At 42.3% G+C, this 72,089-nt stretch overlaps 1 protein-coding gene and 1 long non-coding RNA gene across 2 annotated transcripts; both read right to left on the bottom strand.

The window, feature by feature from the left end:
- Nucleotides 1-21,497: 21,497 nt before the first annotated feature.
- Nucleotides 21,498-47,561, bottom strand: LOC308079767. Its single transcript, XR_013932631.1, has 3 exons — nucleotides 45,060-47,561; nucleotides 24,039-24,511; nucleotides 21,498-23,036 (listed from the first exon to the last, which is right to left on the bottom strand). It is a non-coding gene; the product is annotated as an uncharacterized lncRNA (long non-coding RNA).
- A 214-nt stretch (nucleotides 47,562-47,775) lies between these two features.
- On the bottom strand, nucleotides 47,776-49,526 carry LOC308080026 (shaker-related potassium channel tsha2). Its single transcript, XM_080421725.1, has one exon. The coding sequence runs from the start codon at nucleotides 49,426-49,428 to the stop codon at nucleotides 47,956-47,958; it is 1,473 nt and encodes a 490-aa protein (XP_080277851.1). The 5' UTR covers nucleotides 49,429-49,526; the 3' UTR covers nucleotides 47,776-47,955.
- Nucleotides 49,527-72,089: the final 22,563 nt, after the last annotated feature.

Genomic DNA, 72,089 nt, shown 5'->3' with positions numbered 1-72,089 from the left:
TAATATGGATCCAACAAAGTTGACAGTCTACACCAGTGATTCTCAACCCTATTTAATTTCAAGGACCCCCAGTTTGATATGCATTATTATAGGCCACGGACCCCATTTCCATTTGATACCATTTTGATATCTGAGAGACCCCAGTCTACACTACGGCGGCAATGTATGTAACTTTGCACTGCGTTTGTAAAACAAAGCAATACATGTATGTATACCAGTGGTTTTCAACCTTTTTCATGCCAAGGACCCCTAAATTCATATACATTTGGCCGCGGACCCCCATCTGATTTTTTTTTGTGCCAGGGACCCCTAAAAATGTTCACTTTAAAATATATATATATTCAAAGATTTGCACAATTTCTTTTCAAAAATAGCAGATCTACAAGCTCATAGCGTGGCACTCGGTGTCGCGCTATGAGCTTGTATATCTGCTATTTTTTAATAGCCAAAGCTAAGTGGTTAAAATGATTGTGACACTATGTTAACTCATTTTGCTGGGGACCCCCTGGTACCCCCCCAAGGACCACTGGTGGTCCCCGGACCACTTGGTTGAGAACCACTGATGTATACGTAGTATATACTCATGTATCTCTTCATTTCCCTCTATAGCAGCCACTGGAGTAGTGTGGTGGTGTTTACCTGCAGAAACACATTGCCCTCTCACTGTATTTTGCTGTTTTAACTGTTTGTTTTGGTAGACAGGGATGTTTTTAGGGCTGCCAAAACAAACAGTGAAAACATCAAAATACAGCGAGAGGGCAGTGTGTTTCTGCAGGTAAACACCACCACACTACTCCACTGGTTACGGTAATCTCTGGAGATCAGGCTGGGCTGATAACTGCTAGTGTTGCTGCTAAAGGGAAATTATGTAATGATGTAATGTATTGTTTTGGCAAAGTCACATGCTATGCTTTTAACTCTGAGAGTTGCTCACTCTCAGAGGGCCCCATGGGCCCGCAAACTTCATCACATGACCACCAGTGGTGTAAAGTAACAAAGTGCATTTACTCAAGTACTGTACTTAAGTAAATTTTTTACGTATTTTTTACTTTACTTGAGTATCTCCAGTCTTCAGTACTTTTACTTCTACTTCACTACTGTACATCTCAGAGGCAAATATGGTACTTTTACTCGACTACAGTTATTTGACAACTTTAATTACTAGTTACATTTCAGAGATAAGTTGTATTATTATGAAACATACATTAACCACTTTAGCCCTATTAGGCTATTTGAAAATAGCAGATCTACAAGCTCAAACATGTTAGTACTTTTACTTCTGGGACTTTTAAGTATATTTTGATGCCAATACTTTTGTACTTTTACTCAAGTAACAATTTGAATACAGGCCTTTTACTTGTAACATAGTATTTCTACATTGCAGTATTGATACTTTTACTTAAATAAAACATGCGAGTACTTTTTCCACCACTGATGTGTGATAATGTGTTCCAATATGTGTGAGTTTTTTGAAAAAAGGGTCCTTTTGGTTCCTAATCCTAACCATCAATCATTTAGCTGGGGACCCCCTGGAACCCCACCAAGGACCCCTGGGGGTCCCTAGACCCCATGCTGAGAACCAGTGGCGTGCACAGTCTGGTGAACATACACGACTTGTGTATGCTATAGATGTAAGACACAGAAGACCGTGCAGCCAAGTTCCCCCCAATCCTGCTGCAAATAAAAGGCACTTTTGCATGAATAAATGATGGAGGTGAGGACTCGCACATACACAGGCTGACATAGTCTCACGTTTAGGCCAGGCGGCAAGGATCCGCTCTCGAAAATGAGGCCAATGCGGAAGTAATAAAAAATGCTGCAGTTCTGATTAATGGCCCAACAGATGGCGCTGATTCCCCTCCTCCGGCCGCATAAAGAAATGTCATTCCGTTGAAGTCAATGGGAACTTGACGCGACGGTTTTATAACCGTAGTAAACGTTTTCATAAAGACTTTAATGTTTTTAAGCGCTATTTAAGCGCTAAGTGTTCTTTCGCACAACATGATAATGCGTTTTTGTAAATTATGGACCCATTAACTCATTCCCTGCCAAAGACGTAATGGACTTGGTTTACGTCCAAAGGCTCAGGCTGCCAAGGAGGGATCCAACCACCACTGTGAATGATCCAAGCACCACCGAAGAAGAGTACACCCAGAAATCACCCAGAAATCACACAACAACAAAAAAAGATCACCTCCTTCCATGTTAAAGGATTTATAAAAGTACATTTTTCACGGATTTCCGTTGTTTTCTAAGTGTTTTTCAAAAAACAAGCCACATTCAAACGGCCATAGCTCTGGAATGGAGGATCGCGGCTGGCAACATTTCCCCCCCCCGATTCTACTGGACCCCCGTGCGTGTAACGAGCCGATCTCCGTGAGGGACGGCGGTCACGGAGAATATTCCATGATTTTTCAAAGGTACAGTAACATCGCGTTTTCGCTGGCAAGGGGGCGGTAGACTGATGAATTAATTCATTAATTCCTGGCAGTCAATGAGTTGATTCAACAAAAAAAAATGATGATAAAGCAGGGCATGAAGACCCACCCCTTGCACTTCACAGAGATTCTTCACTGAACTAGAGGCTTCAATATACAGGTCTGCAGAAACCAAGGGGTGATGTCACCATCCCTCAGTCCATGTTTGTTTCCGGTCTATGGGTTAGACAGCTAGAGGTTAGACATGCTGTCTTTGCACACACATGGTGGGGGTCAAAACACTTAAAAGAGGGGAGGAGGCTCACAAAGCTCACAACGTTTTGTGATGCGTTGTGAGCTTATACATTGGCTATTTTGGAAACATTGAGAGAACGTTTAAAACGTGTCTTCTATATGACTATTATGCACGGCATGTTGGAAGTGGTTAAACATCGGGACACACTGGCAGCATATCGTGTCCATCGTCCAAAAAGTCAAATCATCGGCCATGATCGATTATATCTGTGTTTACCCATTAAGACCTGACTGGAACGAATCTGTGTCATTTTTTTATTTTAGCTAAAAAGCATTATTTTACACTTTGGCTATTAAAAAATAGCAGATATACAAGCTCATAGCGCGGCACCGAGTGTCGAGCTACGAGCTTGTAGATCTGCTATTTAAAAAAAATCTTGACAATCTGAGCAAATCTTTGAATACATATTTTTTTACTCCAAAATTTGCTTCTGGGGGTCCATGGAACAAAATATTTTTGAGATGGAGTCCGCGGCCAAATACATAATAATTTCGGGGGTCCTTGACAATTATGAAAACGTGTGAGAACCACTGATATAGCAACATACGTGTATTTTTTGGGAAAACTGTTGGGATTTAGAAGACATTTGTAGAATCGGTTTCAGGTCTTATAATGGGTTGATGTAGTGTTACATGATTGAGATGAAGCCCACATATGCCCTCAGTGATTATACAGTACAGTCCCAGATACCGTGGATAGAGACAATTTTCCACTCACTGCTTGCTCGAGGATTTCTAATCACGCCATCGAGGCGATCCTAGACCCATCTCTGGAGTCTGAGCCCATGCATAATATTCCTTTAAACACTTTCCATCTGTCGACCAACAACATGCCGCAACAAGCCTCCCCACAAGGGGCTTATTAGTCAGTTTTTTTCTTATAGCGCCTTTCTCGTATACTGAAACCACCAGAAGCCTGACAGACAGTGGTGGAGAGTAACTGAGTACATTTACTCAAGTACTGTACTTCAGTACAATTTTGAGGTATTTGTACTTTACTTGAATATATCCAATTTCCAATACTTTTACTTGTACTCCACTACGTCTCAGAGGGGAATGTTGTACTTTTACGCCACTGCGATTATTTGAAATCTCGCTAGTTGTAGATTTTGATTACAAAACATACATTAACCTATTCAGCCCCATTTGAAAACTTGAAATGGGACATTCTTCATAATGAGTACTTTTACTTTTGGTACTTTAAGTACATTCTGATGCCAATACTTTTGTACTTTTACTCAAGTATACATTTTGAATTCTGGACTTTTACTTGTTACGGAGTATCTCTATGCAGTGTTGATACTTTTACTTAAGTAAAACATTTGAGTATATTTTTTCCACCACTGCTTACAGATTAGGACTGACCCAATCCGTGCCATCGGGATCGGGCAATTGGCACCGGATCAATTTGGCAGAATGTAAAAAAGAGGGGAAAAAAATGTATTTTTATGGTATTTCTTTCCATGATGCCACAAGGGCACTGAAGCAGGGCGTACAGCTGCAGTAATGAGTGCTGCTGCTGCCGCTGCTGCGGGGTTACTGGCACGTTAGCCACTGCCACGCAGAGAGAGAGAGAGAGACAGAGAGAGAGAGAGAGAGGCAACACTGAGATATCCGCCCGGAGACATGGCCAGCGTTGCTCTGTGACGTAGAGCGAGAGAGAGCTCTGCTTAAAAGGGACCTCATGCTCTCATGGCTGAAGGGAGGGGAAAGGCAGCATTAGCGGGCCTCATTAGCCTACATAGGAACCAACGCTATCCGTTCACGGACACTTTGGGGCTCCCGCTCAAACACAGCGGAAATGTCAAGAGTTGCACGGCGGTGGGCGACGCCCACAGAGCTATAAATAATGTTTTTTTGTTGTTTGTTGTTGTGCTTGTGCGGAGAAACCCCATGTGTGAGTTTGTAGCGTCGCTATTCTGGGCATATCATAATAGGTGAATAATTCTGAGATTTGGCAAACTCTGTGAGCTAGTTTTTTTTAGATTTGGTGTAGAGGGACAAAAGAAAACGAGGAGGCCCCCAATACAGACCCACCTGGGGACCACACAAGTATCAAAAGTTTTAAGTGGTTGTCGCTGACGTTTAGAGTGCCTGAAATGGGGGTTGCGTACTCTCAGCTGTAATTGGAAATAAATAGATAGTGCATATCGTCGCTTTCGGGGTGGAAACATTGTAGGCCTATTATGTCCTAAACCAGGGGTCTTCAACCTTTTCAGGCCAGGGACCCCCAAACTGATGGGGTGATGGAGCAGGGACCCCCTACCTCGTAGGATAGGGGGTAGGCTACCACATATATCGTATATTTATGTATAAAATTGTGTTTTATATAAATAAACATGAAAAATGGTTGCCTGCTCATACGCACAAGTTGTCCCAGTAGGTGTGCAAAAGGACATTTCTCAGGGGGACCTTTCTGGAGCCAAGGTATGGCAGGTGCTATACCTTGGCTCCAGAAAAAAAAGAAAAGAAAGGGGGAAAAAAATCATGAATAGCAGCCTAATGCAGGTGTAAGACCATTGTGTTTGAATTGTGTTATAGGTATAATGTATAGTTTTCTATGCATTTGGGGTTTTTGGGGGGGTTTTCCAGCTAAAAAAAGGATAGGTGTCCCTTATTTTAATCTCTGGGAGTTGGCAACCCATAAACTTGCCATACCTTAGCTTTTGACGCCAACTGACGCCACTGACCTTTCTCTACAAAATATGTATAAACATACCTACATGTTATTGTGCATTCAATACTAAGCTATTAAAATATGTCATGTTATGTTTAAAGACAAATTGACATTTTTTGAAAAAAAATAATACCATTTATTTTTTAAACGTTTAAAAAAAAAAAGATTTTGTAATCAAACAACAATTTCGTGGACCCCCTGCAGTACCTCCGCGGACCCCCTAGGGGTCGCGGACCCCCTGTTGAAGACCTCTGTCCTAAACCATCCCTTTGTTATTGTTCTTTTAAGAACATTTTAAAAATAGTGAAAATAGACTATCAATCAGCTATTTTTGCTACTTTTGTGCAAAACTGTTGTATGACGCAATACTGCATTAATTTACGAAAGACAAAAAATAAACATGAAATTCTGAGATACGAGGTCTCCGTCCGTCGGCAACGATATGGTTCACGGCCCACGGTTTAACTTGTCTCCGGGGGTCGAGGGGGCGGGATGACCTTCACCCTCCCCCTCCCCCTGCCCCCTGTCCAGACACGTCCAAATATGAATCCTAACAGGGAATAGGTTCCCAGATCGATGGTCATTTGCATTGATTGACCTCTCTCTTTCACAGTTTACTGATCCGCGTTTTCTCGGGGCAAATCCGCTCAAAGAGAGTGTCGGCTATTATGGTGCACACAGGTCTATATATCTGTCCGTCTATCTCTGAGAGTGTGCAAATGGAACCAAATGGACCCCCTAATGGGTCCATTTGGTTCCATTTGCACACTCTCTCAGAGTTAAATAAGCGCTGAGAATTTTTGCGCTGGAGATGGGGAGGTTCCAGTATAGTTTAGTTATGTAATTCTCAGCCTTTCTTAATTTCAAGGAAACCCCAGTTTGATATGCATTAGGCCATGGACCCCCATTTGACATTTGACACCATTTTCCCTCTGTGTTAACTGAACTGAGAGTGCATGTTCCATTTGTACGCCGTCAGAGTTACAGACCCCCGTAAGGGACCACAATTTGGACCGCTTGGTGGTCCCCGTGCCCCGTGTTGAGAACCAGCCGGGGCTTGTCATCAAAGCGTATACGCCCTCTGTCATATCAGGACACGCCACCACATCCCACACGGTTGCCGGGGAAACCAGCACACTGCGATGTACCGCGCGCCGCAGACATTAGCATAACTTTTTTTAGACTGTCTTCCAGGGGTGTACAGTAACAAAGTACATTTACTCGAGTACGGTTGCTTAAAGGTATACAGGATAAGGGATATGTATGTGTTTTCTTTACATTTTTATCCCACTTATCACACATTTTGTAACCCATTTTTTCACCCAGTGCCAATTGTTTAAACTGTAATCCTGGGCGCTACTCTCCCTCTGCCAGCCTGGGGAGAGCCCCGAACTGAGCTCATGCCTCCTTCAATGCATGAGGAGTGAGCAGGCCGCTTCTTATCACCTGACAGGGGGGAGTTTCCCCGGTAGGACGAAGCGCGTGGAAGGAACACGTTATTCCAACCAGTTCCTTTCCCCTCCATCAGGCGCCCCGACTGACCAGGGGGAGGCAGTATAGAGACCGGGATTACTGCATGTTTTTTGTGAATGTACCTACCCTAGTGATATGCATGTGTTTGTTCAGTAACATGAGTCTCCCACTCTCCCTGTCTCTCCAGCTCTTTAATAAACATTTTCAGGTAGGTGACAACATTTCAGCCAATCAGGACAGAGTACCCATTTATTAGGTATAGCAATAAGTACTATGAGGGCTATGAGGGTGGGGGGCGAGGGCGGCAGTGGCTCAGGGGTAGAGTGGCCGGTAGAGCGGCCGGATGGGGACCGTGAGGTTCCCAGTATGATCCCGGGCTCCCCTAGCCTGGTTCCATACCATAGACCCCGACCCACTCTCTGAGTGGACTGCCCCTCTTGGTCTGGTGTTGTAAATGTGAACCTAGGATTTATTCGGTACAAAAAGTACTGTCCAATGAGAGTCGGAGGTGGGGGTGGGAATCTCTTGTGATTGGTTTAGGGAAATTCTAATCCCCTCCCCCTTTTAATCGCCTACACTGGAGCCAATGTCAGACTGAAGCTCCACGCAGCTTCAGTCTGATAATCAGGCTAGGGCTCCCCCAGAGTTAGTGTCGAAGTGTCCTTGAGCAAGACACTGAACCCAATTGCTCCCGATGAGCAGGTTGGTGCCTTGCATGGTTTCCTCCGCCGTTGGTGTATGAATGTGTGTGTGTGAATGGGTGAATGTAATGCACAATCTATGTAAAGCGCTTTGGATAAAAGCGCTATATAAATGCACCATTTACCATTTATTAGAATATAGAGCTATTTAACACTTATTTTGGCCAACGAAAATCACTTACCTTGCCTTACCTGCATTATTTTAGTATTTGTACTTTACTTGAGTATTTGTAATATTTTGGATACTTTCACTCCACTACATTTCAGAGACGAACACTTATGACTCGACTACATTTCTAGGAAAGAAAAAAAAAAGAGTAAATAATGGATTTATAGCCAGTCAAGCTTAGTGAAAATAGCAGATCTAGAAGCTCACAACGCTTGTAGATCTGCTATTTTCACCAATATTGATGTTTTTTTTTGTGGAAGATTCTTGGAATGAATCTAGTATCTCTTTGTACAACCACTGTTGCTTTCTGAAATCGCTGGCTGTTCGGGCAAGCAAGCAAGAAAGCAAGCGGAACGTGGTGCACAAAGTCTACTATACTCGACCCCACCCCAGTACAAAAATAAAAACACTCAAGTAAAGAACAGATACTCCAAATTATGTTTTACTCAAGTACAGTACTCGTGTTAATGCACTTGGTTTCTGTCCCACCTCGGAGAGTGCTCCTTCCTCTGCAACTCCACCCCATTTTATATTAATAATTGATCAATGCACACAGCCTGAGCTCTCACATCTCTCTCCCACATGAACAGAGCAATGGAACGTGTGTGTGTGTGTGTGTGTGTGTGTGTGTGTGTGTGTGTGTGTGTGTGTGTGTGTGTGTGTGTGTGTGTGTGTGTGTGTGTGTGTGTGTGTGTGTGTGTGTGTGTGTGTGTGTGTGTGTGTGTGTGTGTGTGTGCGCGCACGCGCGTTTGCGTGCAAGAGGTGGAGAGAGGGGACATTTGGAGAGGGGGGATTGATATATATTGATATATCAGATGATATATAGATTTGATTTATATATTTTTTTATCTGTTTATTGCAGTTTTTCCTCATGGAAGGTATTTTTCAATGAATAATAAAAACAGGATTTAACAGATTAAAGAAATACCGCAAGACAAATTTTTTATAAAAATATAAAAACAAAAAACAAAAAGAAGAAACAAACCAAAAACATACATAACAAACCAACAACATACACAACATAACCAAACGACAAACAAAAAACGACTGATGGCGGCACACACCCAGAGGGCAGAACGAACAGCACCACAAACGATCACAACACAAAGATACACGAGGTGTATAACAGATAGATAATTTAACTGCTAATCTTGGCCTCACACAAAAAAAACTTTCGGCTGCTCCATCGCTCGTACGCAAGCCCACAGAAACTCCTCTCTCTCCACTCCACTCTATTTCCGTCTCCGCCAGGATTAGCCGGCAGTCCAAGGACATTCCCAAGCCGCTTGAAGAAGCGCCGTGGCGCTGTAGCCATTAATCTGGGCCTCCGTCAGTCCACTCATCACTCACGCCACGGAGGGATCTCCCCTCAGCTGCGTCCATTCCTTTGTGCTCCGGAGCCCAGAAGGGTAATTTGTCAGCGCTCTTGTGGGGAAAGCCACTTATCAACTCCCCATGCAGTGGAGGGAAAAAGTACTGTAAAAGAAGAAATACCACCATGCAGAATTACTCCTGTTACAAGTAAAAGGCCCATATAATCAAACTTTTACTTAAGTAGAAATACAAAAAATGTTTCAAACTTTTTCGAAAATAAAGCCAATCAGCTTGTACAAAAGTATATCAGCTATCCTATATTAAAATGCCTAGACGGTTGGCGTAACCGTCTGGGCACCTAGGCTGGTAATCCACCTGTCAGCATGTCGCGGGTTTGACTCCCGTTCCCGACGACCTTTGCTGCGTGTCACCCCCCCATTTCCTGTCAGTCTACTGTTCCTATCAATAAAGGCCGAAAAAGCCCCCAAAAATATCTTTAAAAAAAGGGAGGACCGGCCGGCAGACCTCTGACGTCACGCTCATGTCACCATGACTCAGCCATAACCATATCAGGAGTTCCCAATGCAGCCCCGCCCACAGAATGGAGTGTGTTGTCTAACCTCAATGTGTCGTCACGGCATCAGGCACAAAAGGCGGCATGCTCATACGTATATGGGTATATACGGATGACATCAGGGATCTCCAGGGCATTAAAGGGACAAGGACTGAGATACAGAAATATCCATAAATGGGCATAAAAGGGACAAGGTCTGACTATACAGACATCTCCACGGGCATATCAGTGGGATCAATGGTGTGGCGTAGATGGCCTGCACCTCTAGTAATCTAAATCTACAACGTAACTAGTAACTAATTGTATTGAAGTAAAAAGTACAATATTTGCCTCTCTGATATTATGTAGCGGAGTAGAAGTATAAAGTATTGAAAAATGGAAGCACTCAAGTAAAGTAAAAACACCTCAAAATTGCACTTAAGTGCAGTACTTGAGTAAATATACTTAGTTACTTTCCACCGCCCGGAAAGCGGTACATCAACTCCCTTTATGGTACAGTATAGCGCAGCAGTGCATCAGCATTAGGCTACTTACTTGTGATGTGTGTCTGTGGTCGACACATGTAGGCATCCGCTGCCCTCCCTGGTGTGCTATAATCCTCCGTATGCCATAGATCAAGCGGGCGCACAGGCACACTGAGATGTGTGCTGGTATACCAGATGGGTCAGACGGTAAGGAATCATGTTAATGAGGGCTTGCCTTTGTTGTAGAGATTCAGGTAATGGATTGCTAGCTGGTGTGAAACTGAACATGCACTGTTAGGAATGACATTATTATGTTCTAACTGACTCTACTATAGTGAATTAATTCTTCAATTATTTCCTCAAATATGTTTGCATCAAGGACCCCCCATATCTGTATTTATTTCAAAAATAGACTACATAAAATAGGGCTTAAATGATTAGTATGTTCCTCATTTTGCTGGTGGCCCCCTTGAACCCCCTCAAGGACCCCTGGGGGTCCCCAGATCTACAAGCTCACAATGTGTCGCACCATGATGCACTACGAGCGTGTTGATCTGCTAATTTAAAATAGGAATCACATTTTGGGGATACATTTTAATTTGTATGTTTTCATAAACCAGCGTGATTTTAACCCATTAAAACCGGGAAAGCATTTTGGATTTCAGCGCTGGCTAGTAAAAAATAGCAGATATACAAGCTCACAGCGCGGCACGAACTGCGAGCCTCAACATCTGCTATTTTTGAACATTTTAGAAAAATCTTGAAAGTGTGAGAACTACTGATTTAGAAGGCATTTGTAGAATCGTCCCCAGGTCTTTAATTACGGGCATCTGTGGGTGTCAGAAGCCCCATGCAGCTTGCATGCGATGCGGAATATTCCAGCATCCATTGTTGTTCAGCCCCCGAGACAGCTCTGTGCATTTTTTACACCGGAGGTATAGAGCAAGACGACAGCCACCGTTGCCATAGCGCTTACACGTTATACATGCTTATTTGCCTTCCAATAGGAATGTGAAGGTCTATACCACTTTGCGACAGAGAGCGGGACAAAAAAAGAAAAAAAAAAGAAGAAGAAGCTCCGCAGTCTTTCGTGATTTGAATCCAGAAATTCATAGCTCAGGCATGCAGCATTAGCTAAGTAGCCTTAATTGGACAAATCACCATCTTTTTTTGACGGATTAAAGGCTGCTTTGCGTTTTCCTTCTTTTATACACGGACCAATGATCATCACCCCCCCCCCCTCCGATTCTTTACATTGGTATGGGTGACAGCGATTATTTTTTCCTTTTTTTTTTTTCTTTTCAAAAATAGACTCAAATCCCCTCAAAGAAAATGGCTGTTTCTAAAAATAGCACCGAGAGGACAGAGAGAGGGAGGAGAACCTCCCATCCCCCCCGGTCACTGCCACAGCATAGTGCATGGAGGGGGGAATCCCTAAAGGTCTCCTCACAAACAGGCAGCAGATCGCTCTTGGTCCCAAGATAATATACAGTAATTCATGGCTGCAGCAGCAGGGGTGTCATTTGGGTGTTGTCACCCCCTAGCTTTCACATTGAACCTCACATTCTGGTCTATTCTTCCCTCCACCTCTGAATATTTTTTTTGTTTTTTTGTAGATTAACCCATTAAGACCTGATGTTCCGATTCTACAAAATATATAAAGATTTGCACACATTTAAAAAAATAAAAAGCAGATCTACAAGCTCTACAAGCTATGAGCTTGTAGATCTGCTATTTTTGAATAGCCAAAGAAATCTAAAATGACATGATTTAAAATGATGTGTTCCCGGATTTAATGGGTTCATTTAATTTTAGATCGACACTTACCATATAGACACTTCATTAATCACGTTAAAACTGCCCTCCCTATTTTGGGCATGTCACATAGGCACATTTTCTTTTTTAATATTAAAAAAACTGCAGAAATTGCAAAAACAGACGATCTACAAGCTCACAATGCATCGCATCATGATGCGTTGTAAGCTTGTAGATCTGCTATCAGACTTAAGAGTCTCTTTTTTGCCGCTCTCTATTTGTTTTAATGAAATGGCGCCTCTGATGGCTATAGTGCTGAAACGAACCATTTAAATGTGTTTTTGATTTGAACATAAAAAGATTTATTCTGTTAGCCCGTTTAGGCTTTGTACACAAAAATTGCACATAATCAATCAATAATCAACTGCATAATGTTCTATGGTCAAAGCAGACCCTATAATAATAATTGTATACTTTCAAACCTTTTCTAAAATAGCAAAATAACACATTTTTCAACAGATTATACAAAAAAATATTGTGATTATCTCACATAATCGTGATCAGGTGATTGTGAAAGGCCTATTTATTGTCTCCCCCCAGTCGTTCCTACAGCATCCTGCCTTTATCAGCAGACAAACGTACTTTCTCATCCACTTCTTTTGGATCTCAGACAATTTCATGTCAAGGACCCCGCATTGATACAGAATAAGCCACAAATTCCCAATTTAGATCTTAGTTGTTATTTCTACAACTGTCTCTACTGTAGGCGGGGAGAGAGAAACATATCATCTGAATAGGCATTCTTATACAGACATTATTTCACTGGATTACTTTCTAGCTGCTGAAATTATAGTGAAACTAGAAAAAGTGCTCCTCGGAGCACAGGTCTCCGCCAGGTCAGGTAAGTTATTGTGGCCTCCTGGTGGCGCTATAATAGGCCAATGTGAAAAGGGTGGCATTTCTTCCTCGGCCTAGTGGGAATGTGCGTGCAAATTTTCACGGAAATCGCACGCCGCGTTCATGATTTCAGACATTTTGTTGAAAACGGACCAATCCTGCAAACTTTGGAAGTCAACCTTAGTCAATCAGGATGGAATATGAAATATCGGACAGATGCGTCTTGATCACATGACTATAGAGATACTGTGTACCGATGTGCGTGATGTTTGGATAAAATCTGAAGGATTAATATCCAAAAATGTATTTGACATAAGTCGGCCTCCTGGTGGCGCTGTAAAAAGCAGATGTGAAAAATGCAGTGTAGATGTTTTTCCTTGGCCTCTAGGGAGTAGGCGTGCAAAGTTTCACGCAGATCGGTGCAGTTATAGTTAAAAATGCAAATCGGCCTGTTATAGCGCCACCATGAGGCTGATGTCAAAAGTTTTAAGTGCCATTTATTCCTCGGCCTAGTGGGAATGTGCGTGTGCAATTTTATGGAAATGGCAAGCTGCGTTCATGATTTGAGGCAGTTTGTTCAAAACGGACCAATCCTGCAAACTTTGGATGGTAACCTTAGCCAATGAGGATGGAATATGGGAAATCGGACAGATCAGGGTTGATCACATGACTATAGAGATACTGTGTACCGATTTGCATGAGGTTTGGTTAAAAACTGTAGGAGTAATGGGAAAAAATGGGTTTTGCACAAATCGGCCTCCTTGTGGCGCTATAACAGGCCCATGTGAACATTTTGAGGCAGAGGTTCTGAATTGGCATCCAGGGAGTGTGTGTGCACAGTTTCGCAGCGACCGGGCCAACGGTGCCGGAGATTTGGTGGTAACACACAGACAGGACGGACGGACGGACGGACGGACACACGGACGGACGGACGGACAGGGGCGAAAACATACTCTCTCGCCATGCCTTTCGGCCTGGCGGAGACAATTAACAACTTAACCCATTAAGAACTGAGGCCAATTCTACAAATGCCTTCTAAATCAGCACTTCTCACACTTTGAAGATTTTTCAAAAATGTTCAAAAATAGCAGATGTACAAGCTTGTATAATCTGCTATTTTCGAATAGCCAACGCAAAAATCTAAAATGACACGGATGCTTTCCCGGTTTTAATGGGTTGTTAAACCCCCCCTGAAGGACCCCTGTGGGTCCCCTGGGAGCCTGACTCTGCCAGATGGAAAAAGCTTGGCTTCACACTCATTTAATTCACAACCTACTTCCATCTATTCTATCTCGGTAGCCCAAACGCTGAAGAGGGCCCCTTTCTTCAAAATACTTGACTGGTGATTGGATGGTGTCTATCACCGTCTGGGCGTGCTAACTCCAACCAATCATATTGACGTGTCTACATGACGTATAGTAGCTGCACCAGCAGTAGTTATTTTGTATACTATTCAACCATGATGAATAGTGAAAGAACTACAATGCAACAGGCGCTGCTCTATAGCGTCACACCCGGTCTCGCCAAGATCCCGCCCGTAGTTGCTGCTGATTGGTTCGACTGGGCGCGGGTTGGTTTAAACTCCAATCTCTTGTGAACTTATGAACTCAATACCGCCCCATCTGGCGGAGTCAGGTTACCGGGAGCCCACTTTGAGCAGCACTGTTACAGCAGTGGTTCTCAATCTTTTCAAGCCGCGACCCCCCAAAATAATCATACCTGAACTGGGGAGCCCCCAAAATAATCATATTTGAACTTATACTTAACTGGGGACCCCACAAAATTATAACATTTTAACTGGGGACCCCCACCCTGACAAGCGCTTGGAATTGTAGCAGCTAAGCCGCTACATTTAGTTTGACTCGGTTCCACAGATAAATATTGTGAAAAGCAACGTGTGAGCTTGTAGACCAGCTATTTTCACAATTTTTGCCTCTCACTTATATTATTTGACATTTTGGCCAATGTTTTAAACAGATTTATAGTATACTGTAGTTTGTTGATTACTTTTGATGCAGTAATGGTCTAATTTCATTTCCTTTATTTCTTTTTTTCTATTAAAAAGGTCTTAAAAGCCCTTACACTGTACATTGTCACTTTACTGTCATCTGGGGCGTGGGGACCCCCCATAATCATCTGAGAACCACTGTCTTACAGTATATTCCAAAGGCTCCACAAAGACAACAACTCGCATGTTGGATGCATCCATGGCGCTCCCCTCCCCCTACAGCCTAGCGTTGCCGTACAGTGACGCACACGGTGGCTTCTTTATGAATTAGAGTCTCCTGTACTGTTAACGCCGCTCGACTCTCACGTGTATTCAGTCACAGCGCTGTCTGTGTGGCGCTTATATAATACAGCACTCCCAATTCATGTTTCCTTCCACCTCTCCCTGCTCCTTTCATAAAAATAGAGGAACATGGGTCTTCCATCAGGGGCCCCTAGTGGGTCCTCAGAGTTACTACTATGGCGGGGGGGGGGGGGGGGGGACCAAAGTGCTATGAGCTTGTAGATCTGCTATTTATTTATTTTTATCGTGAAAATTCGTGCAAATCTTTGAATATTGTATATGTTTTTTAAAGCAAAGATGTTCAAATCTTTGCTTCTGGGGATTCCACAAATGTCTTCTAAATCCTAACAGTGTTTTGAAAAAAACGTATGTTGCAGTGGTTCCCAAACTTTTTCATGTCAAGGACCACCCAAAATTATATGTATTTGGCCGTGGATCCCCATCTCAAAATATTTTGTTCCAAGGACCCCCCAGAAGTTGTAACAGAGTGAAAATGTTTCGTTTAAAAATATATATACATATTCAAAGATTTGCACAAATGTTCACGATTTTTCCAAAATAGCAGATCTACAAGTTCCTAGCGCGGCACTCGGTGCTGCGCTATGAGCTTGTAGATCTGCTATTTTTTAATAGCCCAAAGAAATCTTAAAATGACACAGATGCGTTCCCGGTCTTAAAAGGGTTCATCTGTGCGTGCGTGCATGTGATTTATAGCTTTGTTGTTACATAAGATACTTTTCCCCCCCTTTCAAGTCATTATTTCTGAACGAGGACTGGAAAGCCAGAGAGTCTCACAACTCTGATGACTTTTTCACTTTTTCATTTTTTTGGATGTGAATCAAAGCAAATTATTGCAACCAAACCAATACAGTTAACTTCAAAGCATATAGTGAAATTCTCTCAGACATATATCATCATCGGCAGGGATTTCACGCTAAAATATTGAAGAATGAAAAGTAAAGTTTCCACGCTGAAAATTGCTCCGAAAGTTCATTATAAAACTGCTACTTTTCAGAGAGGAGACATTTTGGAGGAGTGCAAGGCTTGAATTCAAGGCTTCATGGGGTGTGTAATTGATAGAAAATAAGTCATGTTTTGGGTGAACTACTTAAGTGTCTTATTCAGGGTGACTTTGACACATAGACCAGGGTGTGGAGGTGAACCGGTGACCTTCTGCTTCCCAGACTAGGTTACGACAAAGAAGGTGGTGCCACGTCCAATCCGGTGCGCCGTCTGCTTCAAATAACTTTGTTGACATTGTCAACCAGCACTGTAGGTGTTCTTCCCGGCACCATGGGTCTACATTTCTGAAGGGACTAGGGAGACAATATCCAACCACAGATGTACTAGTTGGCAGTGGTGGAAGAAGTACTCAGAGATTTTACTTAAGTAAAAGTAGCAATACCACACTATAAAAATACTCTGTTACAAGTAAAAAGCCTGTGTTCAAAATGTTACTTGAGTAAAAGTACAAAAGTATTGGCATCAAAATATACTTAAAGTACCAAAAGTAAAAGTACTACAATGTTTGAAAATAGCAGAACTACAAGCTCACAACGCATTGCATTGCGACGCGTTGTGAACTTGTAGATCGGCTATTTTCAAATAGCCTAGGCATGAAATAGGGCTTAAGTGCTTAATCTATGTTTTATAATATAATAATTTATATCTGCAAAGTAACTACTAAAGTTTTCAAATAATTGTAGTGGAGTAAAAGTACAAAATTTTCCTCTAAGATGTAGTGAGTAGAAGTAAAAGTATAGACAATTGGAAACACAGTAAAGTAAGTACTTGAGTAAATGTACTTTACGCCACTGATAATATATCATGAATATAAGAAATACAATGTTTCTGCCTGATAGTGACGATAGGCTAGTTGTCCAGCACCACATGAAGTCATACAGTTTAGCTCAGGTTGTTTTATTTTATTAAACATAAGTGGTAGAAACATAAAGCCTCATTTAACTTCCAATATACATATTAATATTTTACAAATAATTTACAACATTTCAATACATTAAAGAAAAAGAAAAGGCCACTTTAAAAGATGACACTATTGCGCATATATGTACGATTCCAAAAAGCCATACATATACACATTATTAAAGACATTGTTTCACTCTATGACGACGACTTATTTCACTTTACACCTGTCACACATCTAAACCACACAGTTGTTCAATTTAACAATGAGAAAGAAAAGAAAAACGATAAGAATAAACTAAGTTTGTGGTTTTTGCTGACAAGACACCCGTTAAAGTACAATCAGGAGAGATCCATTTAAATAATTTTCTTTGCGTAGCTGTTTTACAAGAACAGATAAGCGCTGCTGTGTCGTGACTCGATGCGGAAGCAACGAACACCACGAGGCGAAACACAGTTTTGCCGTATGGAGTGCTTGTGGGGCTGGTACGACGTGCGCTGTATAATCGTTCAGTGTTAATTTAACTCTGAGAGGGTACAAATGAAACTCTCAGAGTTGCAAATGTATATACTATCACTGAGGATTCTTACTGTGTACCGATTCTTCCTATTTAATAATTATTCACTTAATAGAGATCCAGTTCTCTCATGCTATCGTAAAAATGTGCACATTTTCCTATGTTTTCCTTTTATTTGGTGGTGTTTCACGCAACTATAATCCTTCCCACATTGTAAGAAAACATAAAAGGCATGTTTCACATTATGACACAATTGTAAAATTGGTTGATTATTGATTCTGTGAAAGATTTGGTATGGATCATGACAATAGATTAGGAGAGTTCCATGTTAATTGCTGGCAAGTGAAGACTGGCTGTGAGATCCAAATCTGTCCTATTTTCTATCATAATTAATTTACTTTGTTCAGATTGGCCTTTTTTTCCCTCTTCTCTTCCGTAGAAGTGAATCGTTTGACTCTATACGATTGCGTGCACGCTATCAGATCCTGAAGACTAAACTTGCATAATAATTATATATTTTTTTACCAAGAGCAACTGACAGTTTAAAGACAAAACAGTGCAAGAAAAAGAAAATGTGAGAAAATGTGTACCTGGTACGGCATCTACACGTATAGTTTGGGGTAGACAATGTTACGATTGCATCTTATGGCAAGAGGAGTGTATGTATATATATATATATGTATGTATGTATGTATGTATGTATGTATGTATGTATGTATGTATGTATGTATGTATGTATGTATGTATGTATGTATGTATGTATGTATGTATGTATGTATGTATGTATGTATGTATGTATGTATGTATATATATAATATATATAATATATATATATATATACACACACATATATATACACACACACACACACACACACACACACACACACACACACACACACACACACACACACACACACACACACACACACATACACATGACCATGGCATCTCCCTGATACAGTGGCCCTACTCATGAGTCAACAGTGAAAGAGAAGGAAGCTGTGCGTCGTGCAAACGATGAAAACATGTAAGATGGAGTTCTCTCCTATTTTTTTGTCATAGTCTCAGAGAGTCAGAGATGCCATCCAGGAAGACTGCATACTTTACATTCAACACATTAATTTGACATTACATTATTTCTTATGCATGTGCAAGAACATTTCTAAATTGATCACATCCCTACAGTGCTTGTCAACCCTTCTACTTTACCTATGGTACTTCAGCTCAGACACTGTTGACGGTGTTAGCAAACAACACAAAAAAAGAAACTTTTATGTAATAATTAAGGCACTATTATTTATGTATGCAAAAACATGGACAACCAGACATAGTGGCGTACTGCATACCGAATCCTTTACTGACAGGATTACCGTATCATGCATTATTGCTGGTTGATAAATGACTGTGGTTACTGCAGAGATTACATGTTACTCTGGTCAATGCAGTGTTACTGTGGTTTCTGCAGTGTTTCTGTGGTTACTGCAGTCTTACTGTGGTTACTGCAGTGTTACTGTGGTTACTGCAGTGTTACTGTGGTTACTGCAGTGTTACTATGGTTACTGCAGTGTTACTGTGGTTACTTCAGAGTACTGTGGTACTGCAGAGTACTGTGGTACTGCAGTGTTACTGTGGTTACTGCAGTGTTACTGTGGTTACTCTGGTGTTACTGTGGTTACTGCAGAGTACTGTGGTTACTGCAGAGTACTGTGGTACTGCAGTGTTATTGTGGTTACTGCAGTGTTACTGTGGTTACAGCAGTGTTACTGCGGAGTACTGGTTACTGCAGTGTTACTTTGATTACTGCAGTGTTACTTTGATTACAGTGTTACTATGGTTACTGCAGTGTTACTCTGATTACTGCTGTGTTACTATGTGTACTGTTACTTTGATCACTGCAGTGTTACTCTGATTACTGCTGTGTTACTATGTTTACTGCTGTTACTTTGATTACTGCAGTGTTACTTTGATTACTAGAGTGTTACTCCTGTTACTGCAGTGTTACTTTGATTACTAGAGTGTTACTCTTGTTACTGTAGTTTTTGTTTACTTCTAAATTGCACGTATCCCCCCAGCTGATATGCAGCTATAAGTTTAGACCTAGAAAGCATTTCATTGGCATGACTAAGCTACACTACGTACCACTTTGACAGCGTTCCTAAAATCTACATCCCTTCACTTATACATATTTTCATGAATTGCATGCTAAAGAAGAGTTTTATTCAACAAAGAGGCGACCCCAAGAGCTGAGCTTATCACTCCGCTACGATCCAGACTGTGCGCAAATTACACGGAAGCCACCCTTCTGTAGACTTGACACAGTTCAACGATAGGAAATTCTACATTTAATTCTCACCCGATGTGGCATACAGTACCCTAAACGTGCATACATCTTCCATTAAACATTGCTCTGGTGAAACATTGTAAAGAAAATACACTCGTGGGGAATCTTTGGGAGCCTGTATCCTTTTCCAACAACACTGACGTGACAAACTGTACATGCAGCATGTGATGAGGAAAAGGAATTTGACGTGCAAAACCGTCCGGCACACAATACACAACATAAACAAATATGGCAATGTCGAGCATAATGATTCTTTTAGTTATACAGTGCTTCGCCCACTTTAGCTCTAAAGTGCAATTTTACAGCTGCGGGTCCAAACTACGCCTGTATCTGGACTGGGACTCGTTTAGATTTTGGACGGAGATCTTTTGCCGGTTCAAATTGACCCCGTTAGGCTCCATTATAGTTCCATTTGTACAGCTACAGACTTGCAAGGGTCTAGAAGAGCAGGGGTTCTCAACCATTTCTGGATCGGGCCCACTTGGAAATCTTTGAGCGTTAGTACCCCACCCAACTTAACCCATTAAATCCGGGAACGTATCTCTGTCATTTTAGATTTATTTGGCTATTCAAAAAAATATTTTGAAAAATCGTGAAAATTCGTGAAAATCTTTAAATATATGTTATTTCTAAAGCAAACATTTGTAAAATATTTTGTTCCAGGGACCCCCAGAAGCGAAGATTTGAGTTACAAATGTTCGCTTTAAAAAAATATATATATACAAAGATATGCAAGCTCATATGGGCGGCACTCGGTGCCGCCCTATGAGCTTGTATATCTACCATTTTTTAATAGCCAAAGAAATCTAAAATGACAGGGTGTGTCCCAGTGTTCGGAGTTTGAGAACTGTTGATATAAGGCATGGCCTGGCAGCATGGCACACACTTTTTCCCTTTTGATGCGAACACCTATATGCAGTAATGCAGCACCAAGGGTTGTGGCACTTGTCCACTTAACCTGACTGGTTCGTTGGCGAGCTCGGGGGTGTTCCATTTGCATCACCCAAATATTTAACTTAAATAGCAGTACTGTTTTTTGAAGGAAGCTGGATTCAAATAGAGCGAGAAGTCAAGAACAACAAGATCTACCCTTCTCATTGCTTTCCATATCTTGGACTCCATTTAGACCTAGACCTGGCATTACAATGTAATCTGTGTCTGCACAGCTCTGAATAATGAACGATCCCATCTTGCCCCTAGTTTACGTTCATACCTGGCTAAGTTAGACTGAGATCCAATCATAGTGTGAGATCGGATCGCATTCAGATGTTCAAAGTCTGCTGCATGTATGCATGTATGCCCTGCGTTAACATGGTCCCTATCCCATAACACTCTGGATGTCGCAGTGTGCTGCTGTGTTAACAAAGATACAATATGCATCATCACATAGGATGAAAGGAGAAAAGGGTAATGTGATGGCATTCTGTTAAACATGTGCTTTACCCCTGCACATGATCACCCACACACACACACACACACACACACACACACACACACACACACACACACACACACACACACACACACACACACACACACACACACACACACATTATGGCAGGCAAACACAAGAGAAAGTCTGCATGCTCATTTATCTGAATCAGCCACATGAAGATTGAAACAATAAAGATTGGATTTATTTTATCAAAAATATATCACAAATGGAGAAACATAACAATAATAACAGAAGGAAATAATAATAATCTTCCACACTGACATTTGCACAATAATTACTGCCGCACTATGACTTTCCTTCAACTCGTTTTGCATTGAAATGGGGGACAGTGGGAACAACTTTGCACGCCTCTGGGATTCAAGCTCATTTTAAGCTTCGGTGAAAGAAAATACAACAAATACATGATGTATTTAATTTCAACTAAAAGAAAAGAGAAAAAAAAGCAGCATTGCTTTTTCGCAGAGGCATAAATTATAGGATGGACAGTGAATGATGGAATTGTCCTGCGAGCCCTAAACGATGGCTCTGACAAGGACAGGATTAGTAAGTGCAATGTTTAGTGGATGATGTCTCCCCAAAATTATTTGTTTGGAATAAACCCTTGAGATGAACCGTCTCATTTTCAAGGGGGTCCACAAACATGGCCACCGCACTGCACTGCGATAAAATAGGAATTGGAATGCAAGGCCTGTCAAAGCCTGTTCATCTGACCACGTAGACTACACAGTAAAGTCCCTCAGTGTTCATGTATCCCTTTCTAACTCAGAGAGACTACAAATCGTTGCTGTCGGGCAGAATCCTCTTGGGCATTTCATTACAGGTTTTCAAAGATGACAAGATCAGCTATTGTAGACTTTTGGAAAAACGTAATCAAATCATTTTTTCCGAATTGATCAGTATTCGGTAGACCGTGGGTAAGCGGTGGTCTAAGGACATACAGGTTATTGGGCTCTACTTACATTTGAAGACTCTCAGAGTTAAATGAACACTAGGGATTTCACGTGGATGGAGGGTAACTGCGGCACTCACACCTGAAATAAGTTAGTGTTCGCGTGTGTGCATATGTGTGTGCGTGCATGCGTCTGTCTGTCTGTCTGTCTGTCTGTCTGTCTGTCTGTCTGTCTGTATTGCACATAGCCAGACTACGTTGATCGGCATCGCCTACAGTACAGAGGCCTACAGTATCTGATCCCAACTGATCGGTGCCTTTTCCTTAAATGAAGCATTTGTCTCCCATAACTTTTCTAGATTATACTCATGAGGATCGTAAGGTTCTTATGATATTGTTTTACATTAAGTTGGGCTATTATTACAGTGGACTAAAGTGAATGAAAGGTGGTGACAGTAAGGTGTTGTTTCTGGGGGACACAGCCTCAGACGGTGGGCGGACCTGATTAATCTAAAGATTAATTAATCAACAATCACTATCATTGTTTCTGGAATACCAAATGTCATTCATGTTAAAGCTTGTGTTGAAATGAGTGGACACTGAGGTAGATGCTATTGATAACCGATACAGCATTCTTATTAAAAGAAACTAAACAAAAAACAGAAAGCAATCGGAGACATTCAAATTATATATATATATTTTTAAAAAATCATGTTAAATACCTGCAACAAATATGTATATTCCTGCACCAACATTCTTTGAAGAACAGAACAGGGCTTTTTAAGTTTGATTCTGTGGGCGGGCAGCCTTTTTTCCCCTTCCTCTTCTTCTTTCTTTTTTTTTTGTTCAGGCTATCCGCTGCTGTTTTTCAAGGCAAAAAAAACAAAACAAGTTAATATATATATATATTTTCAAATAATAATGAAGGAACCCAAAACAAAATCACATTAATTTTCTTTTTTCTTTTTCTTTTTTACAAATTTAAAAAATAAGTCACCAGTTTAACCAAATCCCCTTTCATATAAAACATATATAGCGTTATGTCACTTAAAAAAAAATAGAGATTTAACAATGTGAAGTGCACCGAACAGAACAGATAAAGTGTTATTTCAATGAACTTATACAGTATTCATATTGTATTCATATTGTATCGTTGAGCTGAATTTGTTCCCATGTGTTCAGGCTGACCAGAAACAGCGGTGATCTGTCCACACAGAATCCAAATGTGTTTTTTTCCCTGTTGCAACATGCTCTACTCTTCAAGCATGCGATAATATGGTTTTGGTAAAGAATATTGATATGCAAATGTACAGAGAGAGCATGTTCTTGCGTACCTTTTATAGCACAAGTTCACACACGCCGTGCTTGTTTGCCAGGGCTGGGTGATATGGACCAGATCAAATATCATGATATTCTTGACTAATATATATCAAGTAGATATCAATACTGTGACAATAATATCAGAATTCAACCATCATTTATTTCCGGAACCTTTCAGCAATTTGCGAACAAGCCGATCTACAGCCTCACAACGCGTGTTGTGAGCTTATTAGATCAGCTGTTTTCGAAAGATTTGTTACCAATTTTGAAAGCATAAAATACGCCATATCACGATATAGTCTCTTATCACGATATCGATATATTATCGACACATTGCACAGCCCTATAGTTTGTTGTTCTACATAAGGAGGAGAACCCCTCCTCACCCCCCTGCCCCCCCCCCCCCACTCCACCCTCCACCCAACCCGAAAGACCAGAACCAATGTAATCTTTAAGCACATTAACGGTTCCCACGATCACACTGTAAATACATGTCATAGATGATTCAAGTAACTTCTCCCGTGCCTCGTCCGGTGGACTCACATCGTCGCCACGTTTCGCTCCCGTATTTCGTCCCACTGTTATCGTTTTCTTTCGTTTGTTTCAAGTTCGTAATGTAAAAAAGGCATCGTCATCGAAGAGTGTGTATGCGTTTTTTTTTTTTTTTTTGCCATCCGTAGTTTTGTCTGTAAGGGAGGATGTGGGGGGGGGGGGATTGAGGCCTGTGTTGACTTTCATCTGTAGTTTATCCTCTTGGCCAAGAAGGCCCAACTGCCGCCGCGGGGTGGGAGACGGTGGGCGGGGCAATGCCTCCCTGCGTTTTAAGGGGGGAAACCCCCTTGCTTCTGTACAGTGGATCCACTTCAGTGTGACTGACTTTGTATGTTTTTTTGTTGTTGTTTGTTTGTTTCTGCGTTGTTGTCTTTCTTTCTTTCTTTTTTAGGTGACATGGCTCCATGAAGGAAGGGAGTGGGGGGACGGGGGTGTTGAGGGGGGTGTTGCTCGTCATTCTTCCCCTGAAAACCAAAAAAAGAGAACAATCTGGTTCAGTTTTTGACAGGCTGTGGTTAAGGCACGTGCACACACACACATAGACATCAGAGGAGGCTTTGAGCCCCTGCCCTTTTACCCGTATGTAAAAAGTGCCCTCTTCAGATCATGTATTCAGCATTTACTATATGGTGAAAGAAATGCAAATGCTCCCTTTCCATGCCATGCCCGAAGGCAGCATGCAAGAGAATTGCCTTTTCTCCTGAACTTGAATACGGAACGGAATATTCTATGTGTAGAAATCCTTGCCGTATGCCGCATCTCCAGTAAAGGCTTGATTATACTTAGTTCAGCACCGTGTTGCACACCGAAAATAGCTGATGTCGTAACTTGAGCCCGTTTAAAAGACGGAAGCAGAAATGTTTCTCTTTGGTGGGAATAATTCACAAGCTTTACAGTCCGAGGGAGTCGTTTTCCAAACAATGTTTTATTGTCAGAAATGGCGAACAGATACACGATTTCCAAATGTTGTATTGCGCCATGAATTAAGCAAAGCTACTGCATATATACTGTTCTCACATGTTACTGTATCCGGGGTTGATCCAAAACCCCGCCTCTTAGTGACATGATTCTCGGCCAATCACAGAGACCCTATCTCTCTGTAGCAGCGGTTGCGTGTTGAATAGTATGCAAATGCAACTGTTTTTAATCCTTAGCATGTATTATGATTAGTACATTTGTCCCTTCATTTCATTAATTAAACATAGCTTCAATCAATTATCTACATTCAATATATTACACACATTAAAATAAGACCAAAGGTTATTTCATTAAATCATTGCAACCCAAAGTTACACTCATAAAGTCTTATTATAATATAAGCTTACTTCAGAGTTTTCCCGTGTGCCAGCATGTAATTACTATGAGAAGAACTTAAAAAGAGTTAGGTGGTTACTTATTCAGTATGTGAACTTCCTTGATTATTTAATCTGTGAATCTTTAATCCAGTTTTATTAAGCAGTATGAGTAGAAAATCCTTAGTACAATGTATCCTGTGTGTGTATTCAACAAGTTCTAGGTTTCATATCAGAATATCATTATGTTTTCACATTAGATTCAATTATTAGTACTGTATAACTCTAGCAATTAGCTAGAGGTTTAAAATACTTCAAACAGGTGAGGTACTTCACGTCAAATGGTTCAGCAGCTGCCTATTGACTCTGGAACTCAGACAAAGGACTTCATCTGCCTTGCATTCCAGAGCCGATAGTTGCCACCAGTGGCCCCAGCTTCAAAGAGGTTTCCCACTGGGACGTCTGTTCACACAAAAGGCTATTTCCATACATTTAAATTGATTCTATCTGTCTTTTATTGTCTTACCATAGAAAGTGTAAAACAGTGTCACACCTAGTCATTGATGTATCAGGCGTGTGATTTTCTTTAGTATTTTCCCGGCCTGCAATTTAGTAGTAAACCAATGTACTTAAATCATAATTTCATATTTCTTGTAGCCTTCAGTCATCAGATACCACACTGATCTATAAGCTTGCGTTGTGAGCTTGTAGATATACAGGCAAAAAAAAAAAAGAATCAGTCCAAAAGTGCGCTACTAGACATTTCAGACCGTCCCTCTAATATTCAATGCACATCTCTGTTGTGGTTACAGTATTCCTCAAAAAAAAGGTCCAATAAGGATTTATTCATTCTCAATCAACACATTAACCCTATAGCATCTATTCTGGGTATGTCACAATAGGCGAATATTTGCTGAAAATACCCAACCTACATGCTCACAACGTGTTGTGAGCATGTAGATGGGTTATTTTCGGCGAAGGGATTTGGTGTGTCAAAGGGGAAATGATTACATCATAGCCATTTAGTTCTCATCCAGACATGTATGCTTGCAACATTTTGTCAACAACCCACCAAATTGATATTTTGGACCCCCATCTGAAAAGATTTTCTGCCAGGTACCCCCATTAGAGAAGATGTGTGCTTTTTCAAAATTATTCAAAATTTAAACAGATTTTCTAGATTTGTCATTTTTTTTCTTTCCCCGAAAATAGCTGATCTACAAGTTCACAACTACAACACGCTCCATCATGACGCATTGTGAGCTTGTAGATCTGCTATTTTTTAAAAGCCGAAGTGTAAAATACAGTTAAAGAGGTTAAACTGATTTTGTTTAACTAATTTAGCTGGGGACCCCTGGAAACCCCTCAAGGACCCCTGGGGGTCCCCGGACCCCACTTGGAGAGCCACTGATTTAGAGAACTCTCCCCAACAAACCCCAACTGCAGAGCTACCCTTCTGAACTGCTCTTACACAAGTCAGGAACCAATATACTTTAGATAACATTCCACTATATTCATGGTACTGTAGGTAGTATGTTCAACCTGAGCAATTAAATCATGGTGAAGCTCAGGTGAGTGCCTAGCCATGCATGGACCAGAGCAGCAGAGCCAACCAGCAAGGCAGTGTAGACACTAAACCAGAAGACAAATAAACATTAGTGAACAAATAAAGCAATATTAATGTAGACTGAGTCGCGTCTCTGTGTAAGCACATAACAGTGTCCAACCATCTTGCAACTAATGTTACTTGAACCCCATAGACCACCAAAGTCTGACGTAATTTACACATCCTTTGTTTGTCTACCTGGTTCGCAGTTTTCCACCGGCATTCTGAATCTCATAGACGTATTTAATATCGTGTCAAATAAGAACTGTGTTCCAAAAATAAACGAATGATCCCGGCGGTTTTACTCTTATGGATACGAAGCATCAAAAACGCTAAAGTTACTTCCGCCGAATTAGTTAAATTTTCGCCAGAAACAGACTGTATCAAATATAAGTGACTGACTATCATAAACTATACAGAACCTCCTCCCTGACAATTTCGCCGAGACAGTTTGTTTATTTTTGGACCACAATTCTTATATGAGACGATTCTAAGATGACCCAATGTTATTCTCCATAGTGAAATTTCTTTACGAACCTGGGGATGAACGAGTGACGTCAGGACTTCGGTGGTCTATTGCGTCCCTATTCTGGGGGCGAACATTTGTTTTACGTTGTGAGCTTTTAGATTGGCTAATTTCAGCAAAGAGATTTGGTGTAAGGTGAGGAAAAGGAGGGGACCAATTACAGAATCATTTCTGAACTGTCAAGAGAAGGTTATCCAATGGAATACAACCATCTTAAGGACTACTAACCATTATTGGTTTTACTGGACCATCTGTACGAAGTGGTCTTCAGACATAGACCTATACTGTACATATGAACCGGACCCCACTTCCTACTAGAGAAGCAATGAGATATAGGCTACGGTCAGCATACTGTATTGTTAGAGGAGAGAGTGAAAGAGACCGTGACAGTGTTTCCCAGGCTCTGGGCTGTCCTGCTACAATGACTGTCACAACACATAAACCGCACCACACACCAACCCGGGAGGTGACACGGCACGCTGCATTGTCACCACGCTGCGACGCGGAGCAACCAAAATGTCCTCTCCTCAAACCACTGGCACTCTCTCAAGCCCCGAACGGACAGAAGGCTGATGTAGACTACTATATGTGCGTCAGAGGAAACCCTGAATTCTCAATCACACTTGACTTGCTGTCCCTTACTGCAGTGGTTCCCAACCTTTTTATTTTCCCCTGGAGACCCCCCCCCCCCTTCCCCCATTTTTACATCTTACCCCCCTCCACACACACACACACACACACACATACAAACTTGCATGCACATACAAACGTACACACACGCACGCATGCGCGTACGGTCGTACGCATGCACAATCGTGTGTTTTTCCAACATGTTATGGTATTGTTCCTATATAGTAGTGAAAAAAGCCTCATGTTGCGACCTTGTAGATGTGCTATTTTCGCTACTTTTCAGTCTTTTCGAAACATCTTGAAAATTAAAAATAAAATTGGATTCCTTTTGATAACATGATGACCCCAAAAAGCAAGTTATGATTTTGTGCAATAACGTTTAAAAATTTGGAACACATCCGAACAGACCAGGCCTCCGACCCCCGGCCCCCGCACACATACGATCCTACTGAGACCAGCCTTTACAGGTTGGTGAGACTGAGAACTGGTCAAATGGAGCCTTTCTGGGGGGGGGGGGCGTTCTCATTGGCTTACCCGTACCTACGCACACATGCAGTCCCACGGGCACACACGCGCACATGAACACACATGCATGCCTGCACAACCTTTAACCCTGTCGTCCCTCCCGCGGGATCTCGGCCGTTTTTGCATTTTTCAGACAAACAAACAAGTGTACACGAGTGTGTGTGTCACCTACCTAGGCAAGCTATATACCATTTTAAAGGTACAGGTCTTGTGATTAAAATGATGCAAACTATTCCAAGATGGCATCACAACTGACGCTACAATCAACGCCGAAGTCCGACATACACAAACAAACAAACATTCACAAAGCTACAGCGACTTAAGTTCAAAGTTGAATTCTACTACTCCACCAACATGAAATATGTTCTTACTTCGGGGAAGAGTATGATCCAATCCAGTGATATATAAAATCCAAACCACGTTTTTCCGTCAAGAAACCAATAGAAACCCCCATAGGGCATAGCAGTGACGGACATTTTGTGGTTCCACTCAAAAAAATAAAAAATTTCCCATAGAGATTTCCAAAAATATTTATATCAATTATTTTATGCCTAGAATCAAGCCATCCAGGCTCCTGGTGAATCATGACCATAAAACATTTGATTCTGTGAAAAACTAATTTTGAACACTGCAAAACAAATTAAATTTTAATTAAATTATTAAATATAGTATATCATATTAAATACTTAAGTCATCTTTTTTTTTCACAGAATCAAATGGTTTATGGTCATGGGCTAGTTAAGGCTTCATACTGTGGCCACATTGTGTTTTCTAGCTCATATACACTATGATAATAGCAGTGTTAAGCAGGCATCTATTTATAGAAAATATTTAGGCGAGAATAAAAAACCTTCTATTCCAGTAAGTTCAAACTCAATGTCAGTTGCACATAGGGTTGATTCTTTTTGCTGGGGGAAAAATACCCAACCTACAGGCTCAAAACACATTTTTGGATATGACTCCTACAGATTTTCTCCAAAAAACACGCAAATCAGTACACAGTATCTCTATAGTCATGTGATCATCACGGATCTGTCCGATTTACCAGATTCCATCCTGATTGGCTAAGATTGGCTCCCAAAGTTTGCAGGATTGGATCATTTTGAACACAATGCCTCAAATCATGAACGAAGCATGCGATTTCCGTGACATTTTCCACGTAGATTCCCACTTGGCCCAGGAAGAAATGCCACTTGAAAACTTTCCTAACAGCCTCATGGTGGCGCTATAATAGGCCGATTCACGTTTTTCCCTATAACTGCACCGATCTGCGTGAAACTTTGCACGCACACTCCCCAGAGGCCAAGGAAAAACATCTGCCCTGCATTTTTCACATCTGCTTTTTATAGCGCCACCATGAGGCCGACTTTTGCAAAACACATTATTGGATATTACTCCTACAGATTTTCTCCAAAAAACACGCAAATCGGTAGACAGTATCTCTATAGTCATGTGATCATCACGGATCTGTCCGATTTACCATATTCCATCCTGATTGGTTAAGATTGGCTTCCAAAGTTTGCAGGATTGGTTCATTTTGAACAAAATGCCTCAAATCATGAACGCAGCATCCGATTTCCGTGAAATTTTCCACAGAGATTCCCACTTGGCCCAGGAAGAAATGCCACCCTTTTCACATTGGCCTGTTATAGCGCCACCAGCAGGTCTAATTTAGCACTCCGAGGAGCACTTTTTCTAGTTCCAAATGGTTCAAGAACAACAATCAATTGACTTTGGGTATGCTGTGTCTAGCCGTTTTTTTGCAAATTATACAGGATTGTTAACAGGCTAAAACCAGAAAAGCGTGTAATTTTAGAATTGAGCTAAAAAGCATTATTTTATACTTTGCCTATTCAAAAATAGCAGATCTACAAGCTCACTTCGTGCTGCGCTACGAGCTTGTAGATCTGCAATTTTTTTTAAATTGTGAACATTTATGCAAATCTTTTAATATAAATATATTTTTAAAACAACATTTTTTAACTCAAATCTTTGCTTCTGGGGGTCCCTGGAATGAAATATTTTGAGATGGGGGTCTGCGGCCAAATACAAATAATTTTGGGGGTCCTTGACAAGTTTGAGCACCACTCATAGCCTCTATAGCAATATAGGTTTTTCAGAAAACTGTTAGGATTTAGAAGACATTTTTTTAATCGGATTCAGGTCTTAATGGGTTAACCGTTAAGGCATCCATCCCCATGCCATGCTTCCACGCATTGGAGCTGCAAGCTGCACACACACACACACACACACACACACACACACACACACACACACACACACACACACACACACACACACACACACACACACACACAGAGAGAGAAGCATATGCACACATGCAGAGCCAGAAAACTGCGTGCACACATCACACTATGTGCGCCCACGCATTTGCTCAACTGCAAGTAAACAAACCCTCCTCCTTCCCAGGGTTTCTCATGCTGATACACACACTCATGCACACACGACACACGGGATCTGCGTGCATGCCTGTGCTTACGTGTCCATGTGCAGTGCACACAAAATTGTGTTTGCAAGCTACACCGTGTTCACACATTTGCTCTTTTGCATGTTCAAATCCGAATTTGTAATTTGTTCTTCCTCACTCGTATGCACACACGCACGCATGCACACACGCATGCACACACGCATACACACACGCACACACGCATACACACACGCATGCACACACGCACGCATGAACACAGGGTTTGATTATTATTTTTTGTATCCAGGACTTGAACCCAGGTCGCACATGTCTACTCTCTTCCAAGACAGAACCCCTGTTCAGTGGTGGAAAGTAACTAAGTACATGTACTCAAGTACTGTACTTAAGTACAATGTTGAGGTATTTGTACTTTACTCGAGTATTTCCAATTTCCAATACTTTTACTTCTACTCCACTACATCTCAGAGGCAAATATTGTACTTTTACTCCACTACAATTATTTGAAAACTTTAGTTACTAGTTACTTTGTAGATTCAGATCAGGGGTCTTCAACGTTTTCAGGCCAAGGACCCCTAACTGAGAGAGAGATGAAGCAGGGACCCCCTCTATATTGTATAAAATTGTGTTTCAGATTATACTTTTTTTTTAAACTTTTTTCCTTTTACACCTACACTTTTTGCCAAAAATAGCCGATCTACAAGCTCACAACGCCTCGCAGCGCGAGGCGTTGTGAGCTTGTAGATCGGCTATTTTCGGCTAATGTTCCCCTCAGAAAAGGGATGCTAGGGTTCAAGTGGTTAATGAAAAAAAAATGATACCACACAAAGATTTGGCAGACCCCCTGTAGTAACTCTGAGGACCCCCGATTCTACTGGACCCCCGTGCGTGTAATGAGCCGATCTCCGTGAGGACGGCGGTCACGGAGAACATTCCATGATTTTTTAAAGGTAAAGTAAAATCGCCGTTTTCGCTTGCAAGGGGACAGTACACGGATGAATTGATTAATTAATTAATTCCTGACAGTGACTGAGTTAATGTTTCCACTGTAAAATACAGATGCACATTGTGGACTGCGCTCAGGTGATCTGTGCTTTATGAATCTGGGCCAGCGAAATCATAGTTGCTGTTGGTACTAGTCATGGCTGCCAGTTCCCACCTGACGTCGTGTGTGAGTTCTGACCGCTCCAGACCGTACTGAATAACTGCTAGCTTGCATAGTGTCTTCAGACCGAGAGTTAAGTCTAACATGTACAGGTCATGAGGGGTTTCGTCTCCAAAGAGGATGATACGATCTCCCACCGTGCGACAGCGCATCCCACACATCTTACCAGGGCTTTTCCCCTTGGGCACAACCTTCTTCCAGGTGAAGGTCTCTGGACTGAATTTCCACAGATGCCACAAGGTCGTTTTCCAGTCTTCACCACCAAATATGTACAGCTCTCCGTTGTAGGCAAAGGCTGAATGAAGCCTGCATCCTTTTGGAAGCTGTGCATAAGTCGTGCTAAGCCAGCAGTTGGTCTCTGTGTCAAACACTCTGATGTTGTTGTAGTAGTTTAATACAAACATCTTTGTCCCGATGATGGTAGCAAAGTGATGGTATAAAAAAGGAGGTGGAGTGCCTCTGATGTTAATAAAAGACCAGACCATTGTGGTGGTGTCCAACTTGTACATGTCATTAGTGCATGTAGTCAGCTGGGTCCATCCTCCACGGATATACATGACCTTCCCCAAGACACAGGCTGAGTGTTTAATCCTCCCCTCTGGAACAGTCCCAGAAACCCTGGGCTTAAACCATCTCTGGGCGTCGACATAAAACGCATAAAGAACGTTGGAGAAAGGAATCCCTCCCCAGATGTAGATGGTATCTTCTATCAGCACAGCTGTGTGGTACTTGCACCCGGAGGGAACCTCACAGGGACCTTCTCCTCCTGTAGTTGTCACTGGGGGCAACTTCCTCCAGCGCAAAGACACCGTGTTGAAAACGTTCACACACATCTGAGCCATGTTGGCATAGTCGAGCCGCCCAAAGGTGTACACCTTGTGCTCCACAGCAACAGCAGCTTGACCGACTGTCTTTGGCCCTCCGCTCAGATGGAGCGTCCAGCGGAACATTTCTCACACCGTAGTTTACAGTGAGTCTCACCATGTAAAAGTACAGTCCTAATGGGTGTGAAAAGGCATATTATTGTTTCAGTGGCACAAATGACGAATCCACGAAGCCGATGAGTTGGGTTTGGCCAATCAAGGAAGCCGATGGCTGTTGATAGAGAATCGATCGCCAGCACAATCCCCCGAGTCCAGGAAGTTCGTGGTAATCCTCTGCGAGCAGACAGTTTGTTCAGAAGTGCTGCCTGGACATTTTGAGAAATCACTACGAGCAGCTGGATTTGTTGTCAAAAGTTGCTGGCGATTGATCTTAAAGCACATGGTTGTGATGTTGTTGCGTGATGACATCATGACGTAGAATACCCAATGACGTTACTCCAACCGACTGTCATCGGGTAGATGTCAGCAGAACGTCAGCATGTCATTAGGTACATTTTGATGCAAATACTTTTATACTTTTACTCAAGTACATTTTGAATTCCGGACTTTTACTTGTAACAGAGTATTTCTACATTGTAGTATTGATACTTTTACTTAAGTAAAACCTTTGATTACTTTTTCCCCCACTGCCCCTGTTTGGCCTGGGCAGATATAGAGGGCTGTCCCTTCATAGTTGTTTAATCGATTGGTCATTTGGTCTTAGTCAACCAAGGCTTTTATTGCGAACGCAGCGCAAGTGGAGCTTACTATGAAACCGTGCTCGGGTTGTGTGTGTGTCTGTCTGTCTGTCTGTGTGCAGTATTGTGTGCACTGCCTGTGTGCAGCCGCGCCCCCATGTGACTCACGCTCTCATTGGCTGCTGACAGATCTCAGAGTGCACTACAGTGTGGCTGAAATCCGCCTGCCCCTGGGTGACTAATTACACTCCTCTGAGAGAAATATAGCAGCTACAGTCAAAAATAACACATCTAAAAGCATCTAGACAAGTTCAGCTATTGGGATATCTAAGAATTCCATGTCATTTGTGCATATTTCAGGCCGGATGGCAAGTTGAAAACGCCTTAAAACACAACAAACAAACATAACATAACAATTTAAAAAAGACAAATGGGGCTAGCGGTATGGAGCCTTCTTGTGGCGGCCCTGTTCTCACTAAGTTCACTGTACCACCCACTTCTCTACAATTGCTCATTCCTTTCTATTCTTCTTATTGTTATTTTCGAGCTGCGTTCGCTTCCCGCGTTCGCTCGTCTTACTTGTATTAGTCATTTTGTATTTGCTTATTTCAATGGTGAATGAATTATTTCTTGCCAAATGGTTTCATGTAAACCTCTTTTTTTTTCAATTGGGCCTGTCAATCCAGCAGCCATTGTGAAATCAATATTAGAATGTTCCGTTCTCGACCTCACCAAGTTGAAAAAAGGGGTCCGATTTACCCCCTGGCGGCCGTCCGATAAATTTTTTTTTAACGATGTATTATTTTGCCAATATATGGCAAGTATATGCTGCATATATGCCATATCCAGGTTCATATATGTGGATATATAGGAAATATATTTCTCATATATAGCTTATACATGCACATATATGCCGCATATGCGGATATGTACATAAATGTAGAGACATATGTAGGCGGCCAATTTAAAATATGTCACTTATATGATAAACATAATATGTTGCATATATAAAAACCTATATTGTTCATATATTTCCTTTGCCCCCCCCCCCCTCCCCCCTGCTGGCAGAGGCAAATATCGCCTATGAGTAACAGTACTTGAGTAAATAAGCTCTATTACTCTCTGCCTCTGTTCCTCACCACACTGGTTTTATGTCGTCATTGTGAGGACGGCTGTCTTAGTTTCAGTGCCAGCTATGACTGCGTGCCGCGGCAACGAATGTAACCCAACACCAGTGCCATAAACCACTTGGCATTATGTTGTGTGTTATTGTGAGCCCGTCACCATGGTGGCCACAACTCACACATTGTCACTGTCGGGCAGAAACCTTGTATCTCTGTATCTCATCTTTTTATTTTAACTTTGTTTTAGTTTTTAGTTTTTTTTTAATAAAATGCATACAATAGTGCTACACAAAAGTAGTGAAAATAGCAGATCTACAAGCTTGTAGATCGGATATTTTCACTATTTTAAAATGTTTTTCAAATAAATAAAAGTCCGGAATTCAGAATTTACTTAAGTAAAAGTACAAAAGTATTGGCATCAAAATGTACTTAAAGTACCAAAAGTAAAAGTACTCATTATGCACAAGGTCCTATTTCACAAGTTTTCAAATGTATAAAAATCTTTTGAAAATAGCAGATATACAAGCTTGCGATGCGTCTCATCGCGACACATTGTGAGCTTGTAGATCGGCTATTTTCAAATGGCCAAAATATATATAGGGCTGAAGTGGTTAGTGTATATTTTCTAATATAAAAATCATAAAGGAGTGCTACACAAAAGTAGTGAAAATAGCAGATCTACAAGCTTGTAGAAATATATTTTCACTATTTTAAAATGTGTTTCAAATAAAAATAAAAATTAAGTTTGTTGGAAGTTTGTTTCCACACAACAGCAACTAAATACCCAGTGCTGTACTCAACCGCAGTACTTCAAATGTATAGATACTCATGGTCAAATATTGCTCAAGTGAACTTGAGTTAAAGTATTCAAGTATTCAAAAATATATTCTTTAAAAAAATTAATTAAAATATGTAAAGGTAGTGTAAGTGATTGGTTAGTTTTGGGCTTCCTTTTTTGTTAAAAAAGGTAACGCTGTACATTCTGATAGTAGTCATTTCTGTAGAGTGTCCCTCCCTCTCTCTCCAGCTCTTTAATAAACAGAAAATACATACTGTACACTTCAAGTGCGTTGACAATGGGTTGACAATTTCAGCCAATCAGGCGAGAGTACCCATTCATCAGCTTCAATTTGATAGTGTTGTTCCATTTCTTATTCTTGTCCGTTCAATTATTTGTGTCATCACTTACAAATTCACAATGTTTATCCTGTATGAATTCTCTCTCCTGATTGGATCAAATCAGTATCCTGACCTGAAAATGCATTTTCTGTTTGCTAAAGAGCTGGAGAGAGGGGGATACCTCTGTTACTGAACAAACACTCTATAGCAATGATTACTATCAGTTATTATTTTAACAGAAACATATCACTACAACTCATCATGATGTGTTGTGTTGTGACCTTGTAGATCAGCTTTTTTCACTCTTTTTAAAATAGAGCTTAAGTGGTTCATTCATCATATTTATTTTATAATTTTTTGGTTTGGCACCCGGGGGTCCCTTCCTAGAAATGTGAGGAGTCAAAAGCACAATTTGTATTTGAGATGTAGAGCAGTGAAAGTCATAAGCTACCAAAAAAGAAAACTACCCCTAATGCTCAAGTAAAGTATGGTTACTCGAAAAAGGTACTTAAGTACAGTACTCAAGTAAATGTAGCCTACTTACTGTCCACCACTGCATGGTGGCTACAACTCACACATACCTGCCACCGAGGGGGCGTGACAGGGGCAGGGTGACAACAGAGAGTCACATGACAGCAATTCATCAAACATAAGTGACATAAGTCTGGGGATTAAAGAGGGAATCGATAAATCCAGCACTTTAAATAACCGTGACCTTTGGACCCAACCAACCTGTCACATGTAGTAAGTAGTGGACATCCACCGTGTGTACAGGGATGGGAAACTACCCACACACACACACACAGACAGACAGACAGACAGACAGACAGACAGACAGACAGACAGACAGACAGACACACACACACATTGAGATGGGAAACTACACACGCACACACGCACGCACGCACGCATGCACACACTCACACACACACACACACACACACACACTGAGATGGGAAACTACATACCTGCACACACACACACACACACACTGAGATGGGAAACTACACACACTCACACACACACACACACACACACACACACACACTGAGATGGGAAACTACATACCTGCACACACACACACACACACACACACACACACACACACACACACACTGAGATGGGAAACTACACACACACACACACACACACACACACACACACACACACACACACACACACACACACACACACACACACACACACACACACACACACAGGTGTTGCGTGTGCGTCTCGGTTTACAACATCTATCTCTTTCTTCAAGGTTGAGAAATAGCATGGGTGTGTGTGTGTGCGTGTGTGCGTGCGCGTGCGTGTGCGTGTGTGCGTGTGCGTGTACTTGTATCACGGTTGAGGGACAAATGTCCCCACAACAAGTATATTAGAATTTGAGAAACGGACATAGACCTCAAAAGAGAAATGGTTCCTGTATGGTAAAGATTCAGGTTAGGCCTTCAGTTAGACATTTAGAGGTTAAAGGGTTAGGAGTTGGGGTTAACGTTATGCAGGATTTATACTTAGTTGCGTGCCGGTGTGTCACGCACCGTAAAACAGCTGATCCACAAGCTTGTCGATCGGCTATTTTCACCGAAAGCTTTTCCCCACAATAACAGAAAACAGAAAAGACACTAGTATTGAGCTCATATCACGGCACCGAGTGCCGCGCTACGATTTTGTAGATCTGCTATTTTAGAAAAATCGTATATATATTTTTAAAGCGAACATTTTTAACTCAAATCTTTGCTTCTGGGGGGTCCCTGGAACTAAATATTTTGAGATAGAGGTCTGCGGCCAAATACATATAATTTTGGGGGTCCTTGACGTGAAAAGGTTTGAGAACCACTGATATACTGTAGCACCATATATGTTTTTTTCAAAAAACTGTTAAGATTTAGAAGACATTTGTAGAATTGGCCTCAGGTCTTCATGGGTTAAGTGGTTAAGGTTAGGGACAAAATGCAAAATAAAAAAAACTATAATAAAAAAAATAAAATAAAAAACGCCTCCCTAAAATGTTGACATCCTCACAAGTATACTAATACAAAAACGTGCGTGCGTCCGTGTGCGTCCACAGTGTGTGAGTGCATGCGCGCGCAGTGGTCTCGGTTTTGAGTCTTGGGGACAGATTCCCTCAGCGGTGACAAAGACACTAACAATAGCTGTCAGTGTGTTGTAACCCTGCCCTGTCAACAGCCTAGTGTCATCCAAGGGGAGACCTGTTTACCGGGCGTGCACATTGATTGCATATGCTGGGTCAGGACAAGTAGGGCAGTGGGGGAGGGGAGGGGAGGATGGGGGGGGGGGGGGGTGGACGTCAGGGAGGAGGAAATCTCTCCAAACCTCCTTCAGGGGAAACACATCACACTGGGTTCACTCATGCGTGCATGCATGCATGTGTGCATGCATGTGTGCGTGCATGTGTGCGCGCATGCGTGCGTGCATGTGTGTGTGTGTGTGCGTGTTTGCGTGCGTGCAGTGGTGCAACAAAGCAGTGGTGGAAAAAGTACTCAAATGTGTTACTTAAGTAAAAGTATCAATACTGCGATGTAGAAATACTCTGTTACAACTAAAAGTCCGGAATTCGAAATTGACTTGAGTAAAAGTACAAAAGTATTGGTATCTTAAACTCAGCCCGTCGGGGTTCAAGTACCTAGGGATCAACATAACCCATACTCTACCATCCCTTTATGCTGCTAATTTCACTCCCCTAATTACCCAACTCAAGACAGACCTTCAAAAGTGGAAGTCATTACCTCTGTCACTGATTGGTAAAATCAATGTTGTAAAAATGAATATTTTGCCCAAATTTCTTTTTCTTTTTCAATGTGTCCCTCTGTTCTTACCTAAACAAATTTTCAAAACAATGGACCAAACTATTTGTAACTTATTGTGAGACGGGAAAGCACCCAGGGTGAGAAAATCACTACTCCAACAATTCAAATTCAATGGAGGTCTCGCGTTACCAAATCTCCTCTTCTACTATTGGTCATCTCACATTCACAAATTAACATATTGGCTTCACTCCCCAGAGTTACCATGGTGCAGGCTGGAAGCACAGTCATGTCCATCATCCTCCCTTAGGGCCCTACTCACCTCTTCATTAATCCCTCTACCTTTACAACCAACCCAGTGGTACGATCCACTCTTAAAATCTGGCTTCAATGCAGGCGCCATTTCAAGTTCAAGTCAGCTTCCACTTTGATGCCCTTAGTGCGCAACCACCAGTTCCCCCCATCACTAGTCGATACATTTTATACATTTTGGCAGAACAAAGGCATTACGTTTTTTAGAGACTTTATAAAAACGGATCCTTTTATAGTTTCTCAGATCTAGCTTCAGATTATAACCTACCTACATCACATCTGTTTCGTTATTTTCAAGTTAGACACAGTGCTACAGCTCTTTTTCCTTCCTACCCTTCGCTACCGCCTAAACAGTGTTGGGATGACTTTCTTACATTTAAACCTCACCAGGATTCACTTATCTCTAAAATATACGACAAACTTATGACCTTTGACGATCAACCTATAGTTAAGGCACGGAGAGCTTGGGAAGAGGAGCTGGGAGCACACTTAATAGACTTTTGAGACCAGTGGTGGGACAAAGCAATACACAAAATCGGATCAAGCACACCATGCGCAAGGCTAGAACTTATACAGTTTAAGGTATTACATAGGGTTCACTTTTCCAAAACTAGACTATCAAAAATGTTCCCATCCATAGTAGACCAATGTGAAAGATGCCACACCTCACCATGTAACCTGAGTCATATGTTTTATTTCTGCTCCAAATTTAATACATTTTGGAATGATTACTTCGACACTCTGTCCAAGGTTTTGGGTCTCGAAATACATAAGAACCCCCTAACAGCCATATTTGGGGTCACAAGTGGTTGTGGTACTCGGACCAATTCCATACAATCAGATGTACTAGCTTTCACATCTTTATTGGCGAGACGTTGTATTTTACTATTATGGAAATCGTCTAAAGCTCCATCCACGTCCATGTGGCTCAGAGACGTTATGTATTATATCAAGTTGGAAAATATCAAATATTCCGTAACGGGCAAATCCGCTATGTTTTCCCATAAATGGGATCCATGTATTACTTATTTCAACGCACTACAAACTCTGCCCCCCCCCCCCCCCCACCCTACCTACCTTCCCTTCCCCCTGTTCCTCCCCCCTTTCTCTCTCCTTTTTCTTCTTTTTCCCCTTTCTCTCTTTAACTATCATTTCAATCTTTTTGCTAAATTTTACTTATTTCTATCAACAGTGTACACACTCCGCAGTAATTTTCATTGCTACCTGAACTAAATTCCCTAAAAAAAATTAAATATATATAAAAAAAGAAAAAAAACAGTATTGGTATCAAAGTGTACTTAAAGTACCAAAAGTAGAAAGTACTCATTGTGCAGAATGTCCCATTTCGCAAGTTGTCAATTGAATAAAATGTATACAAATCTTGCATCTTGCAGGATTTGTATACATACTAAAAAGGTTTAGTCAATGCATTGAAATTTAGACAGATAGAAATGATAGATTTTCCAGACATTTCCAAACAACATCAGTAGTGAAAATCGCAGATGTAAGAGCTCACAATACATCACGTCTCACAGGACTCTCACACGTTGTGAGCTTGTAGATAATATTTTCACTCTGTTTGAAACAGGACTCAAGTGGTTAATTTATAATGCACTTTTTGTTCCGATTCCTAGAAACGTAGTGGAGTCAGAAGTACAATATTTGTCTTTGAAATGTATAGTGGAGTGAAAGGAAAAATGACAAATATTCAAGTAAAGTACAGATACTCAAAACACCTAAGTACCGCATACTCAAGTAAATGTACTTTCGTTACTGTCCACCACTGATGTAGCCTTTCATTCAGGTTTGTGGATGAGATACTGCATCGCGCAACGACAGTCGCTGTAGAATCCATTCTCAGATCTGTGGTGCCCACAGTTTATTCCTAACATCAGTTACCTAGCGACCGAACCCCCCCCCCCCCACGCGTACACACACACACACACACACACACACACACACACACACACACACACACACACACACACACACACACACACACACACACACACACACACACAACCCCTCCTCTACTTTTTAAATTTCAAGGACCCTCGGTTTGATCTATTTTTATTAGCCCACAGACCCCTTATCCAATGCCATTTATTTCTTTGTACCTCAGTGTTAAAAGAACATTTCATCCATTATCAACCATTTCTTCGTATAATTGGTCCTCACTAATGTGCATACATAAGATGGCACCATTTCTGTCTCATCTGAGGGCTGTGTTCATAACAGTTCATAAACAGGCCTACCAGTGAAATCGTCAATGAGGATTCCAAGCTAATAGAAACTACAGCCTTTTCTCTTACTGGAAAGTTAGCATGCTATAATGGAATGTAATTAATAGGATTAAGGATTACTGCATGTTTTTTGTGAGGGTACCTATCCTAGGCCCTAGGGGACACGGGGAGAACATGCAAACTGACAGAAAGGCCCTTTCACCAACCCCACCTGGGTATGGGCACTGATGATGCGGAGGAGAGGACACGCCCCAGCGCCCACAGCGTCCCCGGCGGGAATCGAACCCAGGACCTTCTAGCTGTGAGGCGACAGGGCTACCGACTGCACCACCGTGCCCAGATAGGCGGATTTCTGAACTGTCCAGCCCTCCTCTGAGACACAGAACAAATAGACAGAGAACGTACTGATGCCATACGGGTCCATCGGTACGCTCTCGGAGTTACAGACCCGTTAAGTGTCCGTTTTGGGCCCCTGGTGGTCCCCGGACCGGACCTTTTGAGAACCAGCGCTGTAGAGAGACATCTAAGGCCCTGTTCAGACGGACGTCCCAAATCCAGCTCAAATCTGATTGTCTATCCAGATTGGAGTTGCATTGTTTTTATGCCATCTCAACAGCAAAAAACACACACACATGCAAAATCAGATTTGAATCACTTTCCTTAGCCTTGTTCAGACTGCATAAAACCAATCCGGCTCCAATATGGATATAGGAAATCAGATTTGGGTCTGCATTTGGGCTGCCAGACTGAACAGGGCCTCTGCGACACAAGCATACAGTACCCGTCACGCCTCGTTCGTGGTACATTCGCTTCAGTGGAGTGCAGGACAGGTTTCAATCACATGTCAGGCTTTGTTTCTGTGACTTAACCTTACAAAAATGCATGCACACTGTGCATTGCACAGTCTCCTACGGACCAAATATACCATGACTGACTGCTGTACAACAGTGTTCCTCAAACACTTTCATGTCAAAGACCCTCAAAATGGATATAGGCTATATGAACAGTTTGGGGCTAGAGTCCCCCATAAGAGAAGATGTTTTGTTAGATTAGACATTAGAACTGTCTATACTGGTGGGGAGATAACAGAGGAGAGTGTGAAACCCATGAATAGTGATTCTCATTCATTCTCTCAGTTGGCTAACAGGTGAAATAACAGTGAAATCAACCGCTTTTCAACCTGGTGCACATATTTTGGGCATGTCTTTATAGGTGAAAATGCAAAAAGAAAATTAACTAAAATAGCAGATCTACAAGATCACAAGATGTCGCAATGCGGCACCTTGTGACCTTGTAGATCTGCTATTTTAGCTACTTTTGAACATTTTTTCCAAAGTATAAAACTTTGAGTGGTTAAACTCATCCATGATTTTGCTGGGGACCCCCCTGGAACTCCCTCAAGGACCACCTGTGAGTCCCCCCGGACCCCACTTTGAGAACCCCTGCTCTAACAGTATATTAGGACCCCTATCAGAGATGGAGAGCCATGGGCTGCATGCAGTCCAAACGCCAACAAAACAGCATTATATTATAAAAGGCGGACACTCCCACCTAGCGGGCAGAACGGGGTAGTGCGCCTCTGCATGACTCATCGCTTGTCTCTCAACAGCTGCACTCAGACATTGGTTACAAAATGTACCAGCTGACTTGTGCTGCACAGCAACATGGCAGAGCATCGCTCTGTCTGCTCTGTCTCCTTGGGAAAGGGGAACAAAATGGCATGTCAGTGTCATGGGTGGCTGGGGTGGGGTGGGGTGGGGTGGGGGAGAGACAAAGGGGCTACTCTTCAATTATCCCTTTAAGACCCTGGGAACGCATCTGTGTCATTTTTATATTTGAGCTAAAAAAGCATAATTTTACACTTTGGCTATTCAAAAATAGCAGATATACAAGCTCATAGCGCTACGAGCTTGTAGATCTGCTATTTTTGAAAATGTTTTAAAACGTGTGCAAATCTTTGAATATGTATATATTCTTTTGAAGCGAAACATTTTTACTCAAATCTTTGCTTCTGGGGGGGGTCCCTGGAACAAAATATTTTGAGATGGTGGTCTGCGCCCCAAATACATAATCATTTTGGGGGGTCCTTGACTTGAAAAAGTTGGAGCACCACTGATAAAGCAACATTGACATTTGTATAGAATCGGCCTCAGGTCTTAATGGGTTAAATTCAATATAAACAGGGAGCAGGGGCCCTGAAACCTCAGCGCATGTTGTTCGCAGGTAAACTCACCATACGATATGTATTTCAATACAGGAGTCACAAGGGGCTACGCATCCTGATACAATACGTTGACCGTTATAGCAATGATGGAAACACCCCCCCCCCCCCCTTTGTGTTATCCTTTTAGCATAACCTTTGACTGTACTACCTGTACTGTTGAAAAACATGTTAATAAAGTATTCAATCAATCAAGCACACATGACCAAAATATGCCTGGCATGGCCAGACTAATATCACTGCGTAGATATTAGTCTGGAATCTCTGTGTGGAACCTGCATTTCCGAGGGGGCAAATTAAAAAAATGCTTCCGGTGATAAACCCGCCCCAGATTTGCATACTGGGCCCTGATTGGTCCCTCACAGCTTCGGAAGGGAGAGAAATCCAATCTCTATTGAGAGAGGCCAGACCTAATCTGCTAAGGGCAATTTTTTTGTGCAATGGCAAATTGGTCTGGAACCAGGCTAGACCAAATGCCACAGCAAGGCAGATATTGGCTTTGAGAGTGACAGGAGCTATAGCTTTAGTTTCACTGCTGTTTTTCCATGTCCTCTCCGGTCTCCTCTCACTCCTTTCCACCTCTACATCAGTGGTTCTCAACCTGTGGGCCGTGAGGATATTGCAATTGGGCCCCCAAAATAATTGGCAACCATTTTTTATGACAACATAATTCATTCATTCACAATCGATTGACTAATCGTGAAAATAAAAACGCACACTGCCCACCCATCTGGCCACCTAAGTGGTCAGATGGGTGCTCTACACAGCATAGGGATTTGCCAGTGTGTAGGGTAGGGGCTCTGATCAATACAAAACAAAATCTTTGAAATAACCCAGAAAACTAAATATTGCGACACAGGTCTCTCGCTATACTGAACGATACAATGCGGACATCACCGATATACGTGACCCGATATTGAACATTTTGAGCGCAGCCCTACTCAAAACCCATGAGCTAACAGGTAGGCAAACAAATAACATTATTTATAGTGCACCGAAGTCTCACATCACTGCTGCTGGAGGGCGCTATACCCCTCGGTCACAGTATTATTTTTTGTATTTGAATTCCCATGAGGGAATCTTATATTATGTCATATAAGAACTGTGTTCCAAAAATAAACAAACCACCCAGGTGATTTCTCTCATATGGATATGAAGCATCACCTTACGATGAAAAAGTACTAATTTATCCAAAGAACATATTTAGTTTTTCTCCAAACACAGACTTTATCAAATGTAACTCAATGTCATAGACAACACATACCTGACAAAATTACCAGGTTAGTTTGCTTATTTTTGGAACAGAATTCTTATGACGCGATCGAAGATTTGCCTATGGGAATTCCAATACAAAAAACAACGCTGTGACCCAGGGTTAGTCTGGGAGTGACGTCAGGACTCCGGTACTCTATTGTCTGGAGCTCAGTGGCTGCATGGTGCTTATTGGTGCAGCGTCGACACTACTCACCTCTGTGCAAGATCGCCCGACAAGGTGACCAGCCGCCAAAGGGTGACAAATCCAATGGACTGTTACAGTTCAGAGCTTGAAGAGCTGTGTGTGTGTGTGTGTGTGTGTGTGTGTGTGTGTGTGTGTGTGTGTGTGTGTGTGTGTGTGTGTGTGTGTGTGTGTGTGTGTGTGTGTGTGTGTGTGTGTGTGTGTGTGTGTGTGTGTGTGTGTGTGTGTGTGTGTGTGTGTGAGAAGCCAGGATTTCACATTCTTAGGCCTCTCATCTCTCCTCTGATAATCCCAACAGTCTGAAGGTGACTTTTGAATCACAGTGAAAGGCCTTCTTCTCCTCGGGGGGCCTGTTTACTCCTTGTCTCCGTATTCCTCCGTTCCAGTGGGTGATTTGTAACTCGGTGTCCTTGTGGTCCATGATTAAGGTGCTATAATGGCTGAGGTGGTAGTGGTGGCCGTGTGTGACCTTCAAAACAGGTGACATATTTAATTGTTGCCGTTTCACATAATGGCATCGGTTGGTTCCCAACCTAGTGGATCCATTATGGTGATCCAGATCGATCGATATAATAAACGTGCTCTGACAATGCACGTGGCCCACGCATCTGACCAAATGGGTGGGCCCGCAAAACACCTTTTGAGATTTTCAAGTAGATCCATGATCGGCTGATCCAGAAAAGGTTGGGAGCCGGGCTGCCATTATGGAATTGATTGGATGTTTTTAGTCAGTATAGGGTGTCTTTGCATGGTAGCCAGAGGGACGGGCTGCTCGCCTGAGCTATACTCGGTTTGCGAGCCCCCTTTGTTTTGCTTGTCGTTTGGATTAATCGCTCGAGCGACATATGTGGGTCATGCTCTCAGCTTGCCTAAGGTGCGCAGATAACACGCCTAAATCTTATCTATAGCTGCCAAAATATGTATTTACTACATTTTCACACAATATTAATACATGTCAGTGATGTAAAGCAACATGGAAAGCCAGCAGGCAACGTGATGGATGGTGGCCTTGTCTTTTCTCTACAGTTTGTTCTTGTTTTTTTCCCCCTATTATTCCAATCACAAGAGAGACAAGTCTGGAACGTTGCTATAGAAACTGCATCCACGGTTAACTGCAGAGAACCTTTGGCGCCACAAGGTGTCGCTCTTGTTTTACAAGTGCTGCGTTTATTTTTTTCCCCCCTTAATATCCTGGCATTTAGAAATACGAGAGGTTTAGATTATATTAAGCTCTTATCATCAATACAACATTCCAGAATGTAAATTTAAACTATTTAAAATAGTTTCTGTTCTGTCCTTCAACAATTGCAATATGATTGTTTGGTTTCTTGTACACAGTGCTGAAAATGGTCAATAGCCTATTACAACAATGACACGCAATAGAAAGAGGAGCAACTAATTAGCAGTCCTAATAGCATCATGACTGAGCCTTGATCGATTGATCGATCCCTATAGGCTACAACTAGTCTGATATAGCAGTGGTTTTCAACCCTTCTCATATCAAGGTCCATTATTTATTCGGCATTTGAGCCACGGACCACCATTTGATGAGATTGACTCTCAGACCCAAATCTTAGAATATTTTGTTGTCGTTGGATACGATTTTGTCCACAATTCCATGCTGTATTGATGTTGGTACTAGGCCTATAGGAGAGGTGAAAGGCAAACTTTGATCAAAAGAACAATTAGTTAATTAAGTAATGGAGATGTTTAACAATAATTTAACTCTTGAGAGCTTAAAATTAAACCAAATGGACCCGTAAGGGTCCATTTGGTTTCATTTTACACCCTCAAGAGTTAAAGATATATAAGGGTCCATTTGGTTACCAACTCTCCATCATTTAGCTGGGGACCACCTGGAAGGTCCCTCAAGGACCCCCGGTGGTCCCCGGACCACTGGTTGAGAACCACTGTATATAGCTATAGCGCAACAAAGCGCTTTGATTTGAATAAGACGCCATGGGGTGCAGCACAGCTATGGAACGCGCACAGTCACAGACGCTCTTATATAGGACCTTTGCTTTGCCAAAAAAAGCAAACGTTTTGGCAAATATATTACTCCACATAGCAGCGTGTAATAACGGGGACCTATACCTATGTTATGTTCTAGCAACACATGCAGAGCTGGAGAAACGCAACGAATGGCGAGCGCACCTTTGGCATGATACAAATAAATGAATGCATTATGCATGTAAAAGACGATGGAAATAACAGGTGTCCAATTCCACTGTGTCCATAATAACGCTAACACACCACCACCACGAGCCACGTATACATCATTCTATAGATTAATTGGTCCTATTATTTATAGTCTCTCTGTTAGGCTACTTCAGACAGATCAGTAAAATCAAATGTAAACTTTGAAACACTAAAACTTACGATTTATAGGGTTAATAAATTACTAAGAACGGTTTCATAAAGTGCTTTACGAGGCTGATAATATTATTTCCCAAGCTTTGCTTTTTCATATTTTTTTTCAACCTTTCAACAATGACGCGCATATAATGGATATAACGGAAGACTTTCTCTGTGTGTGTGTGTGTGTGTGTGTGTGTGTGTGTGTGTGTGTGTGTGTGTGTGTGTGTGTGTGTGTGTGTGTGTGTGTGTGTGTGTGTGTGTGTGTGTGTGTGTGTGTGTGTGTGTGTGTGTGTGTGTGTGTGTGTGTGTGTGTGTGTGTGTATGCTATGAATATTCTTAAACCACAGTTTCCATGATCCTTCTGTTGCAATATTCTGGCAAATCATTCCTTCCTCGTGCGTGCGTGTGTCGGGGATGCCAGTCAGAAATAAGAGCAAGCCAGGGCGCAGAATGGAGATGTATACGCGCTGAAAGAAACGCACGTTTCATCAGCTCAACAACCACTGATGTTTCCACTGTGACAGTGGATACACATACTGTATGTTACTAATCATACATCAGTGAGCTTCCCAGTGAAAGCCTTCTGCGGGCTGCAGTTGGTGTATTTAATGGAGTCCGCGTCCTCGCTGTTGTCCATGTAGTCTGACTTGCAGTTGAGCGACTGCTTGCTGTCGCTCTTCTGAAACTCGCCAAACTGCGGCTGCTGCCCGCAGGTGACGTGCGTGTACTGGAACTGCTCCTCGTGCTCTGTCTCCCGGTGGTAGAAGTAGTTGAAGTTGGACACGATGACGGGCACGGGCAGCGCAATGGTGAGCACGCCGGCGATGGCGCACAGCGAGCCCACGATCTTGCCGCCGATGGTGACCGGGCACATGTCCCCGTAGCCCACCGTGGTCATGGACACCACCGCCCACCAGAAGGCGTCCGGGATGCTGGAGAATCCGCTGTCCGGGTCGTCGGTCTCGGCGAAGTACACCGCGCTGGAGAACAGGATGACGCCGATGAAGAGGAAGAAGATGAGCAGGCCCAGCTCCCGCATGCTGGCCTGCAGGGTCTTCCCCAGGATCTGGAGGCCCTTGGAGTGTCTGGACAGCTTGAAGATGCGGAACACCCGCACCAGGCGGATGACCCGCAGGATGGCCAGCGACATGGCCTGCTGGCCATTGCCCTGGTGCTCCGCCAGCTCCAGGCCCAGCGTGATGAAGTAGGGCATGATGGCCACGATGTCGATGGTGTTCATGATGTTCTTGAAGAACGCAGGCTTGCTCGGGCACGCCGCGAAGCGCACCAGCAGCTCGAAGGAGAACCAGATGATGCACAGCGTCTCCACGATGAAGAAGGGGTCCGTGAACGGGTTGGGCTTCTTCTTTGCGTCCGCGGTGCCGTTCACGGCGGCACCGGCGTCCAAGTCCGAGTCCTTGCCGTCCTCCCTGAACTCGGGCAACGTCTCCAGGCAGAAGATCACGATGGAGATCAGGATGACCAGCACGGAGACAATCGCGATGCCCCTGGCGGGGCCCGAGCTCTCCGGGTACTCGAACAGCAGCCAGACCTGCCTCTGGAACTCGTTGTCCGGCAGCGGCCGCACCTCCTCCTTGATGAAGCCCTCGTCCTCCTTGAAGTTCTCGATGACCTCCTCGCCCAGCTCGTAGAACTTGATCTCCTCCATGAAGATGTCCACCGGCACGTTGACGGGTCTGCGGAGCCTGCCGCCCGACTGGTAGTAGTAGAGCACGGCGTCAAAGCTGGGCCGGTTCCGGTCGAAGAAGTACTCGTTCCTCAGCGGGTCGAAGAAGCGCATCCTCTTGCGCGGGTCCCCCAGCAGGGTGGCCGGGAACTGCGCCAGCGTCTTCAGCTGCGTCTCGAAGCGCAGCCCGGAGATGTTGATGACCACCCGCTCGCAGCACTCCTGCAGATCGTGCTCGTCGTGGCTCTCGTGCCGCTCCGGGTCGTACACAGCATCCTGGGACAGGGCGGCCAGTGCCACGGTCTCATCCAGGTTCTCTCCGGGCACTACAGTCATCTTTCTCCCCCAAAAAAGGGCAACGCTGCTGCTGCTCCTCGCGCCACCACCGCCGCGGTCCCTGCTGCTCCTTGCCTCCTCTCCCTCTCCCCCGTCTGTCTGTCTGTCTGTCTGTCTCTCTCTCTATCTCCCCCTGTCTCTCCCCCTGTCTCTCCCCCTGTCTGTCTGTCTGTCTGTCTGTATGTCTCTCTCTCTCCCCCTGTCTGTGTCTGTCTCTAGTCTCGCCCCGTGCGTATTTTTTTGTCGAATTACCAAAACGCTCGCCCCAAAACACAATCGCCCCCGGGGCAAATCCGGCGACCTCGGAACGGTCGCCTCCTGGTGTATATCCTAAACGTAACCTCAGTAAACTATGCCTAAACCTAACCTTATTCCTAAACGTAACCCCAGTCAAGCTATGCCTAAACCTAACCTTATTCCTAAACTTATTTCTAACCTTATCCACAGTAAAACAAATACATGAAAAGGCTGCAAAAAAACTGCCGGTCCACGGGTGAAAAAATGGGGGCGAGCGTGTTTTGGGGCGAGTCTTCCGATTACCGCGTCGTTCTCCTCTCCGTCTCTTGTCTCTTATTGTCTCTCGCCCAGTGCGTATTCGTGTCCGCTCCGCTCCGCGTTATTTGGGAACCGAACGGGGTGCGTGTCTCTCTCTCTCTTCCCCCCCGGCCCCCCCACCCGTCTGCGTCCCCGGGCTGTCTGCGTGTTGCTCCGCTGTCACGTCTGCGGGTGTGTTGTTGTTTGTGTTGTCATTTCCCCCCCGTTCCTCGTTGCCGTCTCTCCTTCTCCCCCGTGCCGCGCGCACGCTCCCCAGTCTGGACTGTTGGCTGTCAGACTCACATTCAGTGGGTTTTAAGCAGCAACTGCTACTGCCCTCCCCAAGCTGACGTCTCCCTCTCCCTCTCCCCCCCCCTCTCTCTCTCTCTCTCTCTCTCTCTCTCTCTCTCTCTACGCGCGTAAAACACATGCATGCATTCATGTTCTCTATGTGATTCACATTGTCATGGAGCCACGCGCTGTAAACCATTCGTTGCAGTGCTTGAATGAAATGAGATGTTTAACGCTGTGTCGTGCGTAATGAGACCTGTTGTCCACATAAGGTTGCTAATTGCCCATAAGGTTGTACGGCTCCTGATATAAGTACAATGATAACATTACGCACACCCCCGTGGATTATGTCGGCAGTGCTTTTGGAGTCAGCATAATCAACCTTTTCGATCATGGACCCGCGATTTGAATATTCGTTCGGCAATTAAAATGTCAATGTCATCATACAATTAAACGACTAATAGCTTCATTTATATACAGCAGTGGTAAGGACCCCTAAATTGATCCATTTGAGTTAAAAATGTTTGCTTTGAAATATATACATATATTCAAAGATATGCACACATTTTCAAGGTTTTTCAAAAATAGCAGATCTACAAGTTCATGGCACAGCACTCGGTGCCGCGCTATGAGCTTGTATATCTGCTATATGTAGCCTATATATGTATACGTATATGTATATGTGCTATTGTATAGCCTACAAATTTAGCTGGGGACCCCCTGGTCCTCGATCTTGGACCACTGGTTGAGAACCACTGATATACAGTCGTCGCGCACGACGGCGCGCGTCGCTTGCCGACATGAGCTGATCTACAAGCTCGTGTTGTCGTCAAACGACACCGTTGTACCGGGGAGTATAATTGAGGCGCACAGAGGGGACAGATGAACTGCAATGTCATGCACACAACCTTGCTGATGTTGTCCAGCTGCGCATGCAGCTGTTTTCTTTTTTTTCTGTCTTCCACAAGTTGTGCGCTTATATAGTGCGCATATGTTCCATTATACCAGACTTTCAATGGCAACATGCCCTCTGTGTTCTGCTTTCTTTGGCACATTCCTGTTGTGTGTGTGAGTGTGTGTGTACAGTATTGTGTCATCATAACGTTGCATGGTGGACCCGTGGACCTAAATGGCGTTTTAACTTTTCGTCTTGTTTGTGTTGTCAAGGGAAACAGCTGGATAGTAGCCTATATGGCTGCATGCTTGATTTAAAGTGACAACAGCCGTGCGTTTGTGGTCTGTAATTGAACGTAAACACCACGCTGTGCAACAAGTCTGAAAACGGATCGAAATAGGCAGTTCTGTTCTGGCCGGGGCCAGAGCACACACAACACCATGATGACGTCTATTCCTAAAATAGCTGGATTTCTCCCAGGGCTCAGAGGAAAGTTTCTTTTCCCATGGAGTGCCTCGGGGGGAGCGGTGGTTCGAGTGGGGTGGGGGGGGGACTGATAAATACCAAATTAGCGTTACTAACACGTAGTGATATGTAGCCTAGACCAGTGGTTCTCAAAGTGGGGTCCGGGGACCCCCACGGGTCCCCCCACCCAGGACCGCTTCCGCGGCCAAATATCTATCAGTTTAGGGGTCCTTGACTTGCCATGAAAAAGTTTGAGAACCACTGGCCTAGACCAGTGGTTCTCAACCTGTGGGTCCCCCACATGATTTTGGGGGGGACCCAGATGACAGTGAAGTGACATTTTAATGACCTTTAAGACCTTTTTAATACCTCAAAAAAAGAAAGAGAAGAAAAAACCCATAATTACTGCATCAAAGGTAATCAACAAACTATATTGACAAATTGACAAATAATATAAGAGGCAAATGTTTTGAAAATAGCAGATCTACAAGCTCACAACGCCTCGCAGTCGCGTTGCGAGCTTGTAGATCTGCTCTTTTCACGATATTTATAGTGGAACCGAGTCAAACTAAATGTAATGCATCAACTCGTATACATTCCAAGTGCTTGTCAGGGTGGGGGGTCGCCAGTTCAAATATGATTATTTTGGGGGGTCCCCAGTTCAAATATTATTATTTTGGGGGGTCCCCAGTTCAAATATTATTATTTTGGGGGCCTGAAAAGGTTGAGAACCACTGGCCTATAGCCTATGACTATATTAGCCAATAAAAGCTGAATTCAGAAGTTATCTGAGAAGTTATCTCAAAGAGCTGTGTGGCTTCATAATTAATTCAGGCAACAGTTGCCTTTGAGGGCCTGAAGGAAAGAGAAACATTGCATCTTTTTGTTTAACACAGTGGTTCTCAATGGGGTCATTTTGAGAACCCCCCCCCCCCCCCCCCCCCCCCCCCCCCCCCCCCCCCAACTAAATTAGTCATAGCTAGGATAGGAACCAAATGGAACCATGTTACTCTGAGAGTTATCGGGGTGCATGACCTAATACAAGGGGGGGGGGGGGCTTGAAATTAACACGTTTGAGAAGCAACTGGTTTTTCCATTTGTCAGCATAGTCAGTTTTCTGAAGCCATGCAGCATTATAGCGAGATACAAATCTTACTGTGATCTTGTGTCTTTACATCAGTGGTTCTCAAACATTTTCACGTCAAGGACCCTCAAATATGGTGTGCCAATGACCCCCATGAAAGCAAAGATTGGTGTCACTATAATGTTCAAGATTTTTCATAAATAGCAGATCTACAAGCTCATAGCGTGGCACTCGGTGCCGAGCTATGAGCTTTTGAATAGCCAAAGTATAAAAGGTTAAAGTGGTTAAAATGTATTGTGATTTATTGCTATATTAACACATTTTGCTGGGGAACTCCTGGAACCCACCCCCAAGGACCCCTGCGGGTCCCCGGACCCCACTTTGAGAAGCAATGCTTTAGATGTTATGGAGCCTTGAGAGGGTGGAATGTGTATTTTCCTGACATAGTTGGATAATGATTTAGTCCAGTGGTTCCACTTTTTCTGGGTCAGGGTTCGCGGCCCACCCATCTGACCACTTAACACGGCAGCCGTGTACTTTTAAACATATGAATGTGACAGATCAATCAAATCACATTATTTGGAGGCCCACTTGCAGTATCCTCATGGCCCACCGGTGGGGCCCTGACCCACAGGTTGAGAACCAGTAATGGCAGACACAGTCTTGCCGATTTCTGCTCTGATTCACCTCAAAGTATGTTCACTCTGGCTGCCTCAGTCAGCCTCTGAGGAATTTTGATCAGGCAGTCCGGGACTACCTCATTTCCTATATCCTGTGAGCTCATTGCCCATAACGGTGCACGCTCACACGCACACGCACACACACGCGCACGCACACACACACACAAAGACACGCGCGCACGCATGCGCACACACACACACACACACACACACACGCTCGCACACAATTTTCCTACAGTACTTAACTGCCTCTCTTCCTCTGACACAGACACATCTTGTCATGTGCACGCACGCACGCACGCGCACGCGCGCACACACACACACACAATCTTACTTATCTGCCTCTCTTCCTCTGAAAGACACATTTGTGTCACGCACGCACACACACACACACACACACACACACACACACACACACACACACACACACACACACACACACACACACACACACACACACACACACACACACACACACACACACACACGCACACACACTGACAGCAGGTTTGAGACTTCTCGCCTTTCCTTTGCTGTGACACGAGTGATGTTGCTGAGAGGTTTTTCAAAATGTCAGCCTCACTCCCTTGCCATTTCCCCGGCAAAACTCCTCTACCATTGTATCCACAGTATGACTGGTGGCTTGGCTTGTAACCTGTTTCTCTGTGGCCACTGGCCAGTGGTGTAAAGTAACTGTACTTAAGTACAATTTTGAGGTACTTTTACTTTCCTGGACTATTTCCAATTGTCTATACTTTTACTTCTACTCCACTACATCTCAGAGGCAAATATTGTACTTTTACTCCACTACAATTATTTGAAAACTTTAGTTAGTTACTTTGCAGATATAAATTATTACATTATAAAACTACTTTAACCCTATTTCATACCTAGGCTATTTGAAAATAGCCGATCTACAAGCTCACAACGTAACACAAGCTTGTAGACCGGCTATTGTCAAACCTTTTAGTACTTTTACTTTTGGTACTTTAAGTACATTTTGATACCGATACTTTTGTACTTTTACTCAAGTGAATTTTTTATTCTGGACTTTTACTTGTAACAGAGTACTTCTACATTGCAGTATTGGTACTTTTAGTTAAGTAAAACATTTGAGTACTTTTTCCACCACTGTCTGTGGCTACAGGCAGTGAGCCAAGTCAGCCGTCACCACAACTCCACCATGTCCCCGGGGTAAAGGGCTGTCACCCTTATGACATTTCACTTGACGATTAATTGTCATATAAATAGTTGCGATTATCGATTATCTAATACTCGTGACATGCACTTTGTAACCTGTTCTCCATGTGGCTGCAGGCAGAGAGCCAAGCCGCCACCACAACGCCACCACAACGCCACCATGTCAATTAAATTAAATTCATTTCATTTCATTTCATTTCATTTCATTTCATTTCATTTCAATTCAATTCAATTCAATTAGATTGGCATGAGACAACATACGTTTACATTGCCAACGCATAAGTGGAACAAAACAATCAAAACAAAATAATATATGTATGTACAATTAAAAGGGAACAAAGAAATGTGTAAACAGAGCTGTGTTACATTGCAACTTAGAGTAAACTATCTTACAAAACTTACTTTGGGACAAATAGCACATCTTTCAAATGTATTTAAAATTTAACTCAAATAGCAGCGTTTTTTTCAATTGTGTTTAAAGGTAGTGATCACTCGGTGCAGACAGTGCAGGAATACACACAATTATGTCAAAGACTTTTTGTCCGCAGACCCCCATCTGAAAATATTTTGTGCCAGGGACCCCCATACAAGATGTGTGTAGATAAAATATTTCGAAAATATTCCAAATATTTTGAAATGTGCAGATCTACAAGCTCACAACGAGTCACGTTGTGGTACGTTGTGAGCTTGTAGATCGGCTATTTTCAATTAGCCGATGTACATAGGTTTAAAGTGGTAAAACTCATTTTGATGTTATATCAACTAATTTAGCTGGGGACCCCCATGTGTGTGATCATGTGACCTAGTCGCTTCTTTTGGGCTTCGTAGACCTGGGTGCTTGTTTCTCTTGCAAAATCTGGCAACACTGGTTGTAACCTGTTCTCCATTGGCTGTCTCTACAATGCCACCAAGTCCCAGATGGGGTCACATCACACAGGCAGTCAATCTGACAGAAATCTTTATAATCCTTTGTTTTCTTTCATCAAAGTTCCTCGACTTGTTTGTAAGTGTTTTCTTCACCACATGAGAGAGAAATTTGCAACTGAAAGTTACATTTTGTGACAGAAACCGGATTGAGCCCAAGCTCAAGATATTTAGCCTAGGCTGCAGCAGCACTGCAGCCCAGCAAACACAAGGCCAGTCAGCAGCAGCAAGCAGCTCAAGCACCAGGCAGCAGCAAGCAGCTAGCAGCTAGCCACCAGGCCAGCCCAGCACCAAGAGCAGCCAGCTGCCACCACCAGGCAGCAGTAAAGCCAGCACCAGGCAGCAGCAGCAGCAGCTAGCCACCAGGCAAGGCATAGGAGCAGCCAATCACCACCAGGCAGCATCAGACCAGGAGCAACCAACCACCATGCCGAGGAACAACACCAACAGCAATGAGGATCTGATCTCCATGCTGCAGGTGCGTGAATTGATTGAACAACAACAAAAATGCACTATAAAGAACTTATGCTGCAACAGGAAAACGATTACGAAAACCTTCACACAAATGATCATGAACTACATGATCTAAAATCTAGCATCCGTTTCACTCAAAAGGAGGTGCATGGGTGAATTGAAATAGTCCTGCAAAAAGCAGCATCTCCTCTGATTGTGGGTCTAATGAGAAGGAATAGGTTATCCACAAATTGGATACTTTCCCCTTTTTCCTAACCGAATGGGTTCCCAGATTGCAAAATTGAATCTCTACTGACGATAGGCTCAAAAATCATCTATCTATTCAGAGGGCCAACTCAGACGAAGTGCATGGGACTGGACAACCCAAGGGGACACCACCACCACCAGGCCACGTGCAATTGTGGTCATATTCTTAGATTTAAGGAGGAGGCCGTACTGCAGAGGACGAAACACCTGAAAGACACACATTTGAATGAGAACTTTCCAGACCCTGTACGTCAGAGACGGAACGAACGGTTGCCAGCCTTAAAAGCAACCATGGAAAGGGGGGAGATTGCCTATCTTCGCTATGACAAACACCCACCCACCATCACAGCAATGAAAAATGAGGTAACACTGAACTAAAATAGGATTATTTATAATATTTTTATATCCATAAACCATGTGAATATCAACAAAATTACCTAGGAAAAGGCTGTACTGAGCTCATAATAATATTTCTAGTTAAGTTTGATATTAATAATAAGCCTAAATGACTAATATCAAACAATATACATATTCTGGCTATCTCAGAAATGCACCCTGATCACACAGTGTCTGATAATGCTATGAATCTATAGGGACACAGTATTGAAAGATAGGAGCTATGGGGGAGAGGTTGCTTTATCCATTCATCAGAGCCATATTACAGCTAAACTAAGACAGGATCTGATGCCAGGCAGCATTGAGGCTCTGTGGTTGTAGGATGCTGTTATCAACCATCCAGTGCTAAGAGTGACTATTTAAATACATTGATGTATGTGTTGATGTGTGGGTTTATTTGATGGGTGATCTTAATATCAACTGGCTATCACATGAATGCCCACTAAAACCAAAGTTATCTAAATAATTTTCCCCCTATTTTTTCCCCTTTTTTTGGGGTCTTTTATGCCTTTATTTATTTTATGCCTTGAGTAAATGTACTTAGTTACTTTACAGCACTGACTGCTGTTTTATCCTACTGACTCACCTGCCAGTGAGGAGCCCCCCACTAGAGCCTAGCTTCGTCCTACTCCTCCCACCCAGCACTCCCTGCTGACAGGTGCTGCCCCCCAGCCCATAGGAGTATGTGTGGTGACAAATATCACCCAAGCCAATTGTGTTCGTATAGAACACACCATCATAATTCTCATTTCAGTGAAACACACTAGATCACAGGAGCTGCAGTTTGTCATGTCGTCTCCGTCGGTTGGAAAACTTCTATATCCAAAATAGTCACTTTTCAGGAAATGGAAAACAGTGGATCCAATGTATTATTGTGGGATCGCTTTAGCGATCATTTGTGGGATCGCTTTAGCGATCACACTAATGTTATCTTCACTAGTTATTATTATTATTATTCCGCCCGTTTTTGGATTGGTCAAGCTTCACGTGACATCACAATATGTAATATAAATAGGTAAGACAGAATTAATCAGGAACACTCTAGTGTGATACTATCAACATTCATCCCACACTGTTTCTTCAGGAACAGTACTTTCTAGTTATTTAGTGTTCTTGTTAATACATTCATTGGTTTAAATATTTATAACACTCACAGACACACTTAACCACTTTCAACCCGCCATCCCTATTTTTAGGCATGTCATCTCAATATAATTTTCAAAAATGTTAAAGAGAATTTAAAAACAAATAGCCGATCTACAAGCTCATAACGTGACGTGTCACGATGCGACGAGCTGTGAGCTTGTAGATCAACTATTTTTGCTACTGTACTTTTGGATGACAAAGTATGACAAGCAGGGCTGCCAGATCTGCTAATTATAATTTCCCCGCAAGATTTTATTTGAAAATAGCCGATCTACAAGCTCACAGCGCGTCGCATCGCGACGCTTTGTGAGCTTGTAGATCTGCTATTTTCAAATAGCTGATGTATATGTTAAAGTGCTCATGTGGCCCATAGTCGCTTCTTTTGGGCTGGTTTTCCTAGACCTGGTTGCTTGTTTTTCTCATAGAATCTGGCAACACTGATGACAAGTAGGGCAGTCATTACAAAAAAAACAAAAAACATAAAGGGTTGAAATATGGAGATACAAGCTTTCTGCCCGACAGCGACGATCTGAAAAATGCTTCAGTTCTCTTAAGGCCCGTCCCCTCCGGGTTCCCACCCCCATCATGACAAAATCATGCCAGCCACATAATCATGGAAGGGTCCCAGTGGCATGTCACTCCATCACAGTCTAATAAACCTAGAATGAGCAATTTCAGCCTCTGTCTGTCTGAGGACTATAGCTAATGAGATTGAATCTCACATCCTTCAGAAGTTCTCTCCCAACGCAATCAAACATCGCCCTCTGTGTCCCAGTGTTGCTCAAACAGCCATAATTTAGTCATTGTAAAAAACAAAAAAATTAAACATTATTTTATTCACTAGACCGGTGCCCGTTGGGCAACTGCCTACTCAGGAATGATGCAAGTCGGGAACGATGCAAGTTGGGAATGTATGTTATGTAACGTTGTCAATGTTGTCACTTTTATTCTCATATATGGAGATCTCTATCTGTCTGTCTGCCAGTGTCCGTTTTATGTCCATATATGGAAATTCTTGATGTCATCCTTGACGTCATCGATATGCCCGTATATGGGCATATCGGTCTGGCTCAGCGGTTCTGGACAACCGCCTATCCGAGAGATTCGACGCTGGGCACTGCACTCCCTCGTGTCGGGGGGGGGGGGGGGGGGTGTCCAGGGGTCCTTGAGGGAGTCCCTAGCAATATGTACAGTTTACACACTTAATTCCTGTTTTATTTTTCAGCAATTTGAAAATAGTCTATCTACAAGGTCACAACACACGTGAGCGTGTATTACGTTTTTGCCGTTTTTTATGCTTTTTTTGTTGTTAAAAAATTGAGAAACATCTACAAATCTTTTCTTATGGGGGTCACTAGCACAACATCTTTTCAAATAGGGGTCCGCATCCAAATACGTATCCATTCAGGGATCCTTTGTATGACTACGATTGAGAACCACATCACTGCTTCATGACTGTGTCAATGTCAGCAGTGGACCTCAACCTCTCTCCAACCGGTGGTCCTCATCTATCTGTTGTTCTACTGGGACATGAATTTGTTTGTCTGCCGTGAAGTCAGGCAACATTCCTGTTTTAAAACGGCTCTTTGTCCTGGACATTGTCTGAACAAAATCCAAGACCCACTGTTTTAGATCTCAACACACTTGTTGAGAGACAAAAGCCAGAACTATTCCATTTTCTTTAAAATAATGCACCATTTGTGTGAATTATAATTAGTTGCTTGATTCAGTATTTAGATATTTGATATACATTTTAGCAGACACGCCCCCTTCCTATACAAAACCATTATAATTTCAAACTCCATTTGTAACATGTTCGATTCATCAAAAACACCCATCCTTGGTTCTGGTGACTCATCCTGCCCTCCTAATACGTGAGGGGGCTGTGTTTTTTCGATTACTTTTTTCATTTTTTAAAAATGTTTTTTATTGTATTAAAATGTTTTCACTTTAAAACATAATTATTACAAATAAATGAAAAAAGTAATTGAAAAAACACGGTCTCCTCACGTATTAGAAGGACAATATCATGCAGAACCAAGGACGGGTGTTTCCGATTTAATCTAACATGGTTAAAATGGAGTTTGAAGTTACAATGGGTTTGTATAGGAAGGGGGCGTGTCTGATAAAATGAATATCAAATATCTAAATACTGAATCAAGTAACTTAAAAACTGTCCGGGGTGCTCACAAAAGCCTGAGTAGACATTTTTTTCAAAAGTGAAATATCCCTTTGATATACCAGGGTGGCAAACTAGGGGGGCAATTCTTCCTATAGGCGCAGAGCTGTGGCTCTGTCACGTCACGTGACATATAGCTCCTCAGGAGATGTGATAAATCTTCAGGTGTAGCATGTGCACGTGCATACATGCTATCTAATCATTTCACAGGCTCACTTACTTACGCTTCAGAGCGATGTCTTCTTAAGATGAGCAGTATTGTGTTTGGTGCTGGTGTTGGAGCCTTAGAGGGCGATGAAGGTCGTATAGCTCTCGCTGTAAGGTGTACACAGACGGCTGCACACATTGAACTCCATTTATACATTATGTATTATGAGATTGCTTTCAAGACATGCAATTTCAGTTGGAAAAAAAGCATACATTTGTACTGTAGCCTTGAATAGGAATGTTGGAACATGCTTTCACAAGGCTGCGATTCCTGCTGATTTAGTCCCCTATCGATAGTTGAAAAGCTACACGGAAAAGTGTTTCAGTGCACATTTGTAAATGGAAGCATATATAGCCTATATAATTATGTTGCCAGAACCTTCATTAAAAAAGAAAAATATTAAGAAAATGTATTCACAGGCTATGCTTTTCAAAAACAAATACAACAGACTTCAGTTGTCCATGTGCGACCTCACCATCACCTTCTCTTCCCACCCAGTGGTGGAAGAAGTACTCACATATTTTACTTCAGTAAAAGTATCAATACCACAAAAAACTACACTTTGTTAAAGTAAAAGGCCTGTGTTAAAAAAGTTACTTGAGTAAAAGTACAAAAGTATTGGCATCAAAATATACTTAAAGTATCAAAACAAGCTCACAACGCGTAGCCCAGGTATAAAATAGGGCTAAAGTGGTTAATATATGTTTTATAATGTAATCATTTATATACTAAAAGGTTTGAAAATAGCAGATCTACAAGCTCACATGATGCGACCCGTTGTAGATCGGCTATCTTCAAATAGCCTAGGTATAAAATAGGGCTGAAGGGGTTAATATGTTTTATAATATAATTTATATCTGCAAGTAACTAAAGTTCAAATCATTGTAGTGGAGTAAAAGTACAATGTTTGCCTCTGAGATGTAGTGGAGTAGAAGTAAAAGTACTGACATTTTTAAATACTCCAGTAAAGTAAAAAAATACCTCAAAATTGTACTTAAGTACAGTACTTGAGTAAATGCACTTAGTTACTTTACACCACTGTTCCCACCGCCCCGATTTGAGTCCCGACCCGTAGCATGAGAACCTCAGATTTAGATGGATTATAAATGAAAGGAGCCCGGAAGATGAGGGGGAGCCTTGGAGCTGCCGAACTTGTTCCCAGTTTTATCTTCATCTCACAAAGAGATAAAAAGTGGGAAAGCAATTTGAAAATGAGACGCACGTGCGGTGCAGTGGGGAATGAACTCGGTGACACATCTCTTAGTCACTGTAAGCATGGTCCCCAACCACATAACTTTTTGGCTAATTTAAGTGTTAGCGGGGAAAATCTGTAAAGTAAAGAAGGGGAAAAAAGTGTAAAGTAACTACCGTAAGTAGCCTACATTTACTCAAGTACTGTACTTAACTCATTCAGTGCCACTGGACGTCTAAGACGTCCGTTAATATAAGCCCTGAGTGCCACTGGACGACTAAGACGTCCACCCCAAAAAAATAACATTCAAAATTTTTTTATTTTTTGGGGGGGGGGGGGAATGTTCAGAACCCAAGATATCATGATTTGAAAATATTCTGCTCCATTCACTCTTTGTTTAACTTCTTACTGAAAATGGCTGTATCTCGGCTCCTAAGCACTTATTTTTTTACAATGAATTTTGGCTGTGGCACTCAGAGCCAAACTGCCATAAATAAGCCGGGCACTGAATGAGTTAAGTAAAAATTTGAGGTATTTTTACTTTAGTGGAGTATTTCCAATTTTCTGCACTTTCTACTCCTCTACTACATTTCAAATGAAAATATTGTACTTTTACTCCATGACAATTATTTGACAAGTTTAGTTACTCGTTACTTTGTAGATTTTGATTATTATTACAAAACATACATTAACCACTTCAGCCCTACAGTATATGCATTTCGGCCATTTGAAAATAACCGATCTGCAAGCTCACAATGCGTCGCATCGCTACGCATTGTGAGCCTGTAGATCTGCTATTTTCAAAATATATTTATACATGTTGTACATTTGAAAACTTGTGAAATGGGACATTCTGCATGAGTACTTTCTACTTTTGGTACTTTTAAGTACCTTTTGATACCAATACTTTTGTGCTTTTACTCAAGTACATTTTGCAACAAAGTTACACACAAGGCAAGGAAAGTAAAGTGTTTTTGTATAGCACATTTCAACAACAAGGCAATGCAATGTGCTTTAGTGTGCTTTTCAAACATCACTTTTAGATGAAATGCTGTCCTAATTAAGCCCCATTAAATAAAACAAAATTATGAAAATGACTGAAATTGCGGCTGAAGTGCATTTTGGGTGCATTAATTAATTTGTTAAAATGTAAGTTTTACATTTTGGATTAAAGTGTACAAAGGAAATGTTTTAATTGCATGCTTTTACTTCATTAAAAATCCCATTTGGTGGTTTAATGGTGTAATTATTATTGCATCCATTAAACAACCATTACATGTTTCTTCTCGTGCACCCCCTAGAGGCAGCTCAAGCACCCCAAGGGGTCCACGCACCCCACTTTGGGAATCCCTGCCGAGTGCCGTAAGCGGCATGACGACACCAGCAAGTGGTGAGGTTGTATTGACTGTAATGTGGACCCTCAGCATTCCCATCCTCTCTGACCAGTCGAAAGAGAGGATTCAAGCACACCCTGGACCAGATGGTGGGTCGGGTCAGAGCTGCGGAGGTACAGGCCAATACGTTTGTTTCCATTGCTAACGACAAAATAATGGACGTGGAATGTAGATCCCAAAGGCAATGTTATGTCTGCTATGACCCTGTGGAGCTCTGGAATGAGCGACACACACACGCACACACACACAAACACACCGTCTGCAGTGAACTATTATTACAGCAATTAACAAATTACATCATCGTCTAATCGCAATTATTTGAGATAATCGCAATTATTTTTGCATAATCGTTTCCATGATGAAAAATGAATGAAAAAATGAAGTAAAAATGAAAGTCTAATATCTCCCCCGAGCGATAACCCTTTGGCTTAGTGGTTAAGATGTTGGCTTTCCACGCGGGAGACCTGGGTTCGAATCCCGGACGTTACAAATATAATGTTTTAAAGCAAATATTTTAACTCCGATCTGTGCATTTGGGGGTCCCTGGAACAACATATTTTGAGATGGGGGTCCGTGGCCAAATACAGAACATTTTGGGGGTCCTTGACATGGAAAAGTTGGAGCACCACATTTTAAAAAAACTGTTAGGATTTAGAAGACATTTGTAAAATATATATTCAAAGATTTGCAAAAATGACTTATTTCTATCGATTAGTCACCCCATGGAGATGTTGCATTCCTAAGCCAATAATTTGATGACCGGCAGCCGTTCCGGTAGGAGACACAAAGAGTCTCCTTTGCGTCTCCTACCGGAACCGTTGCCTACCGGTCCACTGGTCATCAAATTATTGGCTTAGGAATGCAACAAAAACCAAAATATATCCATGAATTCAAGTCTCCATGGGGTGACTAATCGATTTTGTGCGATTTTGGGTGAACTATCCCTTTAAGACCTGAGGCTGATTCTACTAATGCCTTGTAAATCAGTAGTTCTCACACTTTCAAGAATTTTCTAAAAAGGTCCTGTCGCGCTGCAAGCTTGTACATCTGCTATTTATGAATAGCCAACGCAAAAATCTAAAATGACACGGATGCTTTCCCGGTTTTAGTTGCTTAAAGGAGAATTTTGGACTACGTTTTTCTTACCTTTTCTATGACTGTTATGATATCTTAGGATGAATGGTACAGTAGAAACATTTCATAACTCCATCCCGGGTCCGCCACAGCTTAAAACGTGCGCGGATAGGCCTTGCGTTAGATCGCATATCTTAATAGCTTTTTTTTTCTTTTTTTTTGTGAGATCTGACGTTCATAGTGACAGAACACTATGCAACCAAAAAAAAAAAAAAAAAACGTAGTCTCGCTAGACGGGATTGAAATCTCGAGAATTCGTCTTTTTTTTTTGACAGTGTTCTGTCACTATGAACGTCAGATCTAAAAAAAAAAAAAAAAAAAAAAAGCTATTAAAATGTGATCTAACGCAAGGCCTATCCGCGCACGTTTTAAGCTGTGGCGGAACCGTGATCGAGTTATGAAAATGTTCTACTGTACCATTCATCCTAAGATATCATAACGTCATAGAAAAGGTAAGAAAAACTTAGTCCAAAATTCTCCTTTAACTGATGCAGTGTTCAGTTATGTATGCACCACATGTCTGTAACAAACTCCCAGAAGACGAGGTCTGGTACAACTCCTAGTTATTTTAAATCAAAGCTTTAACAATCAAACCTTTGAAAACAAAAGAAAGAAACACGTTCTGTTTGCCAGTACCTTCTATTGATTTGGTTTCATCTGCCCAGTACATTTGACTCTTATTCTGTTTTATTTATACTTTTCCTTCTTATTTCATTTCTACTTTTTTATTTTGATTGTTTTCAAATGTTTCTGTTCATGATGTGCTTATTAGGCTCCGTCTTGATGTCTTTGAAGCACTTTAAATTGCCTTGTTGAAATGTGCTTTGCAAATAAATTAGTTTAGAGCCAATGATAATTAGATTCATAATTTGATTAAGAAGCGTTAATGAGTAACTATAATTGTTATCACATGCCATACAGCTTTCTGTGTTGGCTGGAGGTACCGCTCCAAATCAAAGCCATGGAGCTGTGAGAGCTGCACCCTGCTGTGACTACAGTTTGCTGTTGAGCGATTTAAAATAAGCACTTCACAACTCAAACAAAAACAATCATGGTTGCACAGAGTTCATTCACAGAAAGTTGCTCATTACATCACAACAATGGGAGATATTCTTTTTATAAAAAAAAAAGACTGACAGAGACAAAGATAACAATGATGATAACCCAAGCTACTCAAATATTTGACTTAAGTAAAAGTATCAATACTGCAATGTAGAAGTACTCTGTTACAAGTAAAAGTCCGGAATAAAAAATTTACTTGATTGAAAGTACAAAAGTATTGGCATAAAAATGTGCTTAAAGTACCAAAAGTAGTAAGTACTCATTATGCAGAAGGTCCCATTTCACAAGTTTTCAAATGTATGAAATGTAAAAAAAATCGTTTGAAAATAGCCGATCTACAAGCTCACAATGTGTCGCATTGTAAGCTTGTAGATCAGCTATTTTCAAATGGCCGAAATGTATATAGGGCTAATGTACGTTTTGTAATAATTGAAATGTACAAAGTAACTATAACTAAAGTTTTCAAATAAATGAATGAATGGGGCTGTCAAAGGAGGGTGTTGCAACTTAGATGCAGCTAGCCTCTATGTTGCCTACGACTATAGACTACAGCTATGGCCAGATCCTCAGCTGCCTGCCAGCCACTTTCCCTGCCCTGCAAGCCTCCATGCTGACCCCCAGGGAAGTGGTCCTGCTTACCATGGCTGGGCTGTATATGGAGTGTGATTCGTGGGTCTGGATCACTGTGAGTGTAGGATAGGCTGGCTGGCATCTGGTGAGAGCTGGGCAGGGAGACCGGTTCTGAACTTCTGATGAGGTTTTCGAGAGCCTACCTGGATGGAAAAGCATGGAGCAGGCCTCGGGAGAGAGAGGCCGGCTGCCACTGCTAGGAGCTTGTGTTAACGTTCGATCTGCGTTGTGTTGTGAATGAATGAAGTTCCAGACCACTTCTCTCTTCGTTGACGGGTTTTTCTGGTAAGAATACACACAAATCTCTGGTCAGTAACTTATTTTGGTGTAACACACCCAAGCCTCAGCACGTCTTGGGCAAATCTAATTTAGACTGGCCTATTCTAACAATCAATAAACATACAACAACAAGAGAAGTGGTCTGGAACTTCATTAATCCACGACACAGCGCAGATCGAACGTTCCATTGCTGCCGTGACCCGGATCGGGTTTCCCCGTGGGAGGAGGTCAAAAGGGGAGTGTGTAGCAGAGTGGCTCACAACCTCAGCCTGATGGCCTGAAAGTCTAATGTCTCCCCAGAGTTATAGGGAATTCCCTTTGACTCAGTGGTTAAGATGATGGCTTTTCACGTGGGAGACCCGAGTTTGAATCCTTGGCGTTACACTTAGTTGGATAGAGAAGCAGATGCATCTGCTTTTAGCTTCTGTGGTCCTATACCTCATGGAATGACCTGCAGACTACATTGAAATTAACCACTCTAGTACCCTTAGAGTCGTTTTAGAACTCAGGTGACCAAACAGGTCACCACATTGTGTAATTGTTTTTAGAATTTAGAAAAATGCTGTCTTGATTTCCATTTGTAACTTTTAATATCTCACATGTACTGTATGCCTTTTATTTTCCAATTCCCAGATGTAATGTATTTGTAAACTGGGATGTTGTTGAATTGCACCGTATTGTATTACTCGACGACACTGCAAATGAGTTTAATTACTCAGTGTAATTTCGAGAATGAATGAATCTTGAATGAATGCATCGAGCAGGGGAAATCCTCAGAGAGAGGGAAGCTGGCTTTTTATCTCAGTTACAGACAGCAATGTAATCAATTTTCCTAAATGCAAATGCAGTAAACAATTCAGCAACAATATGACAATACAAGCAATAACAAGCAGCAGTGGCGTATACGCACTGTAGAGGCAGGGCAGGCGGTCGCCTGCCCAACTAAGATCTCGCCTCCCTTAAAAAACGCAAATAACCAGAAAAGGTGTCATTGTGTGCTTAATATCCTCAAAGTCACGTATCCAACAAGCTTTGAACGGAGCAGATTGGACCTTCCGTTCCAGAGATAATGGCCAAAACATCTTGAAAACAGCCACTTTTGCCGGTTTTTGATCGCTGATTTTCGATTGAGTTGAATTTTTTTTTTTTGGGGTAATAGAGGGGGGGAGGCGAAAAATCTCGCCTGCCCTAAATGTAAATCCTGGGGACGCCACTGACAAGCGGCATTGTTTTTACACCCCTACCTGCTCTCTCCGGTGAAGGTGACTTCTGTGGTAGTTTGAGTGGCTTTCCCTGCTGATTCCCATGTCACGGAGAGCAGAGCGAGAGACGGGGTCTGTTAGCATATATATTAGCGTGTTCACTTTGCTCTGTCAGGGCTGACATGCTGCCCTGGGATGCATTAAGCAGATTGCATGGTTCAGTGGCAGTGCCGTTCGTATGAAGCCATGCATTCAGTACCGCGGGAAGTAGGGGTGCGGGGGGTGCGGCCGCCCCCCCTCCCCCAGGTACCGAATTTAGGTGAACCGAATAAACCAAATTTAGGTGACACAAAACCCCCAAAACCCGACCAAAACCGCAAAAAAAAATTGCGTACCCTTAACCTAAAAGGTCTTCCCGCGGCTATGCATGCATTAATGTCATGGTACCCCCTCCCCCCACGCCCATCCCTCACCCTCCTTGTACTAAACACAAACAATTCTCTCCTTAATGTGGATGGTCGGTGATGGATGACGACATATGTTTTGTATTAAATTTTTTCCGAGAAGCGATATGTAATCAGAGGCAACATGAAGCCTGATTTATATTTATTTGTGCACCTGCGTCTCAGGCAGGGCAGGAATTTCAGGGAGGCCACGAAGGCCATGGCCGTCGTTTCCCCTCAGTTTGGCCTTGTGCCCCTCAAAAAAGATGGCATGGCCTGAGGCCACAGTGGCCTTAATGCCCCAGCTGACTGTACCACTTTCTCCTCTGTCTCTTTCTTGTCAATTTGTAGACACCGGTGTCTCTTTCTTGTCATGTAGACACCAGTGTCTTTTGTTGACTTTATGAATTCTTAACTCCCCTGAGTCCCCATCATTAAACGAATCCAGTGATTTTGATTGGTGCAGGGCTGAGCATGATTCAGATTGTAAATACCATAAGTTATTGCAGATAGTTTATATATAAAATCATCCTTAACCCTTAAATTCAATTAATTCTTTCAATGGACTAAAATCTAGTTTTATTTGATGACCTTCCTGCCCTGGCATTTGTCCTGATTTGTGCCCTCATGGACAACACCAAAGGCCAAGTGGCCTTGCCTCTAAAATGGTCTCACGGCAAAAAGTAGCCGATCTACAATCGCGACGCTTTGTGAGCTTGTAGATCAGATATTTTTTGCACGAGACACAACTAAGCATCAATTAAATTAAAGGCTTGAGGGAGGCCAAATGAGTGAGAAATGCTGTGAAGGGGTTCGACCCCCGGGTCACAATCGGCCTTGAGTCTCAACATCTCTCAAATTACTTCAGGGTTAAATATCTCATGCATGGGGGACCCCTGGGCGTCCTTGATGGTTTTACAGGGTGTCCCCATGCAGCAAAATGAGGAACAGTATAATTTCACTAATATTTCACAGGCTAAACGTTATTAGCCCAACGAGAATGTATAAGATGATTATTCAGATCACAAGTTTCACTGTCGCCACTGTTACTGTATGTCCACACCAGGTTCCGAGTTCTAATTCAACTCCCGTCCTCTCTCACATAACTTGGTTTCCTGTCTCTCTAATGAAGCAAAAGTGCCACAACGAAAATCTAAGAATATCCATAATTAAAAAAACAACAGACACACTGAATTGCAAAATGCAGATAAGCCACATTAAAGCTAATTACATTCATAAAGATTGCAGCTGAAGTGCATTTTGGGTACATTAATTGGTTTATTAAAATGTACGTTTTCAATTAAATTGTAATTACATTTTTACCAAAGGAAATGTTTTAAATGCATGCTTTTACTTCACAAAAAAATCCCACTTGAAAAAATGACAATGTAATGGTGTAATTATTACAGCCATTAAACCACCATTACATTTATCTTCTCACACACCCCCTAGAGGCAGCTCAGGCACCCCAAGGGGGGCACGCACCCCACTTTGGGAATCCCATGCTCTACAGCACGGGTTCCCAAACCTTTTTATCTCGTGACCCAAAAGAGAAATTGTATGACGACCTGAACTAGTGAAAAATTAAATAGCCAATCTACAAGCTCACTACGCGATATAAAATGTATGTTGTTTCATCTTTTTTTAAGGGGAAAATGTATGACATTCTTTTGAAAAATGTTTGTATACGTATTTTTCACATTTTGAAAATCTTTTGAAATAATAATTTAAGAAAATGTGTTGCGACCCATTATTGTTTGGGAAACAGTGCCCTGCTGTACAAATGAGAGGGGGGAGGCTGGTTTCAAACCATTAGCTCTGTGCCTGTGCCGTTCCACTCACTTAACCACCCCGCTCAGGGGACGCCTCGGTCGCAGCGGTCATTGTTGAGGCTGACAAGCGACAGTTCCCGCAGGCAGAGCAGGTTAACGGTACAGCGGAGAAGAAGAAGGAGGAAAAAAAGGCATTTTTTTTTGTTGCTTCGTACCAGAGGTGACCCCCACCCATAACACAAAGCCAATTAGTGTGTCTCCTTCGAAGAGACAGAGCTGCAGACAGTGTATTATATTAAGAGACCCCTTATTAAGACCCTCGCTGAAAGAAAACCGTCGTTCAGTGATCTGCCTGCCTGTGATATGCAGCGCACATGCACCATCATTAGGGCTGTCACGATTACAAATTTAAGTTGACGATTAATTATCACTCAAATAATTGCGATTAACGATTTTCGTTGAAAACTAATGGAACATTATGAATGAAAATTACATTTCTGTTTGGCTTTTAGCTTTCGGAAACAAAAGTTGCACAGGGCAGATATGACAAATAACACATATTTAATTACTTTATACTTAAAAATAAACATTAACAGTGGAAATAGCCGATCTATAAGCTCAAAACGTAAAGTTTTGAGCTTATAGATCTGCTATTTCCACTATTTTTGACATTTTTTAAAAATATGACCTTTTTTACATGGAATTGATTATGACGATTATGCAAAAAATAATTGTGATTTATATAAAATAATTGTGATCAGACGATTATGTAATAATTGTGACAGGCCTAACCATCATCACACACACCTTGTGCATGAACGGGGATGATTTAGCATCAGAAGAGAGACAGGGGGCTGTGGTGGAGAGAGAGTGCTGGGGCGAGATCAGTCGGCACAACCACTGGAATACGCTGGTGAGAGACAGAGACAGATGGAGAGAGGGGGGGTGAGAGAGAGACAGGGAGAATTCAGTTCCCCACTCTCAGTACCTGTGCCAGACTCTGTGTGTGGATGCAATCGTTGGACATGTGTGCACCTCTGTTTTTGTGTGTGTGTACACACACTACGTGTGTGTGTGTTTGCGCGCGTGTGTGTACAACTTTGGGAGCTGAGCCCCATTTTCCATGGCTTCCGTTGAGAACAGAGCTCAGCACAGTATCGCAGCTTTCCAGCTCCCTACACTGTCTAAATCCTCAGCGTTCATTTCATTTAAACATATACCCATAAGGACCCATTTGGGTCAGTTAAATGTTTTTATTTTATTTTTTTTGTTAAATGGACACTGAGGATTTTCTTGTGCGTGAGAGGGGAAGAGAAAACAAACAGGCCATTGGTGAGCGGTGGGGATGTGATGTTTCTCTGTGATGTGTCTTTATGCAGGGAAACACCTGATCAGATGGATACAGGCTAATTTACATGATCAGAGATGAGAGGCTTGCAGCTTCAAGGCACAGTATTGTCGCTGTCGGGCAGATACCTTGTATCTTGTACCACATTACATATTTTTTTCATGTTTTCTTTTCATGAATGAATGACCCATTTTATACTTTGCTGTACGACAGAGTCACGCGAACGTAGTGACAAATGTGTGTACGTGCTTGGACAATCTCCATGCATGCACATAACGCGTCACTCTGGTGGCAAGCCAAAAAGACTTATGTCCTGTTGCAATTTGTGGACAGGTGCTCTTTTTATTGTTTATTTGGATCCCCATTAGCTACTACCTTAGCAGCAGCTACTCTTCCTGGGGTCCACACAGAAATACATTACATTACGTAACATGGTGTTGTAAATCATTGCATAAATATAACATATTAATGATACCTCAACAACCATAGTTACAATTTCAGATATACTATATAGAAACATTAAACAGTGTGCAGTATGTTCATAATCAAAAAGCAGATTCTTCTTAAGAAGAGATATTTCTTTAACTAGCCTGTATGAGTTGGAAGACTATGCAGCTTTTTCATTGCTCTATAAATTACTGTGTGTTGCATTGAATTACTTTTTGAGATGGGAAGCGTAAAAAGATCTTGTGATGAATGTCTGGTGTTGTAGGTGTGTTCATCAGAGCTGAACTTCAGCCGGCCATACAGGACAGCCGGGACCTAGATGAAATAATGCCTTTGACAAAAGACAGCAGGGAGATCTTTTATGGTGGTTTTGAATGAGGATAGGGAGTCACAAAGTTTGATGGCTAGTGTGGCAGGCAGTGGTGGAAAGTAACTAAGTAGCCTACATTTACTCAAGTACTGTACTTTTACTTTACTGGAGTATTTCCAGTTGTCTACTTTTACTTCTACTCCACTACATCTCAGAGGCAAATATTGTACTTCTACTCCACTACAATTATTTGAAAACTTTAGTTTTACCACGGTTCTCCGTTTACTACTCACTATGGGATATCAGCGCCCTCAGGCGATGAGACAGAGCAACACACACGCTCCCGACGCCAATACTGATTGGCTAAGGGTATGTCACGAGTCCGGAAGACCCGGGAGTATAAAGCTCCCTCGTGACGTAGGCTCTTCCTCTTTTCTCCACTCTGCATGCAATGCGCAGAAATTCACACACAGCACAGATAAGCAAGGAAATTTCAACTTTAACCCAAAGCGGGAATAAGGAGTATTTCCCCACGGGAAAACCTTGCTAGAAAGTTCTCTCCCGGAACTTAATAATTATTTTATTTGTCTATCCACAGTACTTTCCTTTCCTGGTCCTGTGAAAACGCCGGTTAGCGCCTTTTCATTCATTCTGCCAGCGGCTAGGCTACTGGTAGCAGCTAGGCTAGGTGCTACTAGCCAAACAAAGTCTAGACCGCTGTGTTCC

The sequence above is a fragment of the Gymnoscopelus braueri genome (assembly GCF_963280865.1).
Source record: "Gymnoscopelus braueri genome assembly, chromosome: 23".
NCBI classification, from domain to species: Eukaryota; Metazoa; Chordata; class Actinopteri; order Myctophiformes; family Myctophidae; genus Gymnoscopelus; species Gymnoscopelus braueri.
The sequence above is the reverse complement of the archived record's forward strand: the minus strand, read 5'-3'. Positions and strand labels throughout refer to the sequence as shown.

Coding starts and splice junctions, on each gene's coding strand:
- LOC308080026 (XM_080421725.1), bottom strand. CDS start 49,428: ATGACTGTAGTGCCCGGAGAGAACCTGGATGAGACCGTGGCACTGGCC.